This window comes from Ammospiza nelsoni, chromosome 4 (assembly GCF_027579445.1).
Source record: "Ammospiza nelsoni isolate bAmmNel1 chromosome 4, bAmmNel1.pri, whole genome shotgun sequence".
NCBI lineage: Eukaryota > Metazoa > Chordata > Aves > Passeriformes > Passerellidae > Ammospiza > Ammospiza nelsoni.
The window spans coordinates 50,467,737-50,526,562 of NC_080636.1; the positions used below are offsets into that span (position 1 = coordinate 50,467,737).

At 45.9% G+C, this 58,826-nt stretch overlaps 2 protein-coding genes across 2 annotated transcripts; both read left to right on the forward strand.

Moving 5' to 3' along the window:
- Positions 1–3,552: 3,552 nt before the first annotated feature.
- On the forward strand, positions 3,553–27,141 carry MOB1B (MOB kinase activator 1B). Its single transcript, XM_059469835.1, has 6 exons — positions 3,553–3,770; positions 17,719–17,885; positions 20,361–20,454; positions 21,489–21,622; positions 22,729–22,892; positions 23,171–27,141. The coding sequence occupies exons 1-6, from the start codon at positions 3,556–3,558 to the stop codon at positions 23,246–23,248; spliced, it is 852 nt and encodes a 283-aa protein (XP_059325818.1). The 5' UTR covers positions 3,553–3,555; the 3' UTR covers positions 23,249–27,141.
- Positions 27,142–28,238: 1,097 nt separating this feature from the next.
- Positions 28,239–35,294, forward strand: DCK (deoxycytidine kinase). Its single transcript, XM_059470461.1, has 7 exons — positions 28,239–28,393; positions 29,067–29,185; positions 29,607–29,800; positions 30,432–30,579; positions 31,458–31,573; positions 32,037–32,136; positions 33,773–35,294. The coding sequence occupies exons 1-7, from the start codon at positions 28,324–28,326 to the stop codon at positions 33,797–33,799; spliced, it is 774 nt and encodes a 257-aa protein (XP_059326444.1). The 5' UTR covers positions 28,239–28,323; the 3' UTR covers positions 33,800–35,294.
- Positions 35,295–58,826: the final 23,532 nt, after the last annotated feature.

A 58,826-nucleotide genomic window follows, 5' to 3' on the forward strand; every position in this document is an offset into this window, starting at 1 on the left:
GCTAACCTTGGTGGCCCCCTCTGGACTTGTGCCAACTGGTCAATATCCTGTCAGTGCTGAGGACCCCAGGGCTGGATGCAGCATTCCAGGTGGGGTCTCACCTGAGCAGGGCAGAGGGGAGGAATCCCCCCCTCCCCTGCTGTCCACACTGTGGGGATGAGCCCAAGGCACACATGGATTCTTGCAATAAAAAAGTTTTAGGTTGGGCTTCATCATGGACAAGCCTTTTACACCCCTTCCCAGGAGACTGATTTTCCAGGAGAGATGATTTTCTGCCCCTCACTCCCATCCCTGCTTGAAGGTCTCAACAGGCAGAACCTTCCAGGTGGTCTGGGAAGACAGTCCTGCTGTCATTGCTGCATCCAAGAGGGATAAGGGGGAAAGAGCTGGCACTCTCTTTCTAAGTGCACATGTGGGGAAAGTAGATCCTGCTGAACCCAGAAAAAAATTTTTTAGGATGAAGCAAAATGAGTAGGAAAAGGCAAGCTGGAATCCAAAATCCCAACAGTGGAGGAACCCAGGGAGGGAATGTGGAGGCTCAGATCCAGGGTATTCAGGCAAGCATCCAGAAGGAGGATGGGCCAGGCCCAGCAGGACCCCAGCTGGATCAGGAAGACCACGAGAGCCATGAAAGCCAGCATGCTCCTCTCTTTTCCAGCACCCTGTAGCTGTAGCCTCAGGGTCACCAAGTAAGAGCTGCAATTTCAACTGCAGACCATCAAACCCAAAATACAATCCTGGGTTTTCCAGCACAAGTCTTTCATCTTGCTGTGTTGCCAACACGCTCATTTATCAGAAGCCTTGAACATTTCTTATCACCAGTTTGAAAATGCGAACAAGCTACTCTATGTCACCCTCTTGCTGCTGGCTGATGCTTTTGTAAACTGTTCCTTGTGACAGCCTTTCATATGACAGACTCCAGCCCTGAGAACAGCACAGCCTCTTGACAGCAGCACTCTCAACCCTTCTGGGTTTTCAAGGTAAATCATGTTTTATGCACATTTTCAGAAGAATGTTTACCTTGGTGCCCAAGTGGTTCACATTCCAGTCTTTCATGGCCTACTTGCCAGGTTTCTCTTCAAAACCTTCTTTAAATAAGCAGGCAAATGTTATAGGAGAAAAAAAAATTAAGATAACCATAGGAATTAATCTTGAGCACTTATCTCTATCTAGATTGGCTTTTGTGCTTTCAGTTTTCCTGAATAAGCAGATCCCTAAATCTTAGGGACCGAGGTAATGTTATAGGCATTCTTCTCTTATGAGCCAAGCAGGCTGCAAGGAAAAATCTCATGAAGGGACGCACATCTTGCACCCATTTTTCCTTTGATTTGCTTGGTTCCCAAGTACAGGAAGAAACACCCACTGCTGCTTGCTTGTCTGGCAGCTTGTCAGGTTTGTGAGAGTTACCGGCACTGTGTTGTTGGGCAACTGCTGGCACTGAGGTTTCCATGGAATCTCAGAGCTTCCCTAGTTACATGTCGGAACAGAGTCTCTGCACCTATGGGAGACTATAAAGGTCACCCTAGGACAAGAGAATTTGCATTTATTCACTTGACAGAGCTGCTGTGGAATGAAGTCACCTTAGGAGAGGGAATCTGCCTCTGCAAAACTAGGAAATCTCAGGAGATGCCTCCATACTGCTGTGGACCAAGAATGTATCTGCCTTGGAGAATTTATCTACCTGGCAGGATGCCTTTTTCTTAAAGAATGTTAAACAGGTTGTTGTTGTTAAGAACAATCGATTCCAGCTATTCTTTAGTCTGATCAGAAAATCATCAGATGTGATGTTAAGACAAGTGCTTATACTGGGAAACACTCCTTATCCCTCTGTGTAATCTGCTGTCAAGAAAAATTGACCTTCTGTTCTCTTGCAATGTTTTCCAAAATTATTTATACGCTGTGTTATTTTTAAAAACAAAACACCGTTTCCCTTTTTTTTTGTTCCTGATCCATACTCAGTTTTGTGATCTTTTTTTTGCACTGCTTTCAGCTGCAGTGCTCTGTGTTTACCGAGCTGTGCTGAAAAGCCAAGAACTTCAGCCCAGGACTGAAGCACTTTGCCAGCCCGAGGGCCCTTCCAGAGGAATTCTTGAGGCTCTGCAGCGCTCTGGATAAAGGGAGATGACAGAGGCGAGGCCAGGGCCGTGCCTCCCCCTTAGTAAGGCTGCAGCTCCCTGCCAGCCCCTGGGGCCGAGGAGAGCCCTTCATGTGACCCTCAGCCATCCCCAGCAGCCCAATATTCATGTGAGACATAAAGCCTGCACGTTACATAAGCGTCTCTCCTGGCCAAGTGTTTCCTACTGCAGCAACCGAGGTTTAATTTTAACTTGCTGCTTAAAAAATGAAACGTTCTGTGGGCAGGAGGAAGTGTAGCGGTGGGAACGGAGGTTATGCATGTGCCAGCAGGAATGTGCCAGAAAGATCAGTGATGTATTTATGTTTGATTTACGTGGCCAACTTAAGTCTGAGCATCTGTGACAAAGTGCTCCAAGACCCATTGAACGCTTTGGCTAATGCAGGCAAAAGGAGGATTGCAAACGTCGTGAAATGCTTTTTAATTACACCGCTGCTGCCCACTAAAACACTGGCTTTTAAAGGTGTCCTAAAAAAAATAGTGTCATTTTAATTTACTTAGAAATGCACTGACCTGACATTTTGACTTAGTCTGAATGACAGAGTGGAAAATGCAGTTTCAGCATTTAAAAATGTGAGGTGAGGGAAGCAAATGACTGTCAAGTGTGGCCACCTAAGGCCTTACAGCTGAAACCCCTGACATTCTGGATGGAAAGTTAGTGTTGTGTAGGATTGTAGCCTGTTTTATGTGTTGAATTTTCGTGATAGATCTGAAAGTCATCAGACTTTTTTCTGGCCTACCTGCAGCAGTGCGAGGTTTTTGGGATGGCAAATTCCTCTTGCAGCAGAAGGGAATCCCTGGAGGTTATGCTGCCTGTCTTGCACCCTCTCCAAAATCTGGCTTCTTACTCACCTAAACAGAGCCAGATTTTTGTGTGAAAATTATACCCTGGGATTGCAATTTCTGCCATAAAGCGCACTGGGATGTGACTGTATCTGCCTGCCAAGGGTTTCTTAAAAAAAAATGCAGTTTTTTTACCTCAGTTTATTTATTTATTTTTTTACCTCAGCCGCCCATAGTGTCACTTGAGGGGTATCCCTCCTTTGCCCACCGCTTACCCTCACCAGCCCAGTTAGAAATTGCTAACAAACATTAAGAAATATTACAATACCTTTTGTCACGTTTTGCTAAAAGACAGTTCGATGAGGAGGGCAGAAACGCCGTTAATACTTTTTTGTTCTTTTTCTGGTAGTGGTGGTGGTGGTGACCTGTGGGCTGGTACCTGGCCCCCTTTGTCCTGAGGGGAGAAGGGGGGCTCTGGAGGGGCAGGGGGTGCTCGTTTCCATGGAGGTGTCTGGGGGCACTCACACGGGCTCCTCTGAGGGGCCGGCACGGCGGGACGGCTGTGAGGGGACGCCCGTGCCTGGGGCCATGAAAGGACTCCTGAGGGGGAGCCCCACGGCTCCGAGAGGAGCGCGCCCATGCCGGAGCCCCGCAGCTGCGAGGGAGGAAGCGGCGCGGGGGCCGCTGGGGGCGATGGCGGCCGGGCGGGCCGTGTCCCCGCCCCGCGGCGCTCTCCCCGCACCCGCCCGCCCTCCGCCGCCGCTGCTGCTGCTGCTGCCATTGGGAGCCGAGCCGCGCCGAGCCCAGGCAGCCGCCGGTCCCGCTCTTCCGCCATCGCCATGAGCTTCTTGTTGTGAGTAGCCGCGGCGTGTGGGGGGGTCCTTTCCTCTTGCTTTGCGCCGTCTCGTCGGGCAGGATAGGGCAGGGCAGCACAGCCCGCCGAGCGGCCGCGGCCGCCGCCCGCCCGCCCTCCCGCTCGCTCCGCTCCCCGCCGCTCCCCGCCGGCCTGGCGCCCGCTCTGTCCGCTCCCCGCTCTCTCCCTTTGTGCCCCGGCTCCCCGGCGGCCCCGGGAGCAGCAGGCAGGAGCGGCGGGGCCGCCGCCGCCGCGCCGTGAGGGCGTTTGGAGGGCGGGCGGGCGAGCCAGCGAGCCGGGCTTCCCCTTCCCGTGCGGCTTCCCCTTACGGATACGAGTTTGAAAACAGCCACGGATCACCAGCCCCGGGCACCTCCCCGGCGGAGGGGTGTCGCTGGGTAGGCGAGAAGGGGCTTGGGGCCAAACACCCACCCCAGGGGTCTCCCCGAGGTTTTATGATATTTTGATGCGGGTTTCTCGTTTCTGGCGGGCAGAGGATGGTGCCGTAGCGTGGTGTGGCGCAGCTGGGTCAGGAGCTGGCGTGTGGAAGTGAGCCCCGGTGCAGGTGATGGGGCGGCCCGGGCTCCCGGGCTGGGGGAGCCCCGGTCGGGACCTGGCCGGGCTTTACTACGGCAGGAAAAAGGCAAAAAGCTCCCTCGGGAGTCGGGGGCGACACGTGCGAGCAGAGCCCCACTTCTTGAAATTTTGCTTCGTGGGCAAGAACCGAATGAACTTTGGTCCCTCCCCTTGGAAACAAAGACGAGGTACTTGTGACAATTAACGTAAACCGGTTCAGTGACCTATTAATTAAGGCGAAGATGCGCTCTAGGGAAAGAAGGGCGATCGAGGCGGCCGAAAAAGGCACCCCGGAAGAGCCAAGCTCCATTAGGGCCTTGTCTCCGCTGAGTGTTCCCGCACACTCCGGCTTCCCTGGGACTGCTGCCGGAATATTTGCCTGTTCTTAGAGGCTTACATTGATAACCAGCAGATGTAAACGTGGCCTGGGCTTAGAGAAGAGACTTTATCTCAGAGCTGGAGTGCCCTAGTAAGTTGTGTTCTCATGGAGACAAATAACCCTGGCGCTGGCTTCCTCCTCAGTCCCTGCCTTGTGTTTATCTTTTAACTCTGCCGTCCCCATCCCGCTGGCCGATCGTGCTCCCGAAGGGATTCCGGGAGCCACCGACAGGAGGTGGGTGCAGATGATTGTCCGTGCATGGAGGCGCCGTGCTCCTAATGAGGAGCCCAGCTGTCCCTCTCCTTCGTCATTCTCAGCTGCCACGGTGGATGGAGAAAGGGGGACAGGATTTCGAGTGTCCTGGGAGTCTGGTTTGCAAATTAGAGAGCCTCTCTCTCCGTGGCATTTGGCTAACTGGGAATGGAAAAGCATGAAACCCTCCACCCTCTGTCACAGGCAATAATGAGATGGTTTCTTTTTTTTCAGACCCTTTTTTCTGAAACCTAGGATAGCAAACCTTTATCCCCTCCTCTATTGTTCCAAGTTATCCTTGTGGATGAAACATAGAAATGGAGACTGAGTTAGTGCGTGGCAAAGCTAGAAATGTTGGCAAATTTGCCTCAGCTGTTGTTGGCAGACTGCTGTAGATTGCACCTAATTTGCTCATTTGCAATCTAGAAATGGGTTAAAAAAAAAAAAAAGTTGAAAATATGCCTGCTAGGCCTCGAGGTGACCAGGGAAACTTTCTGTGATGCTGACATGAAGTTTTGGTGGGGCTTTTTTTCATTGGTTGGCTTTTTTTTTTAGGGATCCAGAAAGTTAGCACGACCTTTTGTCAGACTGGAGTTTTGGCTTGACAAGAGTTACTCCAAGATAGCGCGTGGATGTCTGCAGCTTTATTGATAATGCCAGCTTGCATTTTGAGTTGCAAACCCCCCGTTTGTTTTGCACGATACTTGTAGCATAGTCTTTCTCAGTACTTTTTCACCCCTTTGTCACTGGCGAGGAGGTGCCAGCAGTGTTTGTTCCCTGCCTCGGTGGCACTGCTGTCCTTCAGCGGGCTGATCACAGTTTGGGGCTGGCTGTGAGGGTTGGATTGTCCTTGTGCAGCAGCGAGGTTTCCTGTGTGGCAGCGAACCTGTGGCACAGGTTTCTCGTTCGGCTCGGGGCTGCGGCCTGTCAGTGTGACAGCCAGCACGGTGCCAAAGCTGCGCTCTCCCGCAGGCTTCCCCGCTGTCCCAGAACAGGGGGATTGTGCTGGGATAACGCAGCGTGCGTGGGGCCCCCCTTGTCCGCTGACAAATCCCTGCGTGTTCTTCCCTGTTGCTAGGGCCAGTGATATATAAAGCTACATGGGGGGGGGGGGAATAAAATCAAGGGGAGCCATTGTTTTCTCTGCTTATGGGGAACATTTTAAAAAGACTGTCTTGTGAGGCGAGTCACTGAATTAATACAACTGGGGTTTGACAGCAATTGTTATTTTCAGAGCCGCGGTTTTCTCTTTCTGATCTGTTTCTTCCTTTCTGAAAAGACTTTGTAAACCTCTCCAGCAGTTGAATAAGTTATCCCGAGTCTTTAAAAATAAATTAAAAATGGGACTTGGACTAGAAAATACATCCAGTTCCAAAAAACCTCTGCTTGTTGAGTTCTCTCTAAAAGGAAATTACAGCATAGTTGCAGGTAGCTTACATCTCCAAGGAAAAAAAAAATCAAAGATAGTTCTGGTGGGCGTGCCATATGGTAACATGCTTGTGTTATCCTCTGCTGGCAAGACTTACATAAAAAAGGAAGCTAGATGAAAACCATTTATTTATAAAAGGAAAATATTCAGATTTATTATTGAAGTTCTGAAATTGTCTTTTCTTTAAAAAAACCCCACAGAGCCCCCATCTTTGGATTAGTGAATCCCTCCCTGAGGTTTCCAGCACAGGGTTTTTTAATCAAGAGATTGATTTAAGTAGTTGTTGCCTGATCAGCCTTGGAAGGACGAGGAGCTGCTGGAGGTGAGTGGGAGTGAGTGGCTGTTGTTGGGGGCACGTATTTTGGTGAGTGAAGGCCAAGTTAACTTGTAAACCAGACTGGGGCAAGATGTGCTCTTCCTTCACTGCCTTGTTCTACAGCACCGTGGAGCCTGGCAGCTGCTTCTGATGCTCCACATGGTTTGTTGTTTTGTTGTTGTTTTTATTTTAATTGAAACCATACTTTCTGTGTAAATATATGTGTAGAAGGTGCAGTGAGGTAATACCTTTTTTCCCCCCTGACATCTCTTGGAGATAAATACCAAAATCAGAGCTGTTGGGTTTGAGATAGTGGGGCCTTCCCAATTCCTCAGGCTGCTGCTGCTCTTGGAGAACATTAGGGCTGTTTGTTTTTGTCCCTTCCTCAGCTTCCCGAGGTGCCAGGTAGCTTCTTCTTGTCCAACGTGGGCAGTGTAGCATCTGAGTGCTCTGTGAGTGTTCCTTCCGTGCTTTGGGAGAGGTGTTTATCTCCTCTCAGTCAAGGACTCGCCCAGAGGACCGGTAGGCACTCCTGAACTGGAATTTGCTCATGGAAAAATCAGCGTGTAGGCATTTGCAGACTGTTAGAAATGGGAAATACAGGGGACATCCAGGTATTTCCCCCCTGCTGTGTTTCAATGTATTTGTTTACTTCAGTTTTGTCGTGAGGAGTGTAAGGCTACAGTGGGATCAGGACAGAAGCTCTCCACACAGGGATGCGTTAACATAAAATCAGCTGCTTGACTGCTGCCCTTACTGCTGTGTCCAGTTCCTGGTGGAGTTTTTTCAGTTTTTTTGTTTGTTTGTTGTTGTTTATTGTTTGTTTTGTTTTTTCAAGTACCAGGATTCAGAAGTCTCTCGAGTTTTCCCACAAATAAATTGGAGAGAGAGCTGTAAAGCTATTGCCCTCTTCCCAAATATTTTTTTTAAAGCCTTGGTAGCATTAATTTTGAGTTTCGAGGAAAGCAGAAGTATTCTGTAGCGGTGGGTTTTAAACGGAATCAGCTGTGACAATCAGCTTACAGCCAAGTAAAACGTGGGGTTTAGGGTGTCACATAATGGAGTGCTGCCGCCTTATCAGTGAGCTCGGAGGCAGAGAGCGAGGAAGCTGCTGCCTGGCTTTTATTTCTGCAAGACTGAGTCTGCCTCGGAGTCACAGAGTGTGCAGACCAGTTCGGGCTGGGAGATGTCTGCGCTTGGCCTGGCGCTTGGAAAAACACCGTTTGGCCCTGCTGCTGTGTTTTGGGAACGCGTAGTAGGTGAAGTGAGTGATAGTCTCTTCTAAATGTTGTTAGATAGCTCCTTCTCAGATAGAAAGATTCGTTTGTAATGGAAAAAATAGCTTAGGAAGAAAGGCATTGTTCAGTGTGAAAGTTGTGTTTACTACAGCGCAGAGATGTCCAGTCTTAATTGCTTCCTAATTGTTTGCTTTTATGCCACGATTGTTTTCCCTTGTTTGTCCTTCCCTCTGTGTGTAAGTGAGCCAATGCCATTAGCTGTTTGCAGGGAGGAGCGGTGCAACGAGGTTTTGGGGGTGATTGATGTGCTGGAGAGTGGCTGGCATTTTCATCTTTATCAAACGCCTTTGTCACCTTTTACTTTGCAGACAGGGCTTTGGATTTTGGGCCTCTTTGTGGCCACAGTTCCACCTGACACATACATAGTCTTTTTTATCTTGTTTGAAAAAGGATAAAATATTGGAAGCATTTGTCTGCCAGGCAGTGGGTGGCTGGAGGGTTGCAAGAGGCTGACAGAGTGAAGCTGCTTGTTTTTCTTGGAGAAGTAAATAACTGCATTAAATTTGGCCACTTTAAGTCTTCCCTCATAAGCAGTAAGGCAGATCTTGGTGCCAGAGCTATCAATAAGCCTGTGACCCACAAATCAGCCTAAATAAACCGCAGGATGTACTTTGTGATGCTTTTAGCATTTGTAAACTAAGCCACTTCCTATTGGAGCCGAGCTACAATGAACTGACTGCTTGGCTTTTGCTCTGTTTTTGGGTTTTTCTACTCCTTTTAAATACACAGGGAGCCTGTGGGTCATAAATTCAGCTGCTTTTTAATCTGTTTTAAGTATAACACTTTCTTTTCACAGACTTGGAAAAATTCCTCCAGCCTTCACATGTCATGACGTGGTATTCTGAGGATCCAGTGCTTTGCTTTGTCATCTGTGTACACAGATCCCTCCCAAATGCTTTCCCAGGGCACTGCTGCTTGAGTAGATATTTTGGGGAGGGGATGTGAAAGAAGGGAACGAGATCTGAGGATTTGCATGTATCCATGCAGCTTCAATTGGTTCCTGGAAAATAAGTTTGAAATAACTTGTAATTTCTTAGTGAGCTTAGGTACAAAGCGTGGTGCATCTCTGTCTGTTTGCTTCAGGGCTTGGCTTCCCATTTCAAATCCATAGCCTGAGTCAGCAGTCAGTCAGTGCACGGAGAGGAGATGGTAATTTTGTGTGTCAGTCCCACCCTGAGAATTCATCAAGGTAACAGTAGTTTTTGCCTTGCAAATGTACTTTGGTGCTTCTAAAAGCAGCCCGTGAAAACGAATTCACTCACTCTTCTTGTGTCTTTTTTTCCCCCCGAAATCCAACTGTGACCTTAGCTGCTTGTTCCAACTTTGCTTCTGGCTTTTTTTTTCTGGTGTGTGAGGATGCTTGTGCCTTGCTCACCCTCTCTTCTCTTCCTTGTCCAGTTCACAGCTGATCTTTGGCAGGAATCCATTCCGTTTTGTGCTCTTAAGTACCTGAAGAGATCCAGCTCATGATGTTCCACTTGAGTTTTAGTTGAGGTTTGCTTGGGTTTTTTTGTTGTCGTCTGTCCTTGCACCACTTCATCTTTCAGTGTGGTCACTTGCCTGTGGAGTTAATTGCTTGTGTCCTTGAGATGCTGACGTACAAAATCTTAATCCCTTCCCCACCTGAAGGAGAACATCTTGCAGATAAGGGCTCATAATGCCTGGATTTGTTGTCTTTATCACAAGTCTAATTCCTTTCTTTATGACAAAGGGAACAAATGAGCTTAGGTAAGCTTTGGTAAATTCCTCTTTTGCTGGAAATGGAGACAACTGAGTTTTGATATGGAAATCATTTCAACCCAAATAATGATTGAGTGGGTTCTCTATTTTGAGCTTAATGAAATAACCTGTATTTTGTTTCAGTAGCTGGTACTTTGTGTTTTTCCCACCTTCAGTAGCACAGGCCTGGTTTTGCTTGAATGGATTAATTGTTTTAGGGACACTGGATCCAGGAATCAGAATGGCGTTATTCTGTCTTTTATTTTATGGCCACAAAATACTACTTCTTCAAATGCTGAGGTGTACCTTTTAGGAAAAACAGCATCTCTAATGTCCCATTGCTAACTTTTGTGGTTGACAGCTCTTCCTAAAATTCCTTGCTGCAATGGGAGTGTGAAAAATAAAAAAGTCTGAATATTTAAATTCATAGCACAGTTCAGCTTACTTTGGGCTCAACTGTCAAATGCTTAAGCTTAAATAACTTCAAAAGAAATGTGGTCCTGTCTATGTAGGAGCAGTCATTCCCTCTCAGATGCTTCAGACCGGAGGGGGGGGGGGTTTCCTGATAAGATACTTTGGAAGAGATAAGCAAATTTTCCTGAAGATAGTTACCCATGGAACATACAGGATTTTACTAAATGTGGGGGTTGTGTAAGAAATACTTGGGGGTGAGATAATGCAGTGTATTTTTGGAAAGCTGTTAGATTATTCACTGCTGCCTCCTGCCCATTCCTTCTTCCTGTTGTTCTCTGTGTTATTTCTTGCCTCTAGTGAGTGTTAGTTCCTGGATGCAGACCCCATTTTGCCCATAAATCCAAGTGTCAGTGTAACCTTCTGTCTCTGTTGGAGATTTTCTGTTGGGAAGTTGCCGAGTGTTTGTCCTTTGCCGCGTTCCTGTCCTCAGCCTGTTTTGCCTGGGGGTTACAGTAAAGGGCAGCCTTTTGCAAACTGTTAACTGACTCTTTCTCCATGAAATTTAGTTAAATTTCTCCTTTAACTGCCTATTCCCTAAGCACATTAAGAGATGGTTCTTTTTATTGTGTTTAAAGGGATTGAAGACTGTCTTAAACTCTTGAGTGAAGCCTTTTTTTTTTTGTTCCTTTAGAAATGCCCTGATGGGATTTTTTAGGTAGTATGACTGGATTTGCTTTGTCATTCATTAAGCATTGGTTTCCAAAAGCACTGATCAGCATTTTGGGAAGCCATCCATGTTCTGAGGCATGTTCTCCAAGCACTATATTTGGTGCACAAGTAAGGATCTACATCATCTAATTTGATGCTAGAGCCAAGCTTTTATTACTGCAATTTATCACCCTCAGCGGGTTGTGGATGGCTTTCTGCAAAGCTCTGCTTCCTACTTGTAAATGTATTTACAGGGTGTGACTGTTAGCAGCAGCTTGGGACGCAGAGGGTGTTGTGTTAGTCATGGGCAGACAGATAATTCAGCTGAACCTCAGGAAATCTGCCAGGCAGGAGCAGCAGCTGGCTGTGGGGAGCAGCAGACACCTTTGGTGTGGGATGCTGCTTCCTGCTCATCACATGGAAGAAGTGCTGGAGTAAGGGAATCACGAGTATCACACATATTTCCTTATAGTTCTTTGATGAGTTGCTCAGTTTTGTACACAGGGAAGGGTAGATTTGAAAAAGAAAAAAGTGGTTGTGCCCACTGAATGGTATATTAGGTAGATTCCTGCAGTAAAGAGGATTGAACCTTTGTGGAAACTAAACTTGGGAATGTTACTGGGTGAAGTTCTGACTTAAGCTGGAGTTCATGCTGTGCCCTCCCTTTTGAGTGAGCTGATGCTAATTTACAGAAATAAGGGATCCCTGAGAAAGGAGGGGAACATTAGTGGGGAAATTGTGCTGTTTAGCTTGCAGGGAGCTTAATCAGGGGCTGAAATGTCCAAAATAGTGAACTCCATCTCGTAGGATAAAACAAGAGTTGGAGAAGTACTTCATGTTTGCCTTCTTCAAAGCTCCAGCAGCCCATGCTATTAAGCAAGTACTATGTGAATATTAGGATACTAGAAGAAATATATCTAGTTTGGATTGTTCCTTACACTGCCACGAGGTGTGTGTGTATGTACACAGTAAATGTTAATATTGAAATAGATGAGGAACCTCAGTCTGATTGAAAGGACCCAACAGAACAGCAAAGACTAGTGCTCACCTTTCTTAAGAAGATCAAGTCTGTTTGTGGTAAGCTTGAAGTTTTGTGGGTGAAGACAGTGTTGTTTGCCTCAGGGTAGTCACTGGATTCCTGGGAGTGTGCAACAAAATATTTGGGATAATCTTGATTCCTCTGATGCCACAGGATTTCAAATGGCTGTCAGGAGGAGGAGAATGTGCACAGGTAGTTGGGTCTCTGCTGCAAGCTTCTTTGTTGCTAGTTGGGGTGAAAATGTGTTTCAAATTTGGTGGTCTTAAAGGTCTGGGGAAAAGTCTGTGGGAGATTAGGGAGTGGCAGTGCAGTGGCATCCACAGTTTGGGGAGGCTGCAGCTTTAGTGCCACGGAAATGTTCCAGTTCCTATGCTGTCCCCCTGTCTGCTTGCCTGTCCCTGCAAGTCAGGAGGGCACGACTGCCTGGAGAACCTGGATGCAGGCTTTTCTGTGATGGACACTGCTGTTCGTGGCTCTGGCCTGCCCCTCTGTGTTAGTGCTGCAGGGAACAGGGCAGGAGAGGTTGAGTCACTTCCGCAGCCATTGGCTGCCTTGGGAGTAGTTTAATTGTGTTTGGAGTGCACAGACAGGGCTCTGGTAGTATCCAAGGAGGGCAACTGTGTCTTGCTTTGTTTATTTTGAGGGTTTTCCAGGAGATGAAAGTGTATTAAATGAATGTGTTGTAAATGAAACAAGGGAATTTATTTTGGTTGTAAGCATAGCAAAGTGATGATGATTTCCCGGTCATGGGATGGGGTTCTGGATGCTCGCTTGTTCCTTGCACTGGGAATTGTGGTTGCTTGGGAGAAGGGTTGCATCCAAGTGGGTAAATAGCAGGAACGCCATTGGGTGGAGTTGTAACACTCACCAGTGCTGTAGCACAACACCTCCCCCTTGTTTACAGGCACTTTGTCAGCCTGCAGACAGAAAAGGGAGGCAGGGGAAGTGTAGGTACCTGGCTGGGCTGGAAAACAGGCTGTGGCCACCTAACGTCCTTGTGGGTTTGGCACAATGTGCAGCTGCAGGGGGAGTGAGGGCACACGGCGCAGCAGAACCACCGCCCTCCAAACACGCTGAGCTTGTCCCCTGCTCACAGCTCAGCCAGCAGAGGTTTCCCTTCAGGGGTGTTCTGGTGGGTGTAAAAGTTTTGCTGGACCAATCCCACATTGGCTCGAAGTCACTGGCTCTAAACTGTGTGCGTACAGCAGAAAAAAAGCATTTTAAGAATGTGGATGTGTAAGGGTTATGTCGGCTTTGACGCTGAGGGGTGGTGGCTGGGGCAAGCAAAAGCAAAAACTGTTCCTTAGGGCTACCTTAAATAACTTTCTCTTTCCTGCATATGAATCATCTGATAAACAGCTGCTCCTTTAAAGTGTCAGGTCTTGTGTATAGTGCGACCTGTGCTTTTTAAGAGCTGTTCATGAGCTTGAGCCTTTTCCATCTGCCATCCTGTAGGGATGTCCAGTCTTTGAAGACAGCTTTTTTCCCTGGAAGGGGAGGCCAGATTTCAGTCCCCACCTTGATGTGTAGAGAATGAAAAATTTCATGGAAACACTGATTTCCCTGTCAGTACTCCAGTGGAAGGAGGAAATACCACACCCCTTTTGAGAAGCATCTTCAGGTTCAAAAACCTCCAGAAAATTAAAGTTACTCTGTGGTGTAGCTAATAAACAATGAGCCCCATGTGTTCTGTTCCTATAGGAATGACCATGTGTCTGGGGAAGTTTTTCAGTTTGGTGCCAATGATTCCTCCTTAAACTAAAACAAAAGCTCTAGGCCTGGAATTGTTTTCAAACCATTGCCTGACACTCTGGGAGAGCAACTGTGTTGTGTAAGGAGTTGGCAGCTCCTAGCTGCTTCCCAGAGCTGCTGCATGGAATGCATGCTGAATTCTTGCCTTGCTTTTGTTACCTGCAGATTCAAGTGGCTGGACTTAGGCTTCCTGCAGTGAATGACAATTGGATTGGAAAAAGTTGACTTTTTGGTGCTGTAAGAACTGAAGGAAGCAACGCTTTGCCCTCGCACTGTCTCTCTTCAGAACAGAAATGTTGTGACTATTCAGTTTTATAGATAACAGTGCTCAAGTTCAGTCTCATCAGTGCAGATTTTGAATGTGTTCAGCTTAATTTTACCTGCTGTCCTTCTGATGCTGTGGTTCTCATAGGGAAAAGGTGTTTGAAGGCTGCACCTATTGATTGCATTGTCAAAAAGTAGCTCGAGCTTTTATTTTAGTTTCTATGTGGATGTGTTGGCTGGTGGAAACAAACCGCTCTCACTCCGATGTTCCTATTTTTAGCAGGATGTTACCATTTGAAGGCCTGTATTATTGTTTAAAGGCTGGAAATGTTTGGTTTTCTGGAATTTGGGTCTTGTCTTGGAGTGTTTCTGTGTTTAAAAAGAGGCATGGCGGGAGAAGGGAGACAAAGAAGTGCACAGCTAAAACTTGGGGGCTTCTGTGATAAACTCACTGGTTAGCCTGTGGCAGTGTGTTGCCTAAACTTACCTGGTTTAATTCAGGTTTCCCCAAATCTGCGTCAGACTTGGTGGAAATGGTTAAAAATCCCTGCTGAAGGAGTCTGTGGACAAATGGTTGGGAGTGAGGGGGTTTAAGCTAGGCCAGCCCAAGGGCTTCTCCTGGGAGCAGTTCTGGCAAGTTTATCGTAGCTGAGGCTGGGTATTGAAGGTGCTTTGAGCACAGAACATCTGCCAGTGCTGCCTTTGAAGCTGAGATGAGCTGTTTGAGGCAGTGTGGGGTGAGCAGAACACCTCACATTTTGCCTTTCTTCTGGAAACATCCTCTTACCATCCTGAGACAGAGCAGCCTGCAGAAGGTGCATCACAAAGCCCACCCCCTGCCAGCAGATGAGTGGCTCAAGTTGCAGCTTTGGAGGAAATGTGGTGTTCTCGCTGGTGACGTGGCTGCGTGGGCTCCTGCTGGTGGGAAGGGCTTGCCAGCCCTGCACACAGCCTCAGCCACAGCTCGTCATTCAGTGCTGGGCCCAGCTGCAGCTGGCACTGCTGGGGTGCAGATCCCTGCAGGAATAGAAGGGAGAAATCACTTGCTAGGAGCAGTCCATGTGGCAGGGAAGGGAGCAAAGCGTCCTTGGAATACCTTGAGGAGTCCCTTCTCCTTGAGAGGCTGCATATTGGTTGTGGCACGTTGTGGGGATGGTGCAACCTGCTCCATGTTTCATAGCCTCCTTATGTCCAAGGAAAATGGCATCCTCACTGGTTTCTCTGTCCCCTTTCACTTCTGTGTTAAGATGAAGGAGAGCTCAGAGACTCCTAACAAGAAAAGGCAGGTCCTGCCTACTGTCCTAAAGCATTTGAAAACCTCTACAGAGCTGGCTGATTCCATGATGGAATGTGGCTGAAAATAGAATGTCACATGTGACCCAGGCGTGGATGATTGTGTGTTGTTGGCCAACAGGCAGAACTCTTTAAAATTAAACTTTTTTCACCAATTGCTCAAGAGGTTGAGGAAATAGACCTGGGTCAAGACAACTTTCTCAATCTGCCACGTCAAACAGATCGGCATAATAAGAAAAAGTAATTTTTTTTCTTGTTAAATAATAGGAGAGCTTCTGGACTAATAAGGTAATTGGAGTACTGTTTAGTAATGCAATATTTTTAACCAAACTTTCCAAGAAAAACCACATCCTGTCAAGATGGAGGCTGCATTAGGGTGTCCCTGAGCTGTGTCTCAGGGAGTGTGTTAACTGGCTTGGGTGAACTACATAAATGTATGAAATTCTGACAATTTATTGCCAAAATTGCAGGTATTTCCATAGCACGTGACAACTACCAGGCTGCAGTTACCCTAATGGCTTTTCCTTTTGGATGCCTGCCTGCCTTGACTGTGAGACCATTTCCTGCTGGCTTAGGGTGCCTGTGCTGCATTGGAGAAGCAGGGGTCAGAAAGGTGTTGGAGGCCAAGATGGAAGGACTGCCTTAGAGCAGTACTTCTTTCTGTTGCTACAGCCTTTGGCAGCTTATGGGAAGAATACCCCTGTTTCTGGGAAGGGGGGAGCAGGGATTAAATGCTACCTAAAGCTTTTTCCAACATGTTGCATTTTCTGCTTCCTTGACTGTGGATCTGTGCAGGGTGTTCAGCAGATCTGCAGTGACTTGGTTTGTTGGCTGGCAGACTCACAGGCTGGGGTGGGTACAGTGAATTCCTACCCAGAATGTCTGAACAAACTACTTGCCTAGGGAATTCCTTCACCATGCTTTCTTTGTGCCCTACTCCCAAACCCTCGTTCCTTTGTTGGGCTTACTTTTAGTGCTAAAATACAAACGATAATTGCTTGGGTTGGTTATTTCATAACCTTTTCCAGGTTGTATTTAGCTCGTGCTGGGTTCCTTCTGCTTATGCTGACACATGAAAAGATAGTGGTCCTAGTCTCTTCTGCTCTCCAGATGTTTTAGGTTGTATTTTCACTCCTCATGTTGGCCAAGTGCCTCTGAAGTGGCTTTGTTCCTGAAAAGACAATAATTGGGTTTAAGTAAAGTAGTCAGTCAAGAGATTTGGGGTTTTTGTTCCTTGGGTTTTTGTTAGTTTCTTCTTTGTTCAGAGCTGGTTTGAGTCTGTTCTGGCACCACATGCAGATGGCTGGAGGGGTGAGAGGTGACAGCAACTCCCTGAGCCACAGAAGCTTCTCACTCCCACTGGGAGGCAATTATTTAATTCAGGATTTGTGTCTGGTATCCTGGCTTAGGGTGAGGTGCAGATGCCTGGGAGCAGCTAGAAGTGTCCTGTAACAGAACAGATGGGAGCAGGACGTTCCTTCCTTGTTCTTCTGGCTCCTGGTTGCATTTAGCTGCAGGCTGTGCTGCTGTTGCTGGGGTGTCCATGGCAATGCTCATGGCTGTGCAGCTCTACTATCCCAGGATCCCTGGAATTCCAGCCAAGCCCTTCTTCACAGCCCCCAGGAGCCAGGATTGCTTCAGAGGCCTGTGGGAAGGGGAGGATGCTGCTGTTCCTTTGGAGCCCAGAGAGTCAGAGCAGCTCTGGGACCATGGAACAGAGTCCCAGGATGGTTTGTGTTAAGAGTGACCTCAAAGCCCATCTTGTTCCAAACCCCTGCCAGGCACAGGGACCTTCCCCTAGCCCAGGTTGCTCCAAACCCCCTCCAGCCTAGCCTTGCACACTTAAAGGGATCCAGGGGCAGGCAAAGCTTCTCTGGGCATCCTGTGCCGGGACCTCAAATGAAGAGAGACAGCCCTTGCACCCCACCAGTAAAAAATTGTTTGGTCCTTAGAGAGATGGTGAAACACTGGCCAAGTTTTTATATCAAGGAATGAGATCTGGATAGTGTTTGTGATGAGAATTCTGCTGTGTGGGTTTCGCAGCTTTCCACTTGCATTGGAATTCAGAGCTCAGTTTGCCCATTCTGACAGAACTCTTCTCTCAGCTCATACATGAAAATACTCAGAAATACGGACTCATTTGACACTTCCCTGCAAATATTTAATTCTACATGTTGTATTTCTGACATGTTAGGGGCTTGTGTGCCATCCAGGCTCACTGCCATGGTTTAAAATTCAAATGTCTAAACGTTTTTCCTAAGCCAGTCCATGTTCTTCCAAACAGAATTTTAGGTAAGGAAGTGATTAGGTCAGAAAATGGTTTCAAACAAGTCAGAATCCCTGCTAGGTGAGCATCCCAGTTGTTGGTAAATACCCTGTTGCAATGTGAAAACACGTGAATGGGTAAAGTATTTCATGTTAATCCTGTCCTTACCCGTGACTAGTGTGCTTGTTTCCTTTTTGCTTCCTGTTCCAAAAGGTCTCTAAAGATTTCCCCTCTCTCTTGCAGTGGCAGTCGCTCTTCCAAGACCTTCAAACCAAAGAAGAATATTCCTGAGGGGTCCCACCAGTACGAGCTGCTCAAACATGCCGAGGCCACGCTGGGGAGCGGCAACCTGCGGATGGCCGTGATGCTTCCAGAGGGGGAGGACCTCAATGAGTGGGTGGCAGTTAACAGTGAGTCACTGGCCTTCTCTTCATCACAGGGCTGTTGGAAGTGGGCTGACACTTGGGGCAGGACAGCTGTGTGTCCCTGTCTGTTCCTGGAGAAAAGGGGAGTTGGGGGGCCTTGCTTTCTACAACTTCCTGACAGGAGGGTGCAGCCAGGTGGGGCTTTGCTCCCAGGGAACTGCTTCTCCTGGGAGCAGTTCTGGCAAGTTTATCGTAGCAGGGGCAGGGTGACTGGAAACAGCCTCAATGTTCAGGTTGGATGTCCAGAAGAATTTCTTCATGGAAAATATTGTCAAGCATTGGAGGTGTTGGAGTCCCCATCCCTGGGGATGTCCAGGGAACAGCTAGACATGGCTGTCAGAAGGTGGGGATCAGCCACAGCTTGGACTTGATGATCTCAGAGGTCTTTTTCCAGCCTGAGTGGTTCTGTGGTTCTGATGGGGTCTGTAATTTTCCTGAAGTTAGTTCCTTTAGTTCCTACCAAGTTTTGAGCCTTTGCTCTGGTAAGTCTCTGATGTCATTCTTTTAACTTCCTCTAAAGCTGTTTGTCCAAACTCTGTGCTTTCAGGCCAAACAATGATGCCTAAATTAGTGTTTTCTGATTGCTTGACCTGGTTTCCTCCTCCTCTTCCCTCTCCCTGCTGCATAGATTTTGCCCTCTGCTCCTAGAGCATGGAGTCTCCCTTCGCACTGTGCACTTTTGGCTGCCACAAGCTCTGGGCCCTGTCTGGTGTTTGCTCATCTTTTGCCTCTCAGGCTTGATGTGCTCCAGTGTGGTACAGGATTGATTGTGCACTGCAGTAGAAATTATTGCTTGATTTAAATGTTCTCCAGTTGTTTCTGTGGTTCTGCCTTTTTTCTTCTTGCTCTTTGAGATGTTTGGGAAGTGAAACTGTTCCACTGACTCTCACCTTCCTGTTCCCAGCCCATCATGCAGTGCTCTGGTGCTCCACTTGCCACTGCTTCCAGGGCAGGCTGGAATTGCTGACACCATCCTTTGCAAAAGTTAATTCACACTGCATTGCAAAACTAGACTAGAGAAAAAAGCCAGCCCACTTGTGTGAGTAAGCATTGCTCAAGATGCCTCATGTATTGCTGGCATCCTTCCCTTTTGGTGGTTCCTGCATTCTGTGTGTCTGCTTTCCTGCATGGCAGCAGTTTCCTCCCTTCCCGAGTGACCTGACTGCTGAACTAGCTGGAGTGCAATTAGTGTAATTAGTGAGCTGGTGAGGGGCTCCCTTCCCTCAGCATCCCTGCACCACGCCAGGCTCCAGCAGTAGCTGTGAGCTCCATCTGCTCACAGAGGGGTCTCATCAGGAGACAAAATGTGTCACTTCAAGTCATTGCTTTTGCCCTTCTTGACCCTGAGAGCCAAAAACAAACATGCTCTGCCCTGCTGCTGCTTCTTGCTCTGCTCTCAACCTGACTGGTGTCTTAGGGAATGACTTGATGGGCCTGTGGATTTTGAGACTTCCACATGTAGGATTTGCCATAATCAGGCATTCTGTGGGAGCCTGTGTGGGTTTTCTGAACATGCTTGCCTCAAAGCAAGCAGTGGGCTGTGGTTTCTGCTGGGAGCAGGGAATAATTAACAGTTCCTGTGGGCACTGGAAAAGCCAGGGCTGGTGTCCTGCATCTGCTGAGCAGTAGCTGTGACTTGCTCCAGTGACATCTGCCTAATCTTGGCTGTTTATCCTCTGGAAAATACCTGTAGATAAAGTGGGTTTTAGAAGCTGATTGCAGTGATCACAGTTCCTTGTGACAGAATGAAAAAGAACTGTCTTCTCTAAGAGTTTGGAGTAATTAACTGAAAGAGTAACTATAACTGCAGGGTTAGATGGGCTATTAGGAAGAAATCCTTCCCTGTGAGGGTGGAGAGGCCCTGGCACAGGTTGTCCAGAGAAGCTGTGGCTGCCCTATCCCTGGAAGTGTCCAAGGCCAGGTTGGACAGGGCTTGGAGCCATCTGAGAGAGCAGGAGGTGTCCCTGCCCATGGCAGGGGTGGAACTGGATGGTGGAACTTCCCACCCGAAGTAGTCTGGGGTTGTATGAGATGTTTTTGGGAAAGGTGGGCCTTGGGAATACAAAGCCTGAGGGAAGGCACTGTCACCTAACGAGTACCTGCTCTCTCTAGTTGGAAAGCTTATGCTGGAAATCTTTCTTGGATTCCACACTTGCCAGTAGAATTTGGGATTGTAATAAAATACACCAAACTTTCAGGAAAGGAAATGACAAGGTTTTCTCCTTTATTTTTTTGTCTTCCAACTGAAGATTTTGCTGCAGTGAACAATTAAATAGTTCTTGCTGGAAGCTATTCCAGAAAGTCAGTGGTTGCATTCTGCATCTCTTTTATAATGGATCTTAAAAAAGCAACAACAATGGAGTTTTTTCCCAAAAACCATTCCAGAAGCTGTGCTTTACAGCCTGGGCTGTAGGAATCTTGTGCTGCAGAGTGCTAACAGGTGGTTTCCATGCTTTCCAGCTGTTGACTTCTTCAACCAGATCAACATGCTCTATGGAACCATCACGGACTTCTGCACGGAGGAAAGCTGCCCTGTCATGTCTGCTGGCCCCAAGTAAGAATGTTTTTCTCACACACTGGTGACTGGGGGCACTTGTTGAGATGATTTTTCACGTAAAAGCTTGAGACCAGCTGAGAGGAGTGCCAGGGTTGGGTGACAAGGGTGTGAAAGAGAAGAAGGATTTGAATGTCTATTAAGTGGGTGGGAAATAGCAAGTTGATATTTTTTGGTCTGTGTTCATATTTGTTTGGTGTTCGTTTTTTTCCTTTAACCTGGGAAGTAAATTAATTATCAAAATTATTTTTCCCCTTTTGTATTTTTCTGAAACATTAATGAGAGCTTCTTAAATGAAGACTTAAAGGTTTTATATGCAGGCATTCCATTGGGGCTTACCAAAATGTTCGTCGTAGGTATTGTAGAAATAGTAGATGCCTGAATAAGAATCCCTGTGCCCTTCTTGGATTTTTGCTTATGCTTTTGTTGAGACATCCAGTGTTTCTGCATTTTCCTACTCTAATTCAGTTTGTTGTTTTGCTCTGGCACCAGAGCAAAATCCTGGCATTTCAGCTAAGTGTTGATCTTTTTCCTACATGAATACCACTTAAATCTTGGTATTAGGGCATTACTGGGTGGTGAGAAATCCTGCTTTTTCATAAATCCAGACAAATGGTCCATTTGATGTGTCTGGGATTTTTGCATGTTTTCTTGCATACAGTTTTAAAATGCTTTCAGACCCTGTGATTTGTTGCTGTTAGAAAAATGGGGGGTTTTTTGTCCCGTTGTGAGCAGCACCTTCATAATCCCTCATCAAATTTGTTTATGGTGCAAATATTCTCCCAGCAGTTGTTCTGACAAAACCAAATTTGCTAAACAAATTGAGAGGACAGATTTATCAGCTAAGCTTGCATAAAACCTCGTGTATGATCTGTAGCATACAAACCCTGTGGTTCACCCGGGAGCTGGTGTTGTCACACTCCCCGTGTTGGGTGTGCTGGGGTTTTTAGCACCATCTTTCCAAGGTGATGCACCATGTGCAGGCCCATCAGGAGTGGCTCCCTGGTGCTCAAGGCCACCTTGTCTCACCCCAGGTACGAGTACCACTGGGCAGATGGCACCAACATCAAGAAGCCCATCAAGTGCTCCGCACCCAAGTACATCGATTACCTGATGACCTGGGTCCAGGACCAGCTGGACGATGAAACGCTCTTTCCTTCCAAAATAGGTGAGGGGGTAACTGCAGCTGAGCAGGGCACTCGGGTTACACCTGCACAGGGACACTCCAGGGGTGAAAGGTCTTCTCAGTGCTTGATGTGTGGGGCAGGTTTGGGAGGTTACATTATCTGTCTGCACACACTTATCTTTGAAGGTGTGTTATAATGCATGAACTCTGACCCATCTGTTCGTGCTCCTAATAAACACCTGTCACAATTCTGGGTCCAGAAGTATATCTGGTGTTATATTCATTTTGTTTAGAAATAACATCAGAGGGTCTCAGACCCTTCTAACCAGTAACTGGCAGCTTTTTGTCACAGAAGGGATATCTGGTTGTCGTGACAAACTTTCAGGCCTTATCTCCAAAGAAGCTGAATTGCAGCTTTGATCTTAAGTTGATTTATTTTTGCTTGGTTTTCTTGAAGTGAAGATAAAAAATAGATGTTTTAAAGAGGCTTTCTTCTGAAAAGCAGGAGGGAAATAATGACCAACCAACAGTTTGGGAAAGATAACGGGGTGGGGGGATCTTTTAGTTGCCTTAACTTTGCAAATAGTTTCTGAGGCTTTAGACCCATTTTCATTAAGCTTCTTTAGACAAAACCCTGCCTTCAGGGAGAGATTCAGAGGCCACAAACTAAGCAGCTAAGTATGAACTTCCCGTGTGCTGCAGCAGGCAGAGGAGGAAATGCCATGTGCATGTGTGCAGGGCAGGCTGCAGCAGGAACATGAGAACATTGATGGTGGAACCTGCAAGCTCTGGGGAGGTCCTGACTGGCCCCAGAGCATCCAGAGCCTCTGGCCTTCAGGCAGGACTTGGGGACAGGCTGCAGGAGAGCTAAGCTGACTGGGGAGACTGGTAGGTGAGGAGGAGCTAGGCAAGTTTCCTCTTTTCAGAGGGTTGATACAGATCTTTTTTTAGCCTGGGGAAGTGACAACTGAAGAGTTCATGGCTCCCAGCAGCCACCTGCCGTTTTACAGCCAGTTGCAGTAAAACCTGTGCAGTGACAAAGGTCTGCTGTTGGAACTGATTCCATCTGCCCTGGCCTGTAGTGGCTTTCACAGCAGACAAACATGCCTGGCAGTTGGAGAATAAGCCCTCTGTTTCATTCTCCCCAGGCGTACCATTCCCAAAGAACTTCATGTCAGTGGCCAAGACAATTCTCAAGCGTCTGTTCAGAGTTTACGCCCACATCTACCACCAGCACTTCGACCCAGTGATCCAGCTGCAGGAGGAGGCACACCTTAACACTTCTTTCAAGCACTTTATATTCTTCGTTCAGGTAAGGACATGGCAAATGGTGTTCTCCCTTCCAAGCTACATTATCCCCCTTCCCTTATGCAAAAAAAATCGGCATCTTCTTAGGTTCCCTTCCTTTAAGAAGAAAAAGCTTCAGGCAGTGGAATACTTGGGGTCAGCGAGTGGCAGATGGGCAGGGGAGGATGCAGTGGCCAAGCCTGGGCTTGGACGGCTGAGTGCCAGATGAGCTCTGGCTAATGAGGTTTCTCACCTCAGCTATACCTACAGAACTCTGTGTTTTTCTCCTCATCCCTGTTCTAGGAATTCAACCTTATTGATAGAAGAGAACTTGCACCACTTCAAGAACTGATTGAAAAACTCACCTCCAAGGACAGATAAAAGGAAGAGGACTTCTTGGAGTCACTTGTTTCTTTAAGCGAGCGTGTGGTATTTGTTTTTTGTTAATTTAAAAAAAAAAAAAAAAAAAACCAAAACAACCCCCCTATGCTGTTACCAGTGACAGCTGAGATCTACTTTTCTGTGCTTTTATTAGGGGAAATCTTTTCTCTGTTAGTGATATGTGGTAAATAGCTTTTTTTTTAATTAATATTATTTTACTGTTGTTATTCATTGTGGAATTTCTAGCAGGTGCTGAGTGTTTATTAAGGAAACGTGCTTGGTTGGGGGATTGACTCTGCTGGTGGATGGGTTCTTGTGTTGTGTCAGTGGTAGCCCATTCTCATGAAGTCCCTGGAAGACTTGCTTACATTCTCTAAGTGCCTTGGCAGACTCACTTCTGAGGTGCAAAGCACATACAATACTGAACATTGCTGGAAACAGAAAACATGTACTAACACCCAGACACTTACTGAAATTTGTTTTAAAAATATATATCTATGCTTACACTAGGGAAAAAAAAAAAGCCATAACTTGCTGAAATCAATGATCTCCAGCTTTTAATACAAATACTTGTCTTATTTTTTTAGAGATGAATATAGAATTTTTCAAAGCTAGATTACTTCTTAGGAAGAAAAGCAAAGTGCTCGCTAAAGCGAAACAGTGAAGGTGGTGTCAAAATTACACAGGCCTTGTGCTTAGCAAGTAGTTCCATGCCTGTGCCATGGCACTTGGCACAGCTGCTTTTATTTTCTTAGCAGGAGAGCATCAGTTGGGTCAGCCAGCTTGTTAAGTTCTCTTAGTAATTGCCAAATGAACAGGTAGTTTGCACAAATACAATTAGGGAAAATATTCCCTAGAAAAAATTGCACTGGGATAGTAGTAATAATAATAAGGAAAACCTGGCTTGAAAAATAACTGCTGGAAAGGTGTTTTTAAGTTAGGAATGCAAAGCCTGGCTCTGAGGAGGGGCTCTGGTGGCCAATGTTTGCTGTTGGAGGAAATGTGTCTTGGAGGGGAGATAATTCCTGGGGCTGCTTTGTAGTCTTGTTACTGTGATGGTGTTCTCTCCTGTTTAAAACCACTGCCCATCTTGAGGGAGCTCCATCTGTTGGGAAAAGCGGCAGGAGCAGGGGAGGGAGGCCAAGGTAAGCACATGGCAGAGAGGTTGAGCTTCTGTTTTGCACACCTTGGCTCGACCAAAAACACTGAGTAAAGATGGAGCTGGCATGCAGGAGCCTGCAGGAGAGGTGAGTGGCCATTGGCATGGGCAGCAGGGAACAGTTAAGCACAGAAGTGACTCACTTGGGAGCTGCTGGGCTCCAGTGAGGGATCCTGATCTTCTGGCTTTTCCTGTGCCACCATCCACACAACAGCGTCAGAGCCACCCGTCTCCCAAATCCAAACTGCTCCATTTGGACACAGAGCAAGCAAGGCAGGAGCTCCCAGGTGCTAAACAGGGGATGCCTCTTATTTCAGGGTGGCTCCTTGGTTTGGTGTCCTGTGCCAGCAAGCAGCAGAAAGGATGAAGGTGTAGAAATGAGGGTTTGTGTGGACTTGGCAGTGCAGGGTTTCATGTTCCTGGCACACTTGTGCCCTAGGAGGGCTTAGTTCTTGTTGTTGTTGCAGTTTTTTTCTTTTGAACAGCCAGTTCTAGAAATCCAGAGGCATCTGCTGCAGTTCAGCTCATCAGAATTGGAATGTATCAAAATGAGTCCTAGGTGGATAGTGTGTTTTTTTTAATTCAATATCTGGCAGTAGAAAGTCTTTGACCAAATAGTTTCTAGGCACGTAATAAAAGCTTGGAGATCATGATTTGCCTGACAGCTGTATGAACACATTTTTTAACTCCACAACACTTGAAAAGAACATCACTGAGGATGTGTTTGCAGTGGTGGGGATTTAGGTCCCCATGCTGTTTCTTTTTGCAGCTTTTCATTGTTGTTTTGCTTCTGAAAGCTGTGGGACCAGAAGTTGACGTGTGTTTACACCCTTGGAGTAAGGGCACATGGAAATGCCACTCAAAGGAACCTGGATCGAGTGAATGTGTTTATAAAATAGTGCATTTAGGGGAGGAAAAGGAGGGGCCACCCCCTGCCCCTCCAAATAAACCCCAGAGAGGCCAACCCTGCTCTGCTCCAGGCCTCCACTTTGGACTTTGAGGGGTGAGGAGCACTCGGGCACAAACCTCCCAGCTTTGGTCACGGGGAGCAGAAAGTGCCGGCAGGGTTGAACCAGGCTGTGCTTCCAGTGCTGCCTCAGGCCCTCCAGTCTGGTGGGGTCCCAAATTCCTGTGCTTTGTGGTGCTCTGCTGCTCCCAGCACGTTGCATCTTGTCAGGCCTTTGGGTGGTGGCTCCTCCCTGGAGCTGGGCATTGCGAAGGGCCGAGCCCAGGGGTGGATGGATATGGGATGTGTGTCCAAGTCTTTCCAGTCCCAGTCAGGGATACAAGTTACTCCAGCAAAGAGGAACCAAGCCACTGCCTTCTGCTGCTGCAGGTGGCTGAGGGGACAAAAGAGGTTCTGAGGGGCAGGCAGCCCATCTGCAAGTATTCAGTTTCTTTTCCTGCTTACTATGCAATGTAGAGCTTTGAACTTCTGCTTTTCTGTGGAGATGGAGAGGAGCAGTGCCCTTACTCAGTCCTTGGGAACTGAGCCCTCTCCCAGTGTCCCTGACCCTCAGTAACCAGGTAAGGACACCTATTTGCTGCTATGGACTCAACTTACCTTTCAGATTGTTCCTTTCTATTTCTCGTCCCTCTTCCTTTCTCCTGGGTCACCGGACACAGTTCTGCTATAAATACATCCTTATGGACAGCTGTGTTTTTCCTTGCTGCCCTCTCCTCCTCTCCTGCCTGCCAGAGTGCTGTTCCTGTACATAACTCCCCTTTAGGTTGGATTAGCTGAGGAGCTGCAGCACCAGCAGAGATTCCTTGATTTTTTTTTTCCCCACTCAAGTATTCCCTTCTGCACCAGATCTTGTTTCCTTCACTGCTGGTAGCAGTTGTCTCTTTTCCAGTCCTTCACTCCTGAAACCACTGGCAGTTTTATGGATGCCCATCCTTTTTTCCTGGATATCTTCTCTTTTAACACGAGACTAACTTTGGTGATTTTCAGTGTTAAACCTCCTTCTTCCCCCACTTTCCTTACAGTTTCCTCTTGCCAGGTTCAGTTTGCAGCCTAGGAAAGTACCCAGTTACCTTATTTTGTCGGGAGAATCGATTCCCCAGATTGTTCATAGAATATTGTATTTTTAGGGGAGATTAATTTTTTATAGCCACTGAACTATACTCATTATTTTTGTACGTTTGCAACTTGGGGACAATTTTTCCGAGCCGTGTCGCGGAGGGGACGTTTGTTGTCGTGGCTGTTGGGAGTGCTGTGCTTGTGTGGTGCAGGGGCACATGCCCTGGGAGAGAGAGAAGGATGCAATAAAAAGATTTCCATGAAAACCAACGAGGTTTGAGTAAAAATGAACTAGGCTTCAGTAAAAGGCCACTTTTGAAGGTAAAAAAAGAGAAATTAATTCTGAAAGCGATACTAACCTTTCCTCCTCCTTGAGAATCCTGAAACATGTGGGACAAAACTCAGTGTAATGTGTAAAATGCAAGGAGAGAACCCTTACTGTGAGCTAACTGTGCCAATACCGCTTCAGTTTGTAGTCACTGATGGAGATTTCAGTTCTGAACAAAAACAGCTTCTGATTCAAAAAGAATAAGTTGAATGTCTGAAAACCCGCACCGTGTTTATTTGAGAGTTGTAAATAATGTATACAGATGGTTGTATGTGATGGGGCAAAATATTTAAATCCTAGGGTTTTTTTTTTTTTTTCAATAAGAAACTGAAGGCTGTTTATAAGAGAAAATAAATAGCTATGTTTGACCATGACTGTCTTTATTTCCTTCTCCTCAGTGGTCTCCTCCTTGGAAATAGATTTTTCCCCTCCCCTCTGCATTGGACACGTGTGACCAGGACCCACCCAATGGTGCTGTTGGCTGGTTGGTGCCACAGGAGGTGCAGCAGACTCCACTTTTGGCCCTGCCCAGCAGCAGAGGGCCATAACTGCCTTGCTGCTGGCACCTATCCCTTTGGCTCAGGGTTTTTTCCCCATTTACCTTGGTTCTCTTTGGGTTCGGTGTCTGTTTGGGAGGTTTTAGGCTTTGATAGAATCCCACATTGGTTTGGTTTGGAAGGGACCTTACAGCCCATCCCATTCCAGCCTCTATCTACCATGTGCAGGGATGTAGGGGGATAGAATAAAAGTAAATAAAGGTAGTATAGAAAGTAATCTTATCCCCTAAAGAGTTGCAGCCAGGTTAATTATTAAAGATTAGGAGCAGGCCTGACTTTAACAGGCCACAGCTGTAGCCAATAATAAGAGCGTTATAAAAGAGTGGGTTGGTTGGTTGGTTGAGGGGACCTGGAGTCAGTTGGTCGCTGTAAGAAGGAAGAGTCAGTGCTGAGAGGAGCTGCCTACCAGAAACATGAAGGAGGTACCAAACTCTAGCAATGTGGAACCATTGCAGTGTAATGGCAATAGAACTCTTGCAATATAATGACAAGGGGACAGCTCCCACTATCCCAGGCTGCTTCCAGGCCCTGTCCAGCCTGGCCTTGGGCACTTCCAGGGATCAAGGGGCAGCCACAGCTGCTCTGGGCACCCTGTGCCAGGGCCTGCCTTCCTGAAGTAAAGAATTCCAGCCTGAAGCAAAGATCTCCTTCCTGAAGTTGGCTATGTCTTCCCAATGATTTTCAGTAACAGCCTTCTAAGTTCAAGTGCCGGCGCTGTCCTTAGAGCCAGCTCTCGTGCCAGGCCATTCCCGGAAGGGTTTTCAAGGCATTCGGTGACCGGCGGGTGCCTTTGTCCCCCTTTCCGGTTCCCTTCGTCCCCGCGCGCTGGCAGCGCGAGCAGCTCCTGGCGCCACCGATGCGCTCCGCTGCGGGCGCGGGCCGATGACGTCAGCAGCAGCCCCGGCCAAATTTAAAGGCGGCGCGCGCCAAATTTGAAGGCGGCGCGCGCGGGTCCGGGTCCGGCTCTCGCACCCCCTCAGGCCTCGTCTCGCGCCCCCTGAGGGCGCCATGGCCACCCCGCCCAAGCGCGGCAGGCCCGACGGCCGCATCAAGAAGGTCGCCGTGGAGGGCAACATCGGTGAGTCGGCGCCTCCCGCCTGCGCGGGAAAAGGGATATGGGGAACGGGGAGTTGGCGAGGGCTGGAGGAAGAGGCGGCTTCCGCGGCGCTCGGTGCTTTCGGCCGTGTCCGGGAGAGGCTCAGCTCTGAGGGCTCTTCACCCCTGCCTGCCTTCTTCCTGTCTTTTTTCTTTCCTCCCTTCCGCTTCTTCCTTACCTCTTCCCTTCCATCCCTCATTCCCCTCTTTGCCCTTTTCCCACTTTACCCCCTTTTTTCTCCCCCTTTCCCCCCTTTCCCTTGTCTGAGGGCTTCCACTACGGCAGAGCGGGGCAACAGGGAAAATAAACCTTTCTATTAGAGTTTTTTAACTGGTAAGGTTTTCCCCACGTCTTTCCCGTTTGTGGTGTAAAGCACCCAGAATCACGGAATTTCCCGAGCTGGGAGGGTTCCATAAGGATCTCTGAATCCCGTTCCTGGCCTTGCACCGCTCACCTCAAAGTATCACCAGGTGCCTCTTGTCAAACCTGTTTAAATGCAGATAAAGAAAAACCCTGTTGCTCCATTAACTGGTCTGCCTCATGGTGGGTGTAGGAGAGTGGTTTACGGAGGTGCAAGGCAGAGTTGAACACTACTTAAATAACACTGCTGTGGGTGGTTTCTCACTGAAGTTGTTCCTGGATACTTCTCCTACAGCTGCAGGGAAATCCACCTTTGTGAACATTCTGAAACAAGCCAATGAGGAGTGGGAAGTGGTTCCCGAGCCTGTAGCTAGATGGTGCAATGTCCAGCAAAGCTCTGGAGATGACTGTGAGGTAAAAGAGGGGGAAAAGAAGTCAAACGAATCTCTGATGTCAGCACACCAGCGTGTCCAATGGAGTGGGTGTTTTTCAGACTCTATGTGATAGCAACACTTTTGCTGATTGCTTTTACAAGGTCTGAGTTCCTCTTGGATGTAATATCTGAAAGTAGTAGCTGCTGCTCACTTGGTGTTAAGGTGGGATTTTTATTTTTTTTTTTACTGTAATTCCATTGGCAATCCAGCCATGACTTCCCGTGCAGGTGGCTTTTGAGGGACCGGAGATCTTTGTTAGACTCTTTAGACTTTGTGGCAAAGAGCAGGGTGCATTTCGGTGAGCTTGGTGTGAAACTGACCGGGCACACGTTGGTGCTGCCTTCTCCTCGGCTCGTTTCCCAGGATCAGGCAGCAGTGTGTTTGTTTTCCCCTGGGCCCAGGAGCTGAGCACGTCGCAGCGGAGTGGCGGGAACGTGCTGCGCATGATGTACGAGAAGCCGGAGCGCTGGGCCTTCACCTTCCAGACGTACGCGTGCCTCAGCAGGATCCGGGCGCAGCTCGGCGCCCTGGACCGCAAGCCTGGCAGTGCCCAGAACCCTGTGGTGTTCTTCGAGCGCTCCGTCTACAGCGACAGGTACGTGGGGCTGCAGCCCTCCAGGGGAAATTCTCCCAAGTCAAATCCCTTCCCAAGGTTGGAAGGGAGCTCTGCAGTCCAAACTCCCAACCAAGGAAGGGTGTCCCTGAGCAGGTGGCAGAGGAGCGCATCCATGTGCTTGAAATGCTTCCAGAGGGAGACTCGGTGACCTCCCTAAGCAGCTGTGCTGCTGCTTGGCCACCCTCGTTCCTCGTGTTGAGGTGGAACTCCTCGTGCTTTAGTTTATGGCAAACAGGAAAATGTTTAAATAAATGCCCCATCCTGTGTTTCTGGATTCAGAAGGTGAAACCTGATAACTGTATCCCATCCCATAGTCCTCAGGTGCTCCCCCTGTTGTAATATATTGCAAAAATTAGTGTGTTTTAATTTATTGTAAATAAATCACCCGGTGTACAAGCCAGCTGTGTTCTGTGGGTTATTCCTGCAAACGTTGGTGGTCTTCATGCACACAACTCCAGGAGGACAATACCAGCTGTTTATTCCACTCCAGGGATCCTCAGAGATGCTGCAGTGTCACCACTCAGCTTCTTCTCCAGTTACTGTATTTGAGGCAAACCAGGGGATTCCTGTGTCTGAGGAAATTTTGTTTCCATCTCTTCAATGTCCACAGGTACATCTTTGCTGCTAATTTGTACGAGTCTGACTGCATGAATGAGACTGAGTGGACAATTTACCAGGACTGGCACGGCTGGATGAACAAACAGTTTGGCTCAAGGCTGGCGCTGGATGGGATCATTTATCTCCGAGCCACTCCTGAGGTGAGGGGTATGAATGTGACAGCACCAAAACCAACTCTGTGTTCCTGGCCTTGCCCTTCATGGGTAGAGCTCAGCTCAGGCTGTGCTTTGCCCCTGGAGGCTGCAGTGCTTGAGCTATGACTAGGTCTGGAAGTACTTAAAAAAAGGTTCTTTCGAATGTAGACTGTGTGTATTAAAGTCAGCTGTGATGGTAATGATCTTCTCATTTTAAAACCAGAATACATGAGAACAGTAAACCAGAAAATACTGCTGGAATAAAGCAAGCGGCTGCAGGAAAGTACAAAATCCCTGTAGGAATAGCTGTTACATCAGGGTTATAGCTGTACAGGGAATGGGTCCAAATAGTTTCCAGTGATGATAGAGCTGATGTGAGGATGCTCTCTGACGCCCCTACACCTGGGGAGCTGGAGCTAAGCCAGGTGAAAGCACACCCTGTGTGCGAGGCCTTATGACCCTGCTTTGATCTTGGGCCATCCACTGTTTAAAAGGAGAGAACAAAATACCTCCTTTGAGTGTGAAATTAGCTCGAACAAGAGAAAAACATGAGATTAAAAGAGCTCTAATGAGCTTACAGATCACTTTGATATTTCCTTGCTTCCAGCTTCCATGCCTTCAGTTTTGTTATGGTTGGAAAAAACTGGAATGTAACACGCGGGAGTAACTCTGAGGGCTTTTTGGTTTTGTATTTAAGAAAAGAATGTATATTTAAACAACAAAGTACAACACTTAAACAGTTTTGGCTTGTTGAGGCTTTAGGTGCACTCAGGATGGGAACAAATTATTTTAAACATTTGATTATTTTTAATTTGGATATTTCTGTGCTCTTTGCATGCAATACAGCAATTTATTTATTTTTATTTACTGTCTTTTGCCTTTAGAAATGCTTGAATAGGATTTACTTGCGTGGAAGAGATGAAGAACAAGAAATCCCCATTGAATATCTGGAGAAGCTTCACTACAAGCATGAAAGTTGGCTCCAGCACAGGACACTGCGGTAGGTTTTGCTGAGTGGTTCCTTGAGGATGGGTAAATCTTTGTAAGGGTGTTCTGTGGGGCTTTTTCCACCAGTGAAACTTCTGATTCTCTTATGATGTGAAAATCTGAACTGCAGGCACATTTCTATCAGTGTTTCCTTAGGAGTAGTGTCTTTCCGGCACGTTCATAATTGCAGCATGCTCCAAGTTCTCTTCACGCAGAGCTCTGAGCAGCAGAGGCTTCAGCTGAGCTGGCTGTAGCACACAGAGTACTGTTATTCCATTCGGTGATGGGGGAGCACAATGTCTGTGAATCACTGCTGTATCCCAGGAGCCATGCTGTAAATTCAGAATTCCTGGCTGCAGTTTATCATTGCAGTTCTTCTTGGGGGATTCTTAATAATGGAAATGCTGACAGGGATTTGACTGCTCTCTGCTTTATCTCCAGCTGTTAATATTTGCTTTGTTCGTCTCCCAATACAGAACAGATTTTGACTATCTACAGGAAATTCCCATTTTAACGCTCGATGTTAACGAAGACTTCAAAGGCAAAAAGGACAAATATGATGACATGATCGAAAAGGTAAAATTTCACAGGCAGCACAAACTGATGATTCACACTGCTCTAGAAATACACTTTACACTCTGATCATCGTGCTAAAATATTTAAGTCACAGAGTTCCACTCAGGTAAGGAAGAGCTTAACAGCCTACGGCAATGCATATTTTAAAGCTAGGACAAACCTTTATCCTTTAACTGCTCAGGTGTTTGGTACTTGAATCCTAGTGGGAGTCAAGCAAGGACAACTTGACTTTGATCTGGGTGGTTGCAATGGCTTACAGACCTCAGCAGTGGTTTGCACATGGTTTTCCATTCTTCAGAAATTATGTGTTCCTTCACAAGAAAAGCAGCTTTGTCCTTTGATCTCCATTGATCCACCCAGGAGTGGAAGTGTTCACCTGATTAAAACCAGTCTTCCTGGTTGAGCTTGTTAATCGATGGAATGACCGGAGATGGCAGCTGTGGAGGGAGCCTGCTTCCCATCTGCACAAGATAAGATAAGGCCCAGCTCGGGCAACTTAGTATGGATTTTGCAGGAGTTTTCTCTGGGGTAGCCATCAGGTTATCTGGCAACAGCCTATGCCCTGTGTTGGTCCTGTTTTTTGGCATTTCCTAAATGGAGCCAGGGAAGGGGTACACTTGATGAGGCTGGGTACATCGGGCTTTGGTGTGTGCTGTGTGGGGACACCCCTGTGTTCCTTCTTCCTGAAACTGTGCCTGGTGTGTAAATCCTGACGGGGTTTTTCATGCAGGATTACTGGTGCTACTCTCTGAAGCAGAGCTTGGCTTTCTTGTGGTGCCTTTCAAGTTAGTCTTGGCACAGTTACGTGTTCCCTTCTCTACAGGAAGGGATTTGACCTCTTCTTTTTTTCCCCACCTCTTTGAGCCCTGACTTGGGAAGGGAAGGGTCACAGTCGGAGAGTGTGATCCAAGATCTGTTTCCATTTCACATCAAGAATTTGGACAGAATATTTACATATGGGCTTTGTGTAGGAGAGCCTTTGCCAAAAGAATAGCATCATGTCCTCTAGAAAAGAATTCCTTTTGTGGAGTAGCCTGGCTTGAGTGGGCAGAGGAAAATGCTCCCATTTCAGGCTGTATCACAGCCTAGTTCCTGGGATGTTCCTGAAACTTAAAGGCAGGAGTTGTGAGCTTGGCATTGATCTCCAGTATTGGATTTTCTCCGAGCAGCATGGTTTAGGTAGGTATTGCTTCATTATTTCTTTGCCAGACTCAGGTTCCAGGGGACATCCTGGATAGGTGCCCATGGTTGTTCAGCACTGTCAAATCCAGCTGGTGTGCAGGCAGTGGGTGTGACTCCATGGTTTCCAAATGACAGCTCTTTTGAGGTGGCCATTATCCTCCTCCTGTCTGGGTGACACCTGCTTGTAATGCAGTCCTTTGGGACAGACGGCTCTAGTTCAGGACTGCAGGAGGGGTGAGCATCATCCCATCATCCCTGCATCTGCTAAATTACAGGTACCATGTCTAGAAATGGTCTTGGTGGACAGGTAATGGCATGGCTGAGCCAGAGCTGCTTTTTCCCTGTTTCTTTAGGTTGTAGCAAAACATAAAACAGAGGAGAGGTAAATACACTTGCTACCTATTTCTGTTGATAAACACTTAGTGTGATTGACAATATTTGTTTCTCTTTGCAGGTCAAGGAATTTTTGAGCACGTTGTAATCCTCTTTGAAGTGCAGACAGTCAAACCATTCCAAACTTCTGTGTGATTCCAAGTGCAGCTTCTTCCTTCTTTTATAGGAGGCCTCTGGAGAGGCAAGACTCAGTCCTGGTGATTTGGTTGTGAGGAACAAATAAACTTTGGGAATAGGGGAATTATTAAATAAATGGGTACGTCTGTTCAGTATTATGTGAAGTGACATGCACAGATTCTGAAGAGACAGGGATTCTAAGCATTGCCAAATGCTATGCCAGTTTTTGATCAGACCAATGAGTTGTAGAGTATTTTGTAGGTGTTTTTAATTTATTTTGTGCCCAACTACTGTTTAATTTTGAAGAAGGTAGCTGGTTTTTAGATATCTTCATTGTTTTTTTAGCCGCATGGGTTTGTAATGGATGTTTTCTTGTTCCCAGGAAGTGAAAGGTAAAAACCATTTTTGCTGCTGAGGGCATTTTATGATAACCTAGAATTTTATGGTTTAAGGTACAGAAAAATGTTTCCTGATCTTTTCATAGAAGAAGTTCTTTGTAGAATACACTGAATTAAAGCCAAATGTGACTGAAATTCCCTATATAGCAAATGAATTTTTATACCTACTTCTGCACTGCAAACTAGGATATTTGAGGATTTTTGTTTTACCAGTTTTTATTAGCTTTTCCAAAAAGAGTGCTGTGTGTGTTGCTGGTCAGTCCTTTTCTCCTGGAGAGGAATATGTTTGCTTGCTAGGCACTGCACTGGGCAGAAGGGCATTTTGCAAATGGCCTCCATCTGTAAATGACGTGTTGCTGAACCATCCCATAATCGCATTAGGGATGTGAGAGGTGGCTTCCTGCCTTTGTTCCAGCTGCTCCATGTGTTCACTGAGCCTTCTGGGTGCTTCTCCTAGATCCTGCACTGTTGGAAGTAGGTTTTTCAGTCTCACCTGCTTGGAGGAAGGCGTGGAGACCTGTGTGGAGTAGCTGCTGCCTGAGCCTCTTGTTCCAGGTGCAGAAAACAAACTTCAGGTTGCCCATCTCAAGTGCTGGGTTTTGTGAGCTGCCTTGTTCTGCTTTGAACACTCCTGAGTGCACATTCAGCTTTTGAAGGCAAAATTTTATTGTAAAGCTTTTCATTGTCTACTGTGGTGCTTCTGCTACCTGCTTGCTGGAGATGAGATTTGTTCCTTTATGGCTGGAGTTGTGCTGGTATTCCCTAACCATTGGCTTAAAAATAAAAGTGATTGGAAAGACTTTTTTTATTGCTTAATAACGTTGGCTTCTTGTCTCATAAAAGAAGTAATACTGTGGATTGCTTGTTTGTAATACTGGTACAATAGGTGTATTTGTTGTAAAAAAGTTCTCTCAGATTTCTGCGAAACTGACTTCACTTTTTTTTTCACGTGTGGAAAATGAACTCATGAGACAGAGACACAGGATTACATAAAAGTGCATTGTGTGTGTGACGGTGCTCAGTACAAGAGCGTTGTGTAATATTTATGTTGTATGGAAACTAGCAGTAGTCTGGCAGAAAATCTTGTGCAGGACTTGAAGGTTGCACAGTAAAAGGAAATATTTTGAGATCTTTGCTCCAGAAAGGAAGTGAGGTGGAATGGATGAAGATTCAGTTCAGATTTACTTGACACACATAGTACAAGCTTTTAAAGCATTCTTGGCAAGAGTCTGAACAGTAACAACTTATTTTGACTAACAGTGCAATTATTTCTACAGTTTCAGCTGTCAAAATTATGGATTTAATTACAGGAATTGGAATGACAGTGCTTGTTGCGAGGAAGTAAACATGTCTGAGTTCTAATAAAGACTTCTTTTGAAACCCATCACAGAGAGCACACAGAAATTCTGTGGCAGGTTATCTGCAGCCCGTTCCAGAAAGCTTTGCAAAATCTCTGCCTGCCAAGTTTGGGTTGGAAGGAGCAAAGTCATGACCAATTATAAGAATGTTTTTAATTGCTGCAGAGAAAAAACAATACCAAACCCCAAACACACGCCCCACTGGCCCCCCAGCTCCTGGGGGACCTGCAAGTGTCTGGCCTGAAGCATACGAAGCTGCAGTTATTTGTATGTAGGACAGAGCAGCAGAGATGGCCTGAGACTGGTCTGCCTGTGCCTCGGCTTAGACCTCAGCTCCAGCAGTGCCTCAGCCTTCAGAACCTGTCAGTATTTCCTTTGCTTGCATCTATTCCCAGGCTACCACAAACCAGGATTGTTGTGTTGGCTTTTGCCTCTTAGAGATGCGAAAAGTTTCTGAACTGGTGTCTGCTGTTTGGTGAGGATTGTTTTTCAGCCTTTGGGTATTGTGTCCCTTTCTCTTCCCTTGGATAAGAGATACTCTGATGGAATTGCCTAGGAATGTTTGCTTGTTTTAATCAAGATCAAGAAAAAAATTGGGATGCCGTTTTTTTTCCAGTTCAAAAACAGATTGAAGTATTAGTTGATTAGTAGAATTTTAATTGTGATGCAAGTACCTGTGTGAGTAATAGTCTGAATACTGCCTCATTTTATTCTCAGTCCTTGTGGCTGTTTTCTATATAGTGGACTTTAAATTCTCTTCTAAGTTTATTTAAGTTCATATTCTCATCTCTAGGTGCTTCTTAAAACAGCTACCAGTTTTGTAGGTAGAACCTAATTTTCTATAATTTGGTCCCAGTTACTTATTAGTACTGTTTTCTGTTTATTTAAGCAGACTTCATAATGAATTGTGTATAAATGTGGTAAGTATTGAATTGGTTTTGCTCTTTTTCTAATAATTAGATCCTCAGGAATCTTTGTGAAATAAAAATGACCCAGGAGAAACTGACTGACCTGTTATGCCTAGCCCAGAGAAGTCTGTGTGTTTGCAGCAGTAATGAGGTGTATCTTAGGAAAACACAGTGTGCAAGTGCTCTTGCCAAGAGGTTTCAGCATCACCAAGCATATGGGCTCCCAGGTGGTTTTTCCAGCTCCTGTTTAGACTCTCTGCGTGACTGTGAGTAAATAAATCACTCTTAGCTTCACTCTTTTTGTCTTTAAAATACTGATATCTCCCCATGCCTTCAGGAGCCCGGGAGAAGGCATTTGTTAAAATGTATGTGCTGTTTTGTAGGTCTGAAGTGTGCTATTAAATAATGGAAGGCAGGCCTGGTTTTAGGTTTTGCTCTGTGATGTTCTGATGCCATTGGCCCAGATTCGTGGCCAATGGAAGTTATTTATTTGCTTTAAAAGATATTAAAAGCCATCGGTGCAATATTAGCTGTGTTAGTTCACCTAGGAAAATGAAAGCTGTAACTGTTAGTGAGGAAAGGAAACTTAGGAGAAGTTTGGTTTTGAAATACAAACTGATGGCAAAAGTGTGCTGCAGTCCCTGTAGGCTAGCGATAAAGGGGAGAAATCCATGCAGGAATCTGCCACTGGAGGTCATTGTGTCTCAGTCCCTGGGCTGGCTGCAAGAGGAGCATTGGGCTTTAACAGTGAATGGCTGTGGAAAAGGTGAAGAAGGAAGAGGTCACTGTCCCTCACTCGGCCTGAGGATGAATAGTGCACGGAGTGAGATCAATCTTGTTCTCTGGCAGGAGGGAGCTGAGTAGAGCAAACCCTGCTGGATTAAGTGAATGACTAGAAAAGGCTGAGCTAATGGCAGGGGTTTGGTCACCAGAAGGCCTTCTGTGCAGCCACCAGCTGTTGATGTGCTGGGAGTGAACTGTTAGCACATGGATAACGCTAATCCCACTGGGTCTGAGCCATAGCAGCCCTCAGGGCTGAGCTCTCACCTGCCCTCGGCCCCCAGCAGGGCTGATGCTGGCAGCCTGCTGCCAAGTAAAACACCTAGCAGCTCTGCTAACTGAGCCTATGCACAGTGCTTACTGTGCCCAAGCAACCTGAACTGGGGGTGCCTCACCAGAATGCCAATTGAAATCCAGCGGTGACAAGGAGTGTGGACTCCACACTGGGAGTAAGCAGTGCAGGGATTTATTTTAACTTAGGTGGGTATAATGGAATGCTCAGAGCCCAAACTGGAGGCTCCTGTGTGCAGGTGACTTTTCTTCTTGGGTCTGAGTTTCAGTCCATGGGAATAGAGAATATGAGAGCAGCGTAGATAAGATTGAGGCTGAATGAGATTGCAGGCTATTGCTCACTTCTTGGATTTCTGCTGACTGCTCTTCACAATGTCCTGGGCAGGCTGGACATGCCATATATGATCTCCAGGAAGTCAAGGTTGTCCAGCTTGCACCATGGGTGTTTGTTGGCTCGTACTGCCTGGCTTGGAAAAAAGCTGTTGGTTTCTGGGAGTTATTTACAAAATATTGCCACTGCAGCTCTTTTCAGAGGACATCCTGTGCTTTCTCCTGTCCTGTATTTTGTACTTTTCTTTCCAATTTCCTTCTAAGTTGTTGTGACTTGTCTTTTAATAACTGCTAGAAACATGATCTCATACAAGCTGTAACAGACAAGTTAAAGCCAGTGTTGCAGTGTTTGACTCTGACAGCCTTCTTGAGCGTGTGGCTTCTGCCCTGCTTCTCTTGGCTGTCTTGGGTCTTCTAGTCCTCTTCTCTGAGTAATTCTGCTGAGTTAACCCATCTGCTTGCCGGGGCTTTTCCTATCTCCTCCTGGTTTCAGCACCAGCTATGGATGTGTGCTGACTGTGTCCTCTTTTCTCATCGTTCCTTTCAGCTTTGCCTCCACTGCTTTGCTGAAGCCATAGCTGTTCTCTGCTGAGCCTCCACTGCACCTTTGGTGTTGTCCTCGCTGCGACTCGTGGCCTTTACCCCGAGCCCTCAGCCCAGCACAGTGGCCTCAGGTCATTGACTGCCTTGTTGGTCAGTCACCTGTGTCCTGCCTGTGCTGTGCCTCGTGAGGAGAGCGCCTGCAGTCACAAAGAGCAGGACATGGCTTTTTAGGTCTCATTGCTGATCTGCAGTGGTGCTGCTTTCCCGAGCGTTTCCTGCAATCGTCCAGTGTAGTTGTGTAGGTTTTCTGGGTGTGCTTGTCCTTGCCAAAGTTTCTTTTCTGTCTCTGCTGTGTGTTGTCTAGAGAGTGGGCTCATGTCAACTGACTGAAGAGCTTTTTCCAGTGGGGGTTTTGGTGCAGCTCGTGCTGCTTTAACCAGTCTGGTTCAGGAATATAGCTCTGTTCTGTGGAACTGAGCAGTCTGAGCTGTTAAAGAGTGAAGGGAGATTCCCTGAGGCTGGGAGCCATCATGCACTCCATTGTCAGCGTTCCTCGTGCTGTTGTACATGCACTTACACTCAGGTTTTTATGGCTAATGAGTGCCCCTGCTATTCTTAGACCTTCAGCTGTGGAGAACAGATTCATCTCACAGTTCAGCTCTTTCCTGCTGAGGTTTACTCTTCCCCTTTGACATAACCACGGCTTGTGCACAGGACGAGCCTTTTCCTGGAAGGACAGTGTGACAGCAGTTTTTCCTCTGCTGGTGGCTTCCCAGCCTGTTCAGCATTTTAGGATAGGTGGCACTGAGCTTTGGGGATGCTATGGCACAGTACACTCTCAGAAGGAATTCTTAGTGTGTTTGCCAAGTGTCAGGGCTGTCCTGCATGCTTTAACTCTTGTGATACATGCTTGCTGTTACTTAGGTATGTAAATAATGGCCTTTGTTGAGATCTCTTAGTGAATTAGACTTAGCCTGTGCCTGCAGTGGGACTGATGGAATTTGTCCATGCCGGAGATGAATCACTAGCTCTTCCTGTCTGAAAATTTCCTTTTGGCCCAAGGTTGCTCACCCATGATACACTCAAAGTGATAATGCATCTGCATTTTATGTTTTATTGACGGTCTGCACTTGCCAGTTGCCCTCAGATGAGGACACCTCCAGCATGTTGTTGCACTGTTGGCTTTAAAGACTGCTGTTAGCATTGCTTCTGGGATCGCCGGTACAATCCAGCTGGGATCATGTTGGCAGGAGGTCAGAAAGCACTGCTGGAAATGTAGCAATTGTGTTTGCTTGTTGTGCAGCAGGGGCTGAAGATCTCTGGATCTTTCAAAGCCCTTCTGTGGAACCCTCCCTTTAGCCACTTTTGTCGTGAATTTTCTGTCTCCGCATTTTCTGTGCTGCCTTTGAGGTGTTTTTGTTTTTCTCATCTCCTCTGCTTGTCTCTGGTGCTGGAATATAAGGCAGTTTTCCTTCCTGGTCTATCAGCCGCTGCCCACAGACTGAGCCTTTGCATTTCATTTCCATACACTGGTACCTGTGTTGGATGGGGATACCTGCACTGTGCTGTCATTTCACCTTCCCATCTCTGAGCCTGGATATTTAGCCAAGTACTGGCCGTTCCCATTCTGATCCTTGTCTTGGGTAACTGTAGTTGCTTCAGGTCCTGGAAGACATTTGTGTAGGGGATTAGATCTGTCCTACGACATTTCCTGCTGGCTGGAATAGGATGTTACTTGAATGATCTTTTCTTTCAGTAGGAAGCACTTTAAGTCTTGAAATTCAATGTAGACCCTAGAATTCTCGGCATCTTCATGTAAGTACTGATTTCCACTTCTGCTCCTTGGTTTCAGGATGTTTTGTTTGGGGACTTTTGTTTGTTTTTTTTGGCAGTACAACACCCAAAACCTTTCAGTGTCCTGTCTGATCTGGTTAAAAAATTACAGTATGTAGTTTGGCTTAAGTTTTTGTTATTACTGGGGGTTTACTTTTAAGGGGACTGTGGTCTGTTTGTAAAAATGAACTTTAATCTGAAATAATACCCAAACTGTCAGTAATTGTGAGTCCTTGGTTCTAGTGGTGACTGCCTGACAGTGTGAGGTCTTGGACATGTTGTTGTTGTGACCATGAGTCACAGCAGCACCTGTACTGCTGATAGCAAAGTGTGCCTTGAGAGCTGGGCTGTATTTTTAACCTTTTAGCTGCTGTGGAAGTGGCTGGGGAGGATGGCAGGAGCTAGAGAGAAATTGTCAGTTGCTGTTTATTAAAGAGCAGAGGTTGAGATAGAAGTTAAGGGAAATAGACTTCTCAATGAGACAGATGTTGGACGGGGAGATGCTCATATGGTAGAGCTGATTTTCTTCTGATATGGCTCCTACAGTTTTACTCATCTGGCAGGATATGAGAATGAGATGCCTTGGACTGGATCTTTGGCTCGTGTTCATTACTGAAGCTTCATTTTCAAAGTAGTTCCACAGAAATCAAACCAAGAAAACAGATCATAGAGATGGGGGAGCTTTGAGTCCTTACAGGAAGCAGTGCAGCTCTAATCTGGGGTGAGGCTGAGGTACTTGCAGGGTGGCTTTGAGGTAGGCTCTTTCTAAATAGAATCCATGAAGATCTGTTGTGCACAATCCACTTGGGAAAGAAGGCTGGGGTGGCTTGGACACATGGGCTGGGGCTGGCAGGGCCGTGCTCCAGCAGGGTCACAAACACTGGTTCTGCTCCTGCAGCAGTGTGTGCTGGGCCCATTGCTGTCATCCAACAGCAGCATTGCATCAGTGCCTCTGCTTTGCACAGTGACCACAGGAGACTTCCATCCACAGCATGGGGTTTTTTGGTCCCTCAGTGGTCAAAATGAGGGTTCTCAGCTTTTTTTAGAGGCCCAGGTTAACTGTCAAATTTGAAACTTGTGGGCTACTAGTTCTTAGTGTTGCACTGGACCACTTTTACAGGAGTGAGATGATTTTATGGAACTCATGTCAGCTTTCTGAGAGCTTTCTCTGTTAGCTTTTGCAAATCCTTTCACCCTTGAGGTTAGCTTAGATGGAACTCTTGCTTTGAACTGCAGTGTGTCTCTCACTGGAATGCCCGAGTGAGGGGTGGGAGCAGGCAGTGACCTGAATACAGCAGAATACGTCACATAACGTGCTGAGGGAATGAGGTGAGCAGGGACTGGACCAAGCAGGTTTATAGACTTTAGGAGTGAATTGATTGATGGAATTTTACTTCCAGGTTTGGAAGTACAACGCTGAAAGGTCTGCTCAGCAGTAAGGGATTTTTGTTGTTTCTAAAGGAGGGAAGGATAAAAACAGGCCTGTTTTTCTGTAGCTGACAATTATACTGAGAGGTGGGAAATGTCATCTGAAGACATGCCTGAAGAGCTGTTGCAGTGTGTGGAGTTTCCCAGCCGTATCTGATGGAACGGAAGAGGGACAGAGTGGAGGTTAGGAATGTTCCGTGCTGCTAACCTGTTACCTTGAGTGATTGCCAAAGCTTCAGCACTCAGAGAGCAGGTGCTGAGTTCCTGCCTTGCCAGTGACACAGCAAAACCTCTGTGCTTGCTCCTGCTTGCTGGACTTGTAAGGAAGCAACAGTGGCAGAACAAAGGCAAGGGTAAGTCCCTCAAGGAATTTTAATGTTGTTGCTTTTCTCTCTAGAAGGTCTGGATGTCCCAGCCACCTCCCAAGAGAGTTGTTTGGTGTTTTGCTCTGCATAGATGACGGCTGATGGGGCTGAGGAGGCTTACTGTGAGCCTACAGTGGTGATGAATTCAGTCATGCTCTGCCACATCAGCTCCCTGTCTAGACCCAGGGCAGTGCTGCCACTCGAGGATCGTGTGTGTAGGAAAAGCTCCACTGGTGCTTGTGGGGTCAGGTCTTTACATCCCCACAGAGCCAGTGAATAAGAACTGCTTTGAAGGGGATCTGCTGATGGTTTTTCTCTGCCAAGTAAACAGGTTAACGAGTAAATAAGGCCATTACAAACTTGGCAGCCTCTTTTGTCTTCTGTCTTCTGCTGGCCTGGCTGCTTTGGTTAAAAAGCTTTTTCTGTCAGTGCAGGTTTTGCCTGGAAAAGCTGGAATAATTTCTCGCAGCAAGAGTTAGTTTTCAACAGGAAAGGCTGCGCTCACCCTACAAGCCCTTTGCTGACATCAGGCAAGGTGGAGGTGTGCTGAGCTCATGGCGCAGGCTTGCCCCCAGAGCAAGGTCTGTGCACAACTGTTTGAACTGGGGCTTAGCTAAGCACATGTTGTAAGAGAATGAAGGTTTGTTGTTTTCCTTTCCCCCTGGCACACAGTGTATTGTCAAAGAGGAACCCACCAAGTTAGCCTATAGGTTTTATGTTTGTTTTCTTAATAGCATCTCCCAGTCAGGAAAACATGCTGAGAAAGGACTTGGGAGAGAGCCATCAGTCCCAAACCTGATGGTGTTTTTGAGGCTCTCATCTCTGTTTCATGCCCTAAATGTGGCGGGGTGAGAGGGAAAGTGATCTCTAATCCAGCTAAACACACCTGACTCCAAACTTGGGTTTGTTTGCTTGAGATTAAGATATGCAGATGAGCACTCTGTCAATGTTTAATGAAAGGAGTTAGGGTGGTAGTTTCCTCTGACACTCGTAAATGTGAAATACTTGCATTTTCCTTTGGATACAAGTTGTGTGGTTTTTCTCTTCCTTTTTCCCTTCTTGGTAACTGAATTCTGTGGGCTTGGAGCCCAAGTGCATTCAGTTTTTACAAGTCACTGATGGGAGATGGAGACAGGAGATGTTTAACGTACCATTCAGCTGCTCAAAAAAGTGTGTGTCTAAAGTTCTTTTCTGTGAGAAAGTTGATTTCACCCCACAGGCAGGTTCTGCTTTGGCAGGAAGGGGCATCAAGGAGACTTTTACTGCTTTGGAAGAAAAGAACTAGGAATGTAAAACCAGTATTGTTGGGATAGTAAGATGAAAAATATACTGCAAATATAAATAACATGGAGAGAAACAGCCTCTGTGAAGCTGGCATTGCTGTAGTATTTAGAGATCCATTTCACCCCAGAGCTCTTTGCTTATCTGCTGTTGGTAAGAAACTGGGCATGTTTAGATGTTACCTAAGAAAAGGAAACGGTGTTATGACTTCCTTATGAGGAAGGCATTTGGTTATAATTCATGTAGAGCAAGGAGTGTTTCTGGAGGCTGGTGAAAATCCTCACCCCAGTCCCACTGCTGATTTCTTCACTTGTCCTGACTGCTGTTACAAATTGCTTACCACAGCAGTGTGCTCCTTGCCCCTGGCAGCGTGTTGCACAACCTCATCTCCAGGGATTTGCAGCAATGTTCTGATTAAATTGGGCATCAGTGTTCATCTATTTGTTTTTTTGAAGCTGGATGTGTGATACATGACTTTTGAGTGGCTGGAAGAAGTTAGGAGGCAGTAGAGAGTCATTAAAAGGTTATTTAAGAACTTCAAAGTAGCTTTGCTGAACACTGGAATTCTTTTGATAGAACAGGCCACATCAAAACAGTCTCAGAGCTAGGGGCTGATCACAGATTGGCTTGAGTGAATGAGTTTCCCACACATTAGTGGCACAGAATTTATTATTTATATGCAATTGTATTTGCTAAGAAATTAAAAATTTCCTTGTCTTTTTTGCTGCAAAGGGAGCCTGCATCCTTTGTAATCTTCTTCTGCCTCTCCATCCTCCTGAATCATGGAGTCAAGGAATGGTGTGAATTGGAAGGGACCTTATAGATCATCTTCTTTCAGCCCCTGCCCTGGGTAGGGACACCTTCTATTATCCCAGATTGTTCCAAGCCTTGTCCAGCCTGGCCTTGAACACTTCCAGGGATGGGGCATCCATAGCATATCTGGGCAGCCTGTGCCTCCCCAGTCCCACAGAGAATATATTCCTTCCAGATACCTCTTCTAAAACTACCCACTGCCAGTATTTTCCTTATTTTCCATGACTTGGTGGCTTTGCTTGACATGTTCATTGAGTTTGGCTTCTGGGAGTGAAGGGGCTCTATCTAAATAACGATGGTGTGATGGTCCCAAGTGTGGAATCTGCCAAGAGATTCACTGAACCCTTCCTCACAACAGATTTTTCTTCCTTATATTTATAGGTGAACTGGTGTAACTGGGATTTGGGTGACTCACCAGTAACTCCACCAGCTCTTTGGGTACTAGCTGGAAAGGAGCAAAAGGAGCTTCCTTTCATGAGATTCTCACCAAATTTGCTGTGTCATTTGAGGTTTGCTGGGCAGATAGTGGTTTTGTATGACTTACTGTTGGGTTTATTTTCCATAATGATTTGGGAAAGCTAATTGTTTTTTCCTCCCAGTCCAGGAATGATTGCTCATTCTTTCCCATCACTGAGGCACTGATTAGAAATAGGCAAAGATTTCACAACTTTTTGAAGCCAGCTATGCTCTTTCCCTGCTGAGAGCCCTCCAGCACTCTCCTTATCTGCCCTAGAAGGAAAATGCAGCCTGTGTTGACATGCTTCATTTAATTTCTCCCTCTGACTCAATGTAACCTGGTGCAGCCCAGGACCATTCTTGACTCTCACTAGAGGGCTGTGTGTGATGGGGCTTAATCCCATGTCCTGCTGTCATCAGGAGATCTCACCTCACTCTCCCGACACCTCACTCTGTAAACTGTCACTCTGTTTTCTCAGTGGTGCTTGGATTTGAAAAGGAGCAGGGCTTCTAAACTCCTGACAGATTTTGCCACATCCTGCATAGGTTTTAGGAGCAGCTTCAAGGTTTAATAGTGTCTTGGGAAAAAAGTGCCCACAGTATCTAGCCAGAGTGTGCAGTCACAGTGATTCCAAACAGTATTGCTTTGTAACACACACAGCACAGTTACTGCTCAGCAATCCCTGCAGCTCGTTATGGCTTTGGGTTTTGCTGTCTCATGGTTGTTGTTCCTGTAATCTCTTAGCACCTGGGATCTGGGTTTTGCCTTTCTTCTTTGGGAAGATTATCTGAGAGTTTTCTGTCTAACAGGCTGGCCTGCCCAGCCCAGGTGGCTGAGGGCCGGCAGGTGTCAGAGTGCCCATGTAAGGCCAGTATTACTGTGTAGATTTGGAAGGGGGGTCTTTACAGTACCCAGTGTAGTGGCAAAAGCCTGGCTCTGTACCCAGGTCATTGCTAGCTCCTGGAAATCATTCCTGTACTGATACACTGGTCCTTCTGAGAATTGTCTGTGGTGCTCAGCTTCAGGATTTCCCAGCCTTGTCCACAAGTTAACAGTTCTGGGGATGTGTTTGTGTATTGTGGGGAAGTTTGCTTGTTCTCACTGCCTACTGCAGCCTTGTCTTTGACTTTTGCCTTTCTCCCCTGAGTGTGGTTTAGAAATGGACTTGCTAATCTGATGCTTTAATGATGGCCAAAATAGCCTTAGCCTCAGTAGTCAAAGCACCTGATTTTATCTACCTCCTAGAGAGTCCTTCCTCCCTTTTCCACTCATTAGTGGACAGAGGTGTTTGCTGGATAAGCAAGGCTGGACAGGAGCAGAAGGCTGAAAGCTTGTGACACAATAGCCAACTAAGTGCCTTCTTCAAGTCCCACAGTTGCCTGCCTTGGCTACAGAGAGAAAAAAACCCTTGTTGCTCTGTGCTAACAAGCTGGTCTTGGTGTCCTGGTGGGAATGCACCTGCAGCGGAGCCTCAGGGCCTGCACAGCTAATTGAGATGTTGGAAGCTGGAGCCTGGTCCAGCCTGGCTCAGCCCCACTGCTGACTGTTTCACCCAGCAACTAACAGTCCTCTTCTTGTTGCAGCGTGGCCCTGGCCTTTTCAGAGTCATCTGGGCACAGGACAAATAATCTCTTTTGTTTGTTCTAGGCACCCCTGCAGCTCCTGTTATGGCTGGCAGTATCTGAGACTCTCCCAGTCCTCCATCGTGCATTGCTGTGAAGCTGAAAAGGGACTTTCTCCTGAAGCACAAGGAAGGAGCAGAAATGCATCACAGGTAAGGGGGGAGCCCATGGCCACAGCTGTAGTGCATCTTTCTGCCTGAGCCACACCCAGTGTGTGTTTTAGCAGGACACGTGACTTAATATTTTAGTTGGGCACTTGTAGCTTATGGTTATATGACGGGAAGAGAGGAAAAATATCAACTGGCTCTCTGGTGTCAAAGTAAACAGACATTGTCCAGTGTTTTTGGAATGGGACTGAGCAAGTGTGCCCTGGGCTGGTGGGAAAATATCTTATGGGAAGAACCTCTGAGGTCCTGCAAAGCTAAGGGAAAGTGGGATTAGACTCTCAGGTTGTTCCATGCCTGAGTAATGCCACAGAAGAAAGGGAAAACTGGTCCCTGCCAACTGTGAGATGTGGTGTTAACAACAGGGCACTGCTGCTGTTACAAAGGGTTTAACTTGGAGTCCTGTCAGCAATTAATTACAGATGACTTTCAAAACAGTCTTTTTTTAGATAAAGAACATACCTTCACAAGCTCAGGAATTTTTAATGTTTGAATTGGTTGCAGAGGCAATTTAGCACCTAAATCCCTTTAGAGATGAGGTCATGCCAGTTCTTTCCACAACAAGTGTACAGTATTTATTTCTGCCTTTTATACAACTGCCATTTTTTAAAATTGTCTTTTGGCTCAGCTACTTAAAGCCAACCTCTCTTATTGCCACAGTGTTCTGACTGTGCCTTCTAATTATAAGGCACCCAGGAGGAATTCAGTCTAACACTGTCTTCCTTCAACATGTTGTTACATCATCCACAGAAAGATCAGAGAGATAACCCTTTGTCCCAGGTAAATTAGAGCAAGTGGAACAGCAGAAGCAAGCTGGCATTACTCCTTCTCAGAAACACTGTGAGGATACACTAGGGAGAGGTCTGGCTGACCTCAGAGCAGACTTGCCTTCTGGAGGGAGGAGTTGTCCCACTGCTCCAGGCTTTGGAGCAAAACAGTCCCAGAAACAGTGAGGTAGAAACAATGATAGCTCTGAAAGTCACACTGCTGTTTAACATGTCCTTTCTCACTCTGGTTTCTGGAGCTGCTGAGGAAGCATGCTGGCTCTAAGACATCAGCAGTTTTGCTTGGAATGATCTGTATTAAGTAATGGCTTGAAGGGCTCAGGAGAATACACATGGGATGGGTATCTGTGGGAAGCAATCTCGGTGCTGTCTGAAAGCAGGAGACCTGTAACATTTCAGAAATTACCATCTGTTTTGGCTGTCCATGTTGGGGTTTATCCCCTTTGATACAAAGGCCCAATTTCTAATGGGAAATTATCTGCATGATGGGAACTGGGGGAGCTGAAGCACCTTGGAGTTTCTGAGAGTCTCCAAAGGGGCACATACAAAATGAATTCACAGCTCTGGTAAGTGTTGGCTGGAGAAGGGGCCACTGGATGGAGCTCTCGTCCTGTGGTTGGCCACCACTGGTTACCTGAGAGGCTTGACCTGTACCGGTGAGGAGCTCCGCTAGAAATCCACTCCTTGAACAAGGTAAGGGGCTGGGATTCCAGTCTGATAGCACGGTGGTGACATGTGATAATGCTGTGTTGCTTTATGAGAAACCCACACCTCCTGGTAAAGAAGGGAAAACTCAAGCAGTGTGATTAGCTGTGAAAATATGAGAGACCACATTCATCAAGGTGGACAAACAGGTATGGCCACCACCAATCTGGGAAAAACCCAAGTCTGGAAGGTGCCAGGTGAAGATTTGGTCTAAACTGGTGGCTCTGAGCTTTCATAGCCAAATTCTTGTGGTTGCAAATAAGCTGCTCACCAAAATCAGCAGTTTTGCAGATGTAAGGGGGTAATAAATCCAGAAAGAAAGCTACATGTATGTGCAGCTCATGTAGTTACTGACATCAAAACTGAAGCATTTCAGAGAAACATGATCCTGTCCTCCCATGGAGATGGGTGGTCCAACTTCAATCCAGTTGTTGGCTGGAAGGAGCAGATTTGCAAGGTTCAAGTCTCAGGATTGCTGAGGCTGACTCTGTTGGGAGTGGGGATTGCAGGGAGTGAGGGGTCAGAGAAGGTCATGTGATTGTGTTTGGCTGTAGGTGATGGTTTGAAGCTGTGTTCTGAAGGGAAGTGCTTTTAGCAGAAAGATTTCCAAATGGTGTTTGCCCTAGTTTTGTGACAAAGATGTTGGTCAAGAGGGGATTTTAATATGATTAGTGCTTACAGGCACACAGTCAGAAATAGCTTTAAGGGTTGACCTTTTCTTCTTTCTATAAGTGAAAAAGAGGAGGACACCTCTTCAAAACTTACTGAAAACCTTCACTACTGAAGGCTTTTTTAAAAAGAAAGATTGTGTATTGTTTGACTTGACTGTTGGGCTTCCTTAAACTGAAACAGACCATTTTATCTGCCTTTTTCCATGCATTTAAAACAGGCTTTTGGTAGTTGCCTGCCTGGTTAGGAGTTAAAAGTACAAGTGAAATAGTGCTTATGATATACTATGTATTTTTAAGACACGGAGTTCTTTCAGAGGAAGGAATTAGAATTGGAATGCTTCCAAAATCCAGTTTTAATAAAGTGTGTGAGTTCAGAAAGGAAAAATTCCTTTCTTTTCACTTGGTTGCTCTTCTCATAAAAAGAGTTTGGATGTGTGTGTATGTGCCTGCACATGTGCATGTGTGTGTTGCATCAGCACTTTGGGCACAGGTTTAGGATACTGCTGGTGGGATCTCTGGATTCTAAAATCACCTGTCAGAGTACCTTGCTTTTAGGACTGTGACTTGTCTCCTTTGTTTATTTTTGTTCGCCAGTTTGGGATAATATTTGCAAATTACTTGTTTCCAAAGAAAATGAAGTGTTTACTGCAGAAATTTGAGAGTGGCTCAGGGTTGACTGAGATGTACCATTTCAGGTGCAGTTATGCATCCAGCACTTTGTTTCCTCTGCTTGCAAAAAAGAAGAGGAAAAATAGATCCCTACAACTGCAAAAAGTGCAAGGATGTCACAAGTGGCCGATTTGGCCCCTGTCATTCAGGGGAGAGCTAACCCTGCCCTTCCAACTCACAGTCCTGGTAGTCCTTGTTAAAAATTCCTGACTGACCATTCAAAGCCTTCCTTATTCATGTCTGTGCAAGGATTATTAGGACAACTATTGGGAGTCAGTGGTGAAAGTAGACAGTGACATGGTGCAAAGTGTCACTCTATTGAGGCTTTTAGAGTGTGCTCCCAGCAGTTCTACCTGCTTGGTGCTATTTGAACAGAATGAGGCTGAGCTCCCTGTTGTGTGCTGGTCGTGGGCCACACACTGGCCTCCCTGTCCCAGCAGGAACTGCCTCCCAAACAGCTCCCCAGGGCTTGGGTTGCTGGCTGTGGGTGATGAGATGCTGCTGGGAGAGGGGTAAGGAATTGAAAGAGGATGTGGGTCGCATTTTTTTTTCAAGTTCTTTGTAGCATATGCGTTATGGCACGATGCCTCTGGAAAAGTAAACAGCACTTCAGGTTTAGTCATGCCCTGTGCTTATTATAGTCCTGCTGAGGGATTCCAGACACTTGCCAAGTGCCAGTGCCTAGCACTGGATAGGCATCCCAGCCACAGAGCCATCTGCCTGGTGGGCTGGGTAGAGCCTCTGACAGCTGCTGGAGATGCTGGGTGGGAAGAGCTGATGCACGCAAATGACACACTAATCCCAAGTCGGAAAAGGGGAATGATGCCAGCCATGCGGGACAGGGATTTCTGCCTGGCAGGTGTCTGCAGACCTGCTGGCTCCCCAGAACAGTTCCTCTCCTTCTGCCAGTGCTGGCCTCGTGCTCCCAAATTAGCCAACACTTGGGCAAAGCGTGAATAGAAGTCACATAGCTGAGAGTCTAACTGTGCCCTGCCTAGGTGTGTGGGAGGGTCATGGGGAAGGTTAACCTGGGGCTTTCTGCTGTGTAAGCTGCAGGAAAATTCTTCTGCCCAAATTCCTGCTTGCTTGCTGAGCTTTGACTGCAAGAAGAGTGAAGAGAGCACATGAGAGAGCTCTCCAGCAGCAGGACGGGCTTAGGAAGGACAGAGTGCTGTGCTGAAGTTTGATTTTCAGCAGCTGATATCTTCTAATATGAAGTTGCAGCCCAAAAATGTAGAGACAGAATATAAAAATACAGCAGTGAAAGTGACTTTCCATGCTAATGGCTAATTTTTTTGCTTTCTGTTTTTAACTCTGCTCAGAATTAGCTTTGAATCTACTTACATGATGAGGACATCAGCACTGCCTGGTTTTGAGAATCAGGCTGGCATTTAAATGCAAGCTGAGGTCTATTTCTGCAAGTGTGATGCAGAGCACTCTCACCAAACCATTAGAATTTCCTGCTAATTGTGGTGTTTCATTTCTGGCCAACTGCATTCCAGAATGGCCTCTCTCTAATGAACTATTTACTGACTCTATTTCAGTAGATAAACTCCCCAGCTTAGCAATAGGAACTTTCTCTTCCTTGCACAGTGTTCTAAAGCCCCTTTAAACTAGACAGAAATCTATAGGCTAATGTGGTAATTTTGATTTATTAACTTGAGGTAGGTATAAACTCTTCCTGTTGGAATGTTGATAATGTTTGGCATTGAATGGAGATGCTGGCACATATTGTATAGGAGGCCTGAGGTCTGTAATAAATACAAAGGCCATAAATATTTAAGGTGTATTACATCTCATCCTACCTTTAACACCTCCTTTAGTATCATTTAATGGGAAATAACCTAGAGGAGATCTAGGAAAACAGCTTACAATGAATCTGTGACACTGTTACTTGTGGAAAATGGAAATAAGGTTTTAAGGCAATGCAGACATCTTGGTGCTCCCTGCAGGGTTGGGTTTGTCAGCACATGCTTCACACAGAAACACCTGACCTGACCCAGACCTGGGTCTTGAGCTGGGGCTCAAGGTAGTGGTCTTGCTGAATGGCAGAGGGGGGCAGCTCCCCAGATTGGGGGGACCTGGGAGGCCACATAGCCTCCCTCACACAGCCTGGCCTGTCTCTGGTTTCATGGTTCACAGTCCCTCAGAGCAAGGGACACCTTCCACTAGCCCAGGTTGCTCCAATCCCCATCCAACCTGGCTTTGGACACTTCCACACTTCCAAGGATGGAGCAGCCACAGATTCTCTGGGCAGCCAGGGCCTCACCAGCCTCACAGGGAACAGCTTCTTTATAATATCTAACCCTTCCCTGAGTCCATCTGAAGCCATTTGCCTTGTCTTGTCACTTGTAAAAATTGCTTTCTTGTTTAGAGAATGTGTCTCTTCAGTGTTTTTTTGAGACTTTAAAGTGAAGCTTTCTAACAGGAGGGAAAACGCAGCCAACAGTTCCTTAGCACTGGAACTAAGTCTGCTCTTTCCAGTGGAGAAGGAAGTTCCCCTTGTTTCCCTGTATTTATTGGTTTGAAGGGCTGAATGTGGTCAGAGTAACTGTTAAGTGGAAAGCAAGGGTTTCCTAACATGAGAACCAAGTCCTTCCAGGCCTTAGAATTCCACATCTGTAGGCTGTGGTGGTGGAGAATGTAGCTAGGAACACCAAGAACCCTGTTTTCAGATTCCTCAGCTTTTGTTTTCTTCCAGTGAGTCAGTATCTATTTCTGTGGGAAAAATTGTAACATGAAACACCTTAAAAGCATTGATTCCTACAACAATAAACAATTAAAAGGAAAAATTGAATCCTTCCTCCAGCAGAAAATCAGAGCCAAACTGCACTTCCAAGGAAGAGTGTTTTGTGATGTCCTTGATAACAGTAATAACAATAAAGGTCACGAGAGCTCTGCCATCCTGAGCTGTGATGTTGCTTGCTCAGACAAGTGGCCCCTGCTGAGGCTCAGATCAGGTACATCTGATAATGGGGATGGAACAGCCCCATTTATTTTTGAAATGTGTCAGAGAACCTGTTTCTGGTCCTTGCTCTTCTCTAATAGTCAGGTGTTTATTTACATGGTCGGAAGCTCCAGGGCTTCTCCCGTAAGAAGGAGTTTATGTATCTGAACAGTTCGTACCTTTCCTTCCCCTTTGTGTGCTGATGGCATAAGATCTCAGAACGGAAGATGGAAGGGGAATGGGATATTCCTTATCTGAGATTATACTGTTGCCAGAAAGAATGGTTTCACCCTTTGTTTCTTAGCAAGAATTAAATTGTAAATATTGGTGGTGTGAAATCTAATTTTGGGGGGCTATTCCATATTATATAGTATGACAATGATGTAGTGGACATAGAAGTCTGTCAGATTATTTGTAGGGTGATCAGGAGTGCATTTTTTACTTTGTGTGCCGATCCATATTGAAGAAAGTAAATTAGGAATCTCATGGGTGGCCTTACCCTGTGAACCAAGTGTGCTTTGAAAAACTAAATGGGTGAACGTGTGTGTGCCTGGTTATTTTGTATATTTGAGCCTTTCTGTTTTAAAATCTTAGCAGCTAATTTGAAAAATAATTGAGAACACTGCATTTTCATTTGTAATACAGGCAATATAAATATAGAAGTCAATGACGTATTCAAACAAGTCAAATTAAGTAGCAGCAGGAAATCTGAATATACTGGTCAAGTCTTATATTGCAAAACCTTCACTTCTCTTGTTGGACATGAGAAAATGACTGATGATGTGTAAATTGGAAAAGATTTTAGGGAAGAGACATCATAAATAGAGGCCAGACTTTAGGCAAGTCCTTACAGAGTGAGGGACAAAGGCACTGGTTTACAAAGTCAAAGTTCAGGATCTCTCCTAGAGCCCACAGGAAAGACTCAGGGACCCTTCTGTAAGCAGAGGCTTGTGCAGGGATTGTGAAGGACATGGTTCAGTTGCCAAGGGAGAGGGAATATGCTGTTTAGCAGTTGATGAGACTTTACCAGGAAAGGTTACAAAACTGCCAAGTCAGGACACTTTTGTACTTTTAGGCACTTCTCCGTGTAAAACCAAATACAGGCACTTCAGGAATGCTCGGTCACAGAATAAATGTGGGTGCTAAACATTACTTAAGCCTTTTACCTACCTGCATGGTATGGTAAGAAATGCCTGAATTGCTCTGCTTGCTTCCTGTTCTGGGGCACAGGAGGGAGTTTAGGCAGCAGCTGCCAAAACTGCAACACTTGGAGACTTAGCTGGAGGAATTTGGTTTTGTGTTTTCCCGTACTACCTCGGGGGTCTTTGAATGTGGTTTTCTTTATGACGTTGAGAAGATCTTTTGAATCCAAGTCCCAAGGTTTTGGGTTTTCCCTTTTACTAAAGGTATTCAGTCCAAGGAATGTGGTGGGCACATTGAAGTTTTCTTTGGTGTAGTTGCCATGCAGTGTTTTCTGCTCCGATTTTCAAGTGCCACTGCATGAGTGTCATGGTTGAGGTTGTGTGGGTTGCAGTGCATGGGGCACATTCTCATTGCTTCCTGGTATTCACTAAAACCAGTGGACTCAAAATAAATAATGTTCAACTGCTCTAATTTTAGCGTAAAATTAAGATAACTTGTTAGCCAGCATTGTTCCAGAGACCATAAAGTTTTCCAAGAAACCAGCAGGACTCATGGGCACGTTCTGCTGGAGTGTTTTCACACAATATCCACCATACACTGTTGTCTGTTGCTATGAAACAATCTGAGAAGATCAAATGGTGGATAAACATTGCATAACTCATCAAAGAGATCAAGTAAGGTGTAGAGATAAGGGATGGAAGTAATTGTGGCACTAGTAGAGACTTGGGGAGGGGTAGAAAGCTGAGGCTGGAAACAGCATTGAAGCCACATAGGCAGGAAGAAACAGAGATCCTAGTTAAAACAGCAGTGAAAGTTCTTGTAGAAAGCTCCATGCCTGGTACTTCAGTCTGATCTTGTGGTATCTTAGAAGGATTTCTTCTTCTTTCCATGCAAAGGAATCAGAAAATATTTCTACCAAAAAAGTCATGGGAAATATTTAAAAATTTGAATAATTTTTCTTACTTTGTTCCATCTTGTTGCTTAGTTAGGAGCTTCTTCATCCTAAAAGAATGACTGCTGTCTTTGTAATGATGTTTTTTATAACATGAATATTCCACCATGCCAGAGTATCCAGGCTGACATCAGAGTTGTCTTGGCTTATCAAATCACTCCAGACTTGTGCTTCTTTCATGTGTTTATGCAGATTTATTAAGTCCATTCTTGTCATCCCTTAGCAGAAGGGATCAAACAGAAGGTAAACCTCTCACACCTGTGGCAGCATTCCTGCGCTGGCCAACTGCCTATTCTTCTTTTTCCAGAGGCACATTACTCCATCCCACCCAGGAAAAGGGCTCTGGTAAAAAGTTTAACTTTGCTCTGTGCTCTCAGGGTCATCAGAGAGAGAACTTGGCAGGTTGGCAGAAATGGGAGGATTTTCCAGCAAGCTATTTGTTAAATGGCTGTGGAAAATATCCAACCACTCAAAGGGAAGGAGGATGGAGTAATGTCAACTCTTTGGTTGATGAGTAAGAAAAAGCTTTGGCAGATTTTTCAACTTGGTGTTTGTCTGAGTTAGCAAAGAATTTCAAATGATTTCAAGAGAAATGGATTCTTCCACTGATTTCACTGGGTGCCAACTCTGACTTGGAGATAATGTTTACTGAATTGAGGTAAAAACTTCTTTGTCTTCAATACAGGAAGGAGGAGAAAGATCCTGTTAAAAAGAACTGCAGAGACCATTTCAGAGCTTTTGTTTCTGGTGACCTTTTAATAATGCACAGCAGGACAGAATGAAGCAGTGGTCAAGTTCCCTGGCTTCAGACAAATGAACCCTATTTTCTGAGGCTGGGCTACTTCAGCCTGTGACATTCATGGCACGTAATATTTTACAGGCTTCTGGTGGCAGTTCTACAAATGTGACAACGGGGTGTCAGCTCCGTTGTCAGGAATATGCTCCGAGAGGAAGGAGCCTTTTCCTTGTCTTTGCATCCCAGATAAATCCCCTTGTGTTTTGAGTTTTGGCGTCTTCAGCTGATTACTCATGCAAAAGTGTGAGGGGGAATACTACAGAGCTAATTATAATCACTTTTAATTAGATCCTGCAACAACCCCTACAAGAAATTTTAAGTGAGCGATGCACACACTCTGTGAGATGAGTGCTGCTTTGCAGCCAAACCCATAGAATCCTGGAATGGTTTGGGTTGGAGGGGACCTTAAAATGCATCTGGTTCCAAGCCCCTGTCATGGGCAGGGACACGTCTCTGTGAAGCATGTAGGTATGGCCCCAAACCATAAAGCCCAAAGAAGTGTTGGAATACATGGGCCTGTAAGTGTTCTGCTGATGTGGGAGCTTGGTGAGGCAGCTAACAAAGCAGGAATTTTTTATTAAACTCCTGTTGACACAAGAGTGGGAACCATTTCAAATAGCCACTCTGTATCCTGAATGTGAAATCGTTCTTAGGAAACTGTTATATAAAAGGTCTCCCAAAATTACCTGGTTAAACAATGTGTCCATTCCGTGCCTCCTGTAGTACTAGCCACAGGAGTGAATGGTGTTATTCCTGTAAGGCAGGTGTTGGACAGGATGTATGGACATGGGGTTAGCTGTAAGTCTCCCATGTCCCTTCTTCCTGTGATTTCCTCTGTCACCAAGGAAGTGTTAAATCATTTTGTAACTGAAGAACCAGATGACTTGTTGTTGTTAACAGGAAAATTCTCAAAATTAAAATGAGCCCTCATTTTGAAAGCCTTGAACTTGTAAATGGATCAATTGAGCCAAGTTTTCCAGGAAATAAACTTGGACCTTTAAGCTCAGCACTCCCTCTGGAATGGGTGAAATGCAGGGCTGTGAGTGCTCTCCCTTCACTTCAAGGACTGTTGTGCTTGTCACTTTTCAGGCTCCCTAAGAAGGAAGCTCTCCTGGCTTCTCGTTTGTGGAGATCAAAGCATGGAGAAGTTTAAGAAACCTGAGCAGGGTTCTGGGTGAGTCAGTGGTGTTTTCTGAAATTCAAGTCAGAGTCTTTAACACTGGTCCCACTGGCAAATCAACCAAGAGGGAAGTTAATAAGAGAAAGAAGTTAATTCCTTTCTTCTTTGGTTTTTAAAATGTCTTCAAAGAGGATTTTAGGATCTTTCTTTAGGATCTTCATTCTACAGACAGCAGCAAAACTGTTCTTTGAAATTTTTTCCCCTCTTCTTTCCTCACCAGTGTTTATTTTGGGGCTTGTCTTGTGTTGCATTAATATATAGATGGGATTCAGTTTCTTCATATAGAAATGCTGAATTTTATTGTATAGGTAATATTTAATAGGATTATCAGAAGGCACTGTGTCAGATCTTATTGGTGGACAGTATATTTACACTTAGTTTATTGGTTAGTACATGGTATTGTGCATGTGTATCAAACTTCTGTATTTATAGTTAGTTTACATTTTTTTTTTCTACTAATTTGCATGAGACAGATCTTATTGTTTATGCAGGTGCTAGTTGTTTTTCACCTAAGAATAAGTTGTTATGTTAACAAGCTTTCATATTAAGATTGTTTTTGGATGGGAACTTATAAATTACTCAGCTGCACTTAGAAGAAATGACAGGCTAGCTATAAATTTAACAGAGCAGGCCTGATTTGATGAGTTCTTTCTTTTATAATTCTTCTGTCTGTCCATGACAGTCTTGGTTTAAGATAGGCTCTGTGCAGATTTAACCAATACCTTTCCACCAATAAGGAAGCAATACAAGTGAAAAAAATCGGTTTCCTAAGGAGACGATCAGCACAGCCAGAAAGTAACAGTAAGTAAGTGTTAGATACAGAATTGCTAAACCTCAGAACCCCAAGAGAGAGAGATCTGAAGTGGCAACATGTCCTCTTGAGAGCTTTCCCTCAATACTGGCCAAAAATCAGATGAAAGAAAGATGTTCAGCAAGGGCACAGTACAAGTATTCAGACTTGTGGACAGGATCCATATAAACTACTAATTTTCTAACAAATGGATGGAATAGTGTATTTTAAAGATGTTTGCAATGCTGCCTCAACAACTCAACAGATAAAAGAGATGTATTTTTCTTTCTGAAACACTTCTAAACAAACATGTTTGGGACTGAACTGTGTATTTTCCAAGAGCATCTTGTGCTTCTTCATGTTTTCAGTAGGGATTTAGAGGACCTTACAGACAAGTGGTGAAAGCTAGGGATTGATCTGGCCTGAGCAGGGATGTGACTTGTCATTCATGTGACTTGCCCATCATTCCTGTGAAAGAGATCCAAACCTCTCCGGTAGGATGTCCAGAAACTTGGCAGGATGGGGTGGTGCAAACTGAGAGGGAACCTAATTAGTGCATATAAGTGTCTGAAGGATGGATTCAAGAGGATGGGGCCAGGCTCCTCTTTCCAAAAAAGGCCTTAGATAAAGGAGGAATGGGACAAGGAGCAAGGAGTAGAGTCTGGCATTGCTCCTTTTTAGGGTCCTGGTGATCAGCTGCCCCCTCTGGAGTGTATTCCTGTCACAGCTCTGCACTGGCTCCCTGGTGTGTGCCCTGCTGAGCAGAGGCAGGTTTTGTATGGCCTGTGCTGGAAGCAGGCTCTCCAGAGAAAGAATTGGCTTTCACTTGTCCTTCTGCAACTTGTCTTTAAGGGCACATCTGGAATGTTCAGTACCGCAGTGTGTTTTAGTATGACCCATTACTTGTCTGACACCTGTGCTAGCTGTAGAAGCCAGAAATGTACATTTTAAGAGGCAGTTAAAAATAGCTTGGTTTGTTATAAATCACCCTCCCCTACCTGGTATTAATTTCCATGGAGCTGAAGAATTTAAAATTCTCCTGGTTTCTACAATGGCTGCACCCTGAATTCGGAACATTGCCCCTTCCAAACAGAGTTTTAATGACATCAACAGTAAGTTCTTTCCAGTGTACTGAAATCCTTAAGATTTAAAAGAGAAATAACTGCTGGATACTCTACTTTGTTCTTTTTCTGTCTTTTCATTCTTTTTCTTCTACCTTGTGCCTTTGAATTGAACAGGATTCAGTTCTTCATTAGGTGTTCTTGGAGCAGGGGCAGTATTGCTTTGACTTTGTTCCCAAATACAATTTAAGGGGGTGACAATCCAGCTTTCCAAAGGGTAAAAAAAAACCCAAAACAGAATAACCTGACAGGCTGGTTGTCAGGCTGTGATTACCTGTTCAGGTGTACCAGACTTGGATGTTCCCAGGTAACTTAGCACTACTGACTTCATTTAGACCAGGTATGAAAACACTGCCATGTTTCTGCTTCCTAAACCAGTATGCATCAGAATACATCTTCCTGTGGACACTGTCCTTGGATAACTCAGGGGACAAAAACCTGGCTAAGTTTTCTGCACTGCACAATTAATATGCTGGTCTGAATCTTATTTCTAGAATTTATTTCCATGCTCATTTCTATCACTCAGTACCATTCCTTAAATCAATTGTGTTTTAAAATGTTTTCAGAGTTGTTTCCCAGAAGTCCTAGCAAAAAGGTAGCAGGAAAAAGTGAGTGTAGTGCAGAGTTAATTACAAAAGGAAAATCTCTTCTGAGGCTTAACTGGAGGC

Bases quoted from the DNA above. Each gene is read 5' to 3' on its own strand.
- DCK (XM_059470461.1), top strand. From the start codon at position 28,324: ATGGCCACCCCGCCCAAGCGCGGCAGGCCCGACGGCCGCATCAAGAAG. The intron at 29,801-30,431 runs GTACGTGGGGCT...CAATGTCCACAG, and splicing joins CGCTCCGTCTACAGCGACAG to GTACATCTTTGCTGCTAATT. The intron at 30,580-31,457 runs GTGAGGGGTATG...TTTTGCCTTTAG, and splicing joins ATCTCCGAGCCACTCCTGAG to AAATGCTTGAATAGGATTTA.
- MOB1B (XM_059469835.1), top strand. From the start codon at position 3,556: ATGCCGGAGCCCCGCAGCTGCGAGGGAGGAAGCGGCGCGGGGGCCGCT. The intron at 3,771-17,718 runs GTGAGTAGCCGC...TCTCTCTTGCAG, and splicing joins ATCGCCATGAGCTTCTTGTT to TGGCAGTCGCTCTTCCAAGA. The intron at 20,455-21,488 runs GTAAGAATGTTT...GTCTCACCCCAG, and splicing joins GTCATGTCTGCTGGCCCCAA to GTACGAGTACCACTGGGCAG.